Source organism: Mustela nivalis (assembly GCF_964662115.1).
Source record: "Mustela nivalis genome assembly, contig: HAP1_SCAFFOLD_165, whole genome shotgun sequence".
In the NCBI taxonomy this organism is placed as follows: domain Eukaryota; kingdom Metazoa; phylum Chordata; class Mammalia; order Carnivora; family Mustelidae; genus Mustela; species Mustela nivalis.
This window is the reverse complement of record NW_028136460.1, coordinates 901799-973887: the sequence shown is the minus strand read 5'-3', so window position 1 is coordinate 973887 and position 72089 is coordinate 901799. Positions and strand designations below refer to the sequence as shown.

The window sequence follows — 72089 nt, the reverse complement described above, 5'->3', positions numbered from 1 at the left end:
CCCGGGACCAAGTTCCCATACTCCCTCACCCGATTTCCTGCACTCACCTCCCACCTGGTGTGTTCACACCTGCAAGTGCCTTTTACCAACCCCTTTGCCAAAAGGCAGCCAGAGTGACCTTTCAAAGACCTATCAGTTCCTGGCATTTGTCTCCATAGAAATCTGCACTGATCTTCTAACAAATTCTCAGTCCTCCAAAGGCACCCATAATCCTCCCATCAGTCTATTCATACCCCTCCAACTGACTGATGCCTGTTCTGCCCCATCTCTCTGCCCTTCAACCACACTGCCTCCTTCTTCCTGTGGAGACCTCTCATGGCACCTGCCTCCAAGCACAGGTGATTCCCATTGATGGGAAGACCCTCTTCTCTCCCCCATCTCCCCACTCCAGTTACTCCCACTTATTCGTGAGCTCACAGGCCCCATGGTACACACTTTCCATGCAGCCTACTCTCTCTTTTCTAGCACTGGCCTCCGTTTCTAGCTGTGCTTGTGTCATGGATGTCCCTCCCCAGCCAGCCTCCAAGCTCTCCTTCCCTTTAGCTCCAACACCTGACACAGTGCCTGGCACGTAGTAAGCCCTGGCTAGCTTCTAAGAGCCTCACTGAGGGACTGAAAGCATTTTAAAAATGTCACCACTTGGGCTCCAAACTGTAGGCAGAAAAAGCTTTGCCTGGATTGACATTTTAGAGACGTATTCGTCAAGTTGGATGTGTTCACTGACTTTACCTTGTAAAATTAAAAAAAAAAAAAAAAGGACCTCTGTATCGCTTCGCATCTAACGAAGGCGCATGTATACTATTAGACCACGTTATGAGCCTAATGGAAGGAGACAAGATGTTTTCGCTAAGAAAATGTATAAGACTGTTGAGGTCAAGTGGGAGGAAACAGTCCGTTTGTTGGAGCATTGCTATCTTACTCTATCACAGCCACTCATAAAAATCTGACACGGGGTGAGTCAGAATTGTCTGTCGGAGATGAGTTAGATCTGGCTCATGTTCCTACAGACATGAAAGCCAGAAACGAAAAAGGAGGCTTTAAAAGCGTGGGTTGAGGAGGCCGTGTGGTTCACTGCGATGAGCTAAGTGCCCAGGGCCACCAGCAGACATGCTGGCCTGTATCCGTCCTTTGTTCTGGGGTCCCCCTTCACCATGTGGTGAGGCTGGTGGCTGGGAGCAGCTCAGGACAGGACCCGGTGGCATCTTATTTCTCCCACCCTCCTGTGGCCTCCAGTGGGCTCCAGTAGGTCCCAAGGGACAGCCTGCCTTCCTTGCAAAGCCCAGTAGCACTGGGAGCAGAAACTGGGGCCAAAGAGTGAGCACCCTGTTTGACAAGCTGGACCAGCCACCTCTTCTTCAGATGCAGGGGGAGCCCTGGCATGCTGACTCCTCCCTTCTCCCTTTCCCCTTTCCTCTTTCCTCCCTCTTTCCTTCCCCTCTCTCCTTCCCTGGTGGTGCCCTTTCCCAATGCCCACTTCATCTCTTTTCCTTCCTACATACCTGTCTTCTAGAGTTTCTTCTCTTTCCTCCCCATTACTTCCCTTCATCTGAATCTCCTCTTTGGTCCCTTTGTCCCTGCTCTCTGCTCCTCCTCCCCTTCCCTGGCCCCTGTTCAGCTCCATACTGAATGCAGGCAGAGCTGGACTAACATGCTCACTTGCTAGCTCAGCCACGCTCCAGAGAAGTCACTCTTCGGTGGCCACCTTCCTGACCCCCTGGTCGCTTCTCCACTTGTTCAGATATTGCTCTGAAGTCTGAGGAGGACAAGCGGGGCTGCCACAGAAGCAGGCCAGAGGAGAAACCAAACCATGTGTCCACACTGTCCCCCAGCACTGCTGCTCTGAGAGCTTTCGGAGTCCTCAACAGGGTTAGGATTTAGGGGCTTCTTCAGAACCGGGAGTGAAAACAACCATAGGTCAAAAGAAAAGCTACGGCTCCCACACAAAAATAATAATCACAAATGAAAACTATGTTAACTCTGAAGTCCCAAAGTCGAAGAATTGCCTTGAATCTGTCACTAGAAAGCACCCAAGGCCTCACTCTCTGGGTTCTGGGTGCCCTGGGAATGGTAGGAGGCTCTGACATGCAGGTGGGGGTGCCGAACTATGGGGGCTAGCCTGCCCGCTGGCAGGGGGGGGTACCTCCTGTGGCGCTGTCCTGGCCCGACCCCCTGCGTAGGGGGTGTGGCGCGGCGTCCTGGGTGGTCCTGGTGCCCTGGAGTTGGCGGCAGCCTGGGCACCGACCACTCCACCCCCCCCCCCCCGCTCCTGTCCTGCATTGTCTGCTTCAGGTGAGGGCGCGTCGAGGTGTCACTTTACCTGTGAGCAGAGGGTCCTCCAGAGAAGCCATGTGGCAGGGAGGGGCAGCAAGCGGCAGGAATGAGAACGGGACACCGCGGCCTCAGGGGCTAGGCTGGAGCATGGGAGTGCAGGGGCAGTGAGTATGGTGGGTCCTGCAGTCCCCAATGGGCTGCAGCACAGCACCCTGGCGCTGTGCGCCCCTCCTTCCTGCCTGGGCAATAAGCAAAGCCCCTTCTCCCAGCAGCCACCGACCCGCCCCCGCCCCCCTCCCTCCTGAGTCCTCTGAGAGCTAACTTCCAGCTTTGGAAATTAGCAAAGACCCTTCTCTGCGCTGGCCCTGCCCCCTCACTCCAGGGGCCTGAGCCCTGGCTGGGGTGCAGGGCTATGCCCTAGCATGCTGCCCCATTGCCAGCGCCTGCGCTGGGCAGACTCCTAGCCTGGCTCCCTGAGCGGTGTGTCCAGGCGCAGCCTGGCTGCGAAAAGATCATCAGTCCTAAAGGCCAGCTGCACTCTTGGATCAGTTTGCTGGCTTCCAGATTGCGCCCAAAGCCAGGAACCAGCTTCCCCAGCACAGGCCTGGGCTGAGATGCCTGCCTGGGATCTGTCTGAGCAGTCTCCTCAACTCCAGGCAGGGATGGCACTTCAACCTGGATTTTGGGTTTTTGGTTTGTTTTTTTGGTCATTGGTTATTACATGACCTCCAGGGTAGGTGCTCCGCAAAGGGAGTGAAAACAGGACGCCTGATATATATGCATATGGCCATTCTAGAAAAATAGCTTGGGGTTCTCTCGGAAACACGGCATTGGTCCTTGCACTATGGTTTAATAGAAAAGGGATTATGCACCAAGTTACTTAAATGAGCATAGGTTGAAATCGTTTACTGAGAGTAAATATTTTAAATAGTTATATTTTAACTAAATCTATCATCAATCATAAATCTATTACACGAAGGTTACAGGCAATTTAAAAGTAAGAGCACTCTCTTCAGGGTTTTAAATAATCCCTGTCTGTCTTGGCACATGAGAAGGCAAAGATAGGAAATGGTTTGTAAAAGATCATATAATAGCTTTTACTAATTCTATTTATTTGACAGACAGAGATCACAAGTAGGCAGAGAGGCAGGCAGAGAGAAAGATGGGGAAGCAGGCTCCCCGCCAAGCAGAGAGCCTGATGAAGGGCTCGATCCCAGGACCCTGAGATCATGACCTGAGCCCAAGGCAGAGGCTTAACACACGGAGCCACCCAGGCGCCCCCAGATGAAATACATTTCTGACTTAGAAACTTCAGATAGAATTTTTTTGTCCATGATGACAACTGAAGAAAATGTGTCATCCCTAAACCTAACCTTAAACCCTACCAACGCTGAAACCTAAGCTGACCTTAAAGCCCAAACTAGAACCCTGAATCCCAAACCTGGAATGGAACCCAAAGCCTGTACCTGAGCCCTGGATCCAAGCCCTGAACCACGAACACAAACCCTAAACCAGACCTCCAAGTCATGAAACCTGAACCCAAATCTCAGCATAAAGTCAAACCCCAAATTTGACCTTGAACTTTATCCCATAAGCCCTGAGTCTTAAAGCCTAAATCATAAACTTAAAGCCCTAAACTATAACTCTGTTCCCTTGTCCTTCACTCTAAATCCTCACCGTAACACTAAACCCAAAGCCTGATTACAACTCTGACTAAAACCTGAACCTGAACCCAAATTCAAACCCTTCACCACACTTTGCTTATGCACTTGCCATTGATGGATATTTGCAGTTTCTACCTCTTGATTCTTGTGAACATTGTTTGGGTTGGGGGCTAGGGTTAGGGTCTTGGATTAGGGTAGGGTCCAGGCTTGAGACCAAGTTGAGGTCAGAGTGTGGGTCTGCATCAGGGCCATGTTCAGTGACACTGTTTGGGTCAAGGACTGTTGTAATTCCACATTGTTTCCAATTCATTGTTCCTTAGCTATTTGGGGGGAAGTTGGGGGGTATTGGGCTCCATGCAGCTTGAATTTCCGGAATGAAATGGCATCAGCTGGACCCGGGGAGGGAGCTGGACCTTCCACTGCAGGGTGAGCTCCCACAGTCCTGCACTGCCTTCCACCGCCTGCAGAGGGCGCCAGACCCCAGCTCCCGCCCTGAGCCCAGGCTGCACAGCCACAGCTGGGACCTGAGCCCTGCCTTTTCAGGACCCACTGTGGAGACTTCTGGAGAATGTGGGGCGCCTCCCACCCTGACAGGACAAGCTGAGGAGGGTGTGGCTCTGCATCCACACTGACCGGACCCGTTGTGGAGGACGCGCCCACACTGGCAGCAGTCCAACCTCCTAAGGACCAGATGCTGGAGGAGCTGAGGAGAAGTCCCTTAGTGGACTGTCAAGGGGTTCGTGGTCTCAGGACCCCACAGAGAAAGGGCGCCTTGTGTAGACACTGGGGCTTCCGTCGTTTTGTGTGAGGAGACGTGGCCTCCTGCTGTGCTGTGCGCGGGGCTGTGGGGTCCCCACTTTCTGGGCTCCGGTGATCCTTGGTCCTTGTCTGTGTTTGTGTGCTCGCGGATTCGGTTCCTGGGGCTCCTCAGATGGTCTGCAGTCAGGGAGCGTCTGCCTTCTTTGGTGCTTGTGCTCTCCCCACCTCAGCCCTGCGGGGTCCTTCCCGTGTCCACACCCACTCCAGGCTTGCGCCTAGTCCGGAAATTCGGGAGCCAGAGTGAGGACTCTGTAGCCGGTTTTGGGGGAGAGTAGGTATATTCCCAGTGTGGGTTCTTCCCTGAGCACAGTGCCTCCCCATCTCCGTGTGTATCCCTCCCTGTCTGTCGTCATTGTTGCAGGGCTGTCACTTTCTTGGTTCAGGGGCCTCCTGGGTATCTTGCTATCTTGGATGCAGGTGTAAATGAGATCATTCTCAGCAGTCTCTTTCTGATGGGTCCTTCCGAGCACCTAGGAGTGCCACTAATTTGTGCATATTGATTTTGTTCCTTGCAAGTTCTTGAATTTATTAGTTCGATTGGCCTTAAACTTAATCTGCCAGTTATTTGACCAGCAGCATGGGTTTAATTGGGAAGAGCAGAGAATGGCAGTCTGGGCTGAGCAAGCTAAGGTCCCATCACAGGCAAGTGCGAGAAACAAAGGAGAGGAACATTATTTCATGGAGGAGGAAGAAGTTGGGAAGGGTGCTTGAAGGAAAGTCCCTTGGAGAAAGGCAGGGTGATGGAGAATTCTCACCAGCTGAGCTGCAAAGCTCCTACAAAAAGTCAGGAGATGAACCTCCAGCTTCCCCTGTGGGGCCTAAAATTGGTGAGTCTCTCCTGTGGGGGATTGCAATGTGGGGTCTGTAATGGGCACTGAGCAGCAGGCGCCCCCTTCCAGCCTCCCCTTCTGGCATCCCCAGTCCACTTTACTGGGGCTTCCCTTCCTGCTTTTGCACAGTTCTAACCAGCTTGTGGTGGAACGTTGTGGAAAAACTGAAATTCCAAATCCACTGCTTCTACTGCACATGAGATACAGGGGCCCATGATTTAATCCTCCCACGAGTCTCTTGCTAGCCCCACCTGTCCGTTACTCATTTTGAGAGTTGATATTACCAAAGTACTGTAATTCTAAAAATTTCTGAATTAGCTGTATTATTTCTTTTTAGGTATGAAGTTAACTTCCAATTATATGAATTTAATATTTTGGTCATTGTTTTCTAATTTTATTGCCTTATTCTTGGAAAATATAGCCTGATATTTAACTCTAGGAATTTATTGGCATAGACTTCTGGCCTAAATAATGGCCTGTTTGTGTAAATGTTCAACTTATGCTTATATACTTACTGAAGACTCTTGTTTTGGGGTCAGGATGGCTACATTTATTAATAGATCAGGACTATTAGATTCTCTAAATTTTGATGTCTCTTAATTTAATCTAATTAAATTATCAGTTAATGAAAGAAGTTAAATTTTTTATGTACTACTGCATCTAAACTTATCAAAGTCTTTTGCTATAATTAGACAAGTATGTCATCCTGTTTTTATACCAAGTCTTACATTAAAAAAATCATACTATCTGAAATATTATTTATTTTTATTATTATTTATTTTTTTTAAAAGATTGTATTTATTGGGGTACCTGAGTTAAGTGTCTACCTATAGCTCAGGTCATAATACCCGGGTCCTGGGATAGAGCCCCGCAGGGGGTTCCCTGCTCAGTGGCGTGCTTCTCCCTCTCCCTCTGTTAGTCCCTCTGCTGTGTGCATGTTTTTCTTTTCTCACTCTCTCTCAAATAAATAAGTAAAATTTAAAGATTATCTCTCTCAAATAAATAAGTCAAATTTTTTTTCTCAATGGGAGGGAGAAGCAGACTCTCCACTGAGCAGGGAGCCTGATGCAGGGCTCAATACCAGGACCCTGGGATCATCACCTGAGCTGAAGGCAGACACTTGAACCGACTAAGTCACCCAGGCACTCCAGCTGTTTATTTATTTATTTATTTTTATTATGCATATGTTTTATCTCTCTTTTCTACAAGTCTTTTTTTTGATCTTTTTACTTTTTTCATAAAACTGAATTATTTCAAGATGACTTGGTCATCCTCTTTTCCCCAACCTCAAAGATCATAGAGTATATTTTAACTGTTAAAATAATATTAGTATTTAAGTGCTGCCTACACAAATTAAGGCAAATTATCTGTGGTCTGTATTCCTGAAAATATTTTTTTTATTATGCCTTCCTATGCCAATGACATTTTATAAGGATCTAAATGTTTCCATTTGTGATTTTTTTTTCAAGATAATAAAGCTATTACTTCATTCTTTTTTATATCTGATGTTATTTAAAAAAATTCTGTCAGTCTGATTTTTGTTTCTTTATTAATGAATTATTTTTTTTCTCTCTAACACTTGTGATTTTTTTTGTGTGTCTTTGGTATGTATGCCCTAGTTTGGGATTCATAGAGTCAACTCTAGTTATGAATATTTTCTTTCTTTTCTTGTATGTAAGTTTTAATCCAGTGTCTTGACTATTTTATGCTTGAGAAATAGATGTACATTAATATTCAAATATTTCTTTCCTTTTTCTTCTTTCATTTAAAAAGTCATTTATTTTATTTTATTTAAAAATATTTATTTATTTATTTGGAGTAGAGAGAGAGGGTCATGAAGAGTGGCTGATTATATACTTTCAATTTGGGAGGAGGTTAGGGATAGCACAAGCCTCCAAGGTATTTTATAAACAAGGTTTCCAGGACCTTGAGGGGGCTAGCTATTGTTAGGGAAAGGTCATTTATTACTATTTAGTAAAAACTCAGGGAAGAGACTCTTCTGATGGTATCAGTGGGTATATGCTTGGGAGATGATTGCCAATGTATATCTTGAGGGCAGGGGTGGGGAGTAGAGATAAAGAAGTTTCCAAAGTAATTTTTACACGTGAAAGTAGATTTTCAGTATCCTCGGGGGTGGACTAAGAATGCTTTTTGCCCTGAGTGGATCTGTCCACATGGAAGCAGCTGAGTCCCCAGAGGAGCTTCAAGGACTTGTCAACAGGCTATGAGTAGTAAGGAAATCTAATTTCTTCTCTAGCTTTTGTTCCACACGTATCACCTACATCTTACACCTCTTTTATATTGATAATTTTAATGCTTTGCTGGTATCCAGATGACTATATCCTTAAGTGACTTCTTATCTCTATTGAATCCATTACGTATTCTATCCATTGTATTCTTAATTCAACTAGATTACATATATTTAATCTATTAGTACCACTAGGTTCTTATTCTTGTTTTTATTTCAAAATCTTTCCTTATTTCCTTACATTATTTATTGGGTATATTTTAAATCCCTGAAATACTCACTTATTATATATAAGCTGTCAACCGTATTCTTATTTTGAGGTAGCTATATCTTTTTGGGTTTTAGGACATCATACCAACAATGCCAAATAATTTTCAGACAACAGCAGGATCTCCAAGAATTCAACTAAATTCTGACACTATCTACCTGAACATAGTGTAAGATTTCATCAGTTAAGGGATCAGTCCTCCAAGACTATCTCCAACCCCACCTCAGATGCCAGTCTCACTGTAGGCCCCAGGTTATTACCTGTGCTTGTGACTGAGCAACTACAGGTTGGAGGTCCCAGTGGCCTACTTCTTACGTTCTTTTAATTTGCTACAGGGACTCACAAAACTCAGAAAAATACTTACTTTATGTTTGCCAGCTTATTAAAAGATATAATAGAAGATTTAAATCAATAGATAGATAAAGAAGTGCACAGGGCAAGGTATGGAGAATGGGCACAGAGCTTCTATTACCTTCTGTAAGACTGCCACTCTTCCTGCCTTTTCATACATTTAACAAACTAAAAGCTTTCTGAACCCAGTCCTTTCAGCTTTTCTGTGGAGGCTTCATGACATAGTCATGACTGACTAAATCATTGTCATTTGCTGATCTAATCTCCAGATCCTCTTCCCTCCCCAGATAATCCTGTATTGGGAGGAAGGGGAGGCAAAAAGTTGTGAAGGCTTTCACCAAGTGGTTGGTCCTTCAGGCAAACAGCCCTTGCCTTGAGTGAGGTCTGAAGGTCACTTCATTAACAGAACAAAACACACCTCTCTCACCCTTATCACAGGAAATCCCAAGAGTTTTAGGAGCTGTGAGTCAGTAGCCATGGTTGAAAACCAAATATTCAGATGACCAAAATATATTTCTTGTAAACCACTATATTACACTACATGCTTAAGTATTTAATTATGTGATCTTTTAGATTAATATTTTTCTAAGAGTATAAACTGTTCTGGCAGTAATCTGGATTGGGGAGTGATGTATTGCCAAATTTCTGTCGTTTTAGTCCAGGAAGTCAAAGAGAAAGAACAGGAGAGCGCCGTAGGGCAGGAAGTTCAAAGTAACAATGTTAACTACTACTACCTTTTCTTGATTTTTTTTTTAAACAAGCAAATCCTCTCTTCAGAGTTGCAGTTTAAAGCCAAGAACATGCAGAATTGGGAGAAAAAATAGTTAAATTTGGAGACTTGCAGAGGTAGAATCAGAGTAGTGAAAGCCATTACAGCAACTGAACTAACTGAGGACAGTCTTTGGTGAATCACAGAAACAGGTGGAGTTGTCAAACAAAGGAATCTTTGTTTACAACATACAAGGAGATCACAGGGAATAAGTTCCAAAGCCTTGACTGTTTGAACAGGAGAGAGATTTTTATTTAGTATTTAAGATGAATACTCAGAAGGGAGAGTTTTATTATTCCGTGTATGGTTGGTCATAAGGTTGTGGATGCATGCACATCCACATATGTATTTGTGCAATATGTATTGCATGTTCACCTGAATGAAGCTTGTATTCCACCGAGGGCAGAAACGTCAACGTTAGAATAAAGCAGAGGTAACTGTTGGACAAGGGAAAGGGACTCTGCAGGCTTCAAGAGCAGATAGAAACTAGATGGGGTCTTGGGCTCATTTTCTGGGACAAGGAATGCAAGGCCTTGATTGCTTTTGAAATAGCACTAGGAGTTTTACCACTGATTTATTGTCTCAATAGCTTAGGCTATTTCCTGGTCTGGTGGTGACTGTTAGTTTTCCCATTGCCTTGTTCCCTCAAAATCCTTAAGGAGTGAGGTTTATGCATTTCTTTTTAAGAACCTCCCAGGAAGTTTTGGAAGAAGTGTGCTTGGGCAAGTACACAGGTGGGGTATAGATCATTGAAAATAGCTGGGGACAAAAAATGATTTTCTTATGTCAGGAAAACTATATGTCATCTTAATTTTCTGGGAACCTCTAATTCTTTCTGCTGATGTTACCAGCAGGCTTCTGAGATATTACTGATTGTTCTCTTGAACCTAAGGAAAAGGAAATGTAGAAAGCAAAAGACAAAACTTTAAAATCTATCCTTCAACTCATCAATTCACTGCAGCCACCTCTCTGTCTTTCCCTTTCTCTTTATCTTTCTCTCTCACTTTCTCTCTCACATACGCACAACACACGCAAATCATCTTAAAACAATTTTTAATTTTCCCTATTCCATTTTAATATACTTGAGGCATGATCATTTTCTTAGTAAATACAAGAAAAAAAATCTAGGATTCCATCATTCTGTGTGATTAAAGTATTGAGGAATTTACTTCCAATAGCACTTATAAAAACATATTTTATTTATGTAATATTATATAATCAGGTGCCTGCATTTTTCTTATTCTCTAACTAGTGTTATTTGGCAATTAATATTTTGTCAATCAATATTCCCCTATATCTGAATGTGTGGGCAGTGAGAGATGAGTTAGAGGCAAGGATGGTGAACACTCCCAACAACTGCAGACTACATATATCTTAAGCCATGATTTTCTTTGCAAAGGTCAACATTGATAATGTTCTAGTCATACCTCCGTGTACCAGGAAAGAAGTAGCATATTTCGGGACGCTTGGGTGGCTCAGTTGGTTAAGCAGCTGCCTTCGGCTCGGGTCGTGATCCCAGCGTCCTGGGATCGAGTCCCACATCGGGCTCCTTGCTCTGCAGGGAGCCTGCTTCTCCCTCTGCCTCTGCCTTCCACTCTGTCTGCCTGTGCTCGCTCTTACTCGCTCACTCTCTCTCTCTGACAAATAAATAAATAAAATGTTTAAAAAAAAAAAAAAGAAGTAGCATATTTCTTGAAAGACACAGCTATCAAAGCTCCATTGAGAAACTGTAAAGATGGACAAGCGATTTCCAAATTACATATCTGATAATGGACATCTACTCTGATTATTTAAATATGAATAAAAATAAAAAACCTTACTAATAACCAAACAGAGTATCCAATTTTACATGTGAAGGAAATAATGGAAGAGACATGTCACCAAAAGTATATGGATGGCTTATAGGCACATGACAAATTTCTCAACATTTAGACATTAAAGAAATACAAATTAAAATCATAATGAGACATGCTTACATATCTATTAGAATGGCTAAAATTATAAAGGCTAATTGTACTTGGTCTGAGCTAGATTGAGAAGCAACAAAAAATCTAAACTGTTGTTGGCATATATCATGATACAACCACTTTGGAAAATAGTCTGAAAATTTTTTTAAATGCAAAATATGTTGCAGTTACAAAAATAGCCATTTTACTTCTAGGCATTTAACCAAGAGAAACAAGCCCTATGTTCATACAGGGACTTGTATATGAATTTCATAGCAGCTTTATTTTTAAGAATTGAAAACAGTGGAAATGTTCATCAATGTCCATCCATAGAGCAAAGAAAAATTATGATCTATTCATTAAAGAGATTACTATTCAACATCAAAATGAACTATTTACAATTGGAGATTCTCAAAGTAATGATGCTGATAAAAGAAAAGCCAGGCTATGAATAGTATATACAGTGTGATTCCATGACTATAAAAAATCTAGAAAATACAAATTTATATATAGTCACAGTCATCAAATATATTGGTGTGATTTTAGTGCCTTCTTCTGTGATCCTATAGCTTCCTACACTTGCATCTCTGAGCATTTGTTACACCATGTGAAAATATGAACTCTTTCTCTTCATTCTGTCTTACTAGAATAAGAGTCCTTGAAATTTTATGGACAATTGAACTCTCAGTTATTAGCAGAAATTCTATCACACAGTAATTTTCCAAATATAAAAGCCAGAGTTTTACAATGACTTCTAAGCTTTTGCATGATCTAGCCACTCATTTAACCTCTGTGACCTCTTTCCCTGCTACTCTTCAGTCACTCACAGTGGCCTCCTTGCTATTCCTCAGATATGCCAGGCATGATCCAACCTTATGGCCTTCAAGATAGCCAATTCCTTTGTCTGGAGTGACCTTATTGCTGATAGTTCTGCGCAAATTCATCACCTTTCCATACCTTTGTTCAATTGTCAGCTTCATTGTAACTACCCTGATCTTCCTATTAAAAATTTTAACTCCCCATCCCCTGCCTAGCAACCTTGATTTTTCTCACCCTGATCGAGTTTTTCTTTTTCCCCATTGTACTCATCCTTTTTGAATGCACTATGCAATTTTTATTAAGGTTTATAGCTTTGAATTGTCTCACCCATTAAAATAAAAATTCTACAAAGCCACGTATTTCATTTACCAGTGTAGTCTGAAGTAATATCTGCCATATAATACTTCAGTAGACAACTGGTAAATTTCAAAATAAATTAATGTTGAGAATATACTGAATTTCACAAGTCATTTCAATATTTATTTCCAAAAAATAAACTATGTAAAACATACCTTAAATTTACTTTCAAAATATTTTATAGCATATAATGGACAATATACATAAGCCTTAAAGAAACAATCCTATAAATAACCATTTCATACCTACTTAAAAACTACATAATACCACACTCCTAGATCCTCTCTGAACGCTCTAAAATAACCCTAAAGGAAATACATTTTTAAAAATAACATATTTTTTGTCAAATAATTTAATAAAATAAAAGTTTCATTCATCTATGTAGATCATAATAAATGTTTTTAATAAGCATGAAATTATAACTCTGAAGTGTGCTAAAATGAAACCACCTGCTAAGGGTGAGAGAATAAAAATAAACATCATGTTTCCAAATAAGAGGAATTTATTACCTTTGAATCAAAGCATGTGGATTTGTTCAAACTGGCAATAAAGGAATATGGAAACACAAACCATAGAAAGTCATATTTTAGATTTCTAAAAGACTTCGAAGTGAAAAGTATACATTCACTTCTCACTTATTGCTCCTACATATTCATGAATTTGAGAGAAAATATAGGCCCTGTGTGTCTTAGCAACTAATGGGATATTTTTTGATATTTACATGCTTACACATAGTATGTGTTATAGTCTTCTCTTTTACATGCTGTAAAAAGGTAAACCCCTTTTCTGCAGATTTCTGAAAATGTGAAACAGTGCCTGAGTAGCTGAATTCATCTAATTCAAATTTCTTGCAGGTCTAAGACCTATTGATTTTCACTTGACTGCCTCCTTTTTCATCTGTCAATTGGTTACAAATTCTGGTACTGAAGAGAATACATTGGGGCTGGTGGCTCAGTGTGTTAAAGCCTCTGCCTTCAGTTCAGGTCATGATCTCAGGATCCTGGGATCGAGCTCCACATCGGGACATAATGTAACGACAGATAGTTTATATGGGAGCCCTTTGGGTACTCTGGTGGATGAATGTTTTTAAATTAGTTTTTCATGGACATGGGGAGTTAGAGATGAGAAGGGAGGTGGGGGAAATTGGAAGGGGAGCTGAATCATGAGAGACTATGGACTCTGAAAAACAATCTGAGGGTTTTGAAGGGGCGGGGGATTTGGAGGTTGGGGTACCAGGTGTTGGGTATCATAGAGGGCACTGCTTGCATGGAGCACTGGGTGTGGTGCAAAAAGAATGAATACTGTTATGCTGAAAATAAATAAAAAATTAATTTAAAAAATATTAGTTTTTCGTAAACTACAAAAAAAAAAAAAAAGAAAAGTGCTCCCATTTATAGCGTACACTTTATGGTTCACAAAGCACGTGCCAACAATAAAAATAATAATGGGTTACCGTTAGACTTCATAGAAAAGGAGGTACAGGGAAATTGAATGAAAGGGAATAACAAAGTAGGTTCATAAGTCAATCTTCCTTGTAAAAAAATTAACCTGAAAGTGCGTTTCTGCCACCTCTCTCCTGTGTGACATTTTATCGATGGGAGATGGAAAATAAATGGTCTGGTTAACCTTTCCCTCCCCCTCAAAACCCATTATTTGAAAACACAAAAAGGGAAGTGAAGGGAGAAATCCTCCCACTCCCATCCCCACTCACCTCCATAGCCGCCTCCTCTTCCAAGAACCTAGCAGACAAGGTGCCAAGAAGTGTTAGGTACCAGCAGTGGTCTCAGATCTCATTCAAGGATCATGGTGAAAGGCATTCAAAGAGATTGTGGGGGCACAGGGATCCAATTAAGGGGGACAAGTTTAAGGTTTGCCTGGTCCCCTAAAAACTAATGGCACTAGAGAAGATGAGCTTTGGGAACTATAGCATAATGGATACAATGTGTAAAAAGCTTCAGTGAGTCATGGTGGGAAGAGGCCAAGAGGGCAGCAAACACAGTCTTAGATGATGTTATTAATAGCACTACAGGCTCTAGATTTCCTGTGGTGGTGTTCTTAGCAAGACCAGCCCGGCCAAAGTGGATACTCTCAACCTGGAACAGAGGGTCTTGGAGATGCCAGCACGTGAGGTATGATGAGAGGGTAAAATGATAGGAGGTGTCCTTTGGAAGGACTGACTCCTTGACTTTAAAAGGGAGAACCCAAATCTGTAGGTGAAATCTTTCTGGCTACAAAGAGGGCCAAGGCCTCCTAAGGTCAAGGTCTCCTCGTCACTTGCAAAGATGTCGAAGAACATATTCAGACATTTCAAAGATGTCCTCATATCATTGGTTCCCACTCTGGAATTCTATCAATAAGGTGAGAGTTCCTCTAGTTGAAAAAGAGATCTAAAAAGACTTCCCTTTCTCATGTAATTTCTGTAACCTCCAGGACACACCCACCTCCCCCTTCCAGCTCTGTAATGAAGCCACAGCTGGTGCCAATTTGTGGAACTCCTTAAAGGCTATTCTCCCTTATATACCCCGGGACCAAGTTCCCATGCTCCCTCACCCGATTTCCTGCACTCACCTCCCACCTGGTGTGTTCACACCTGCAAGTGCCTTTTACCAACCCCTTTGCCAAAAGGCAGCCAGAGTGACCTTTCAAAGACCTATCAGTTCCTGGCATTTGTCTCCATAGAAATCTGCACTGATCTTCTAACAAATTCTCAGTCCTCCAAAGGCACCCATAATCCTCCCATCAGTCTATTCATACCCCTCCAACTGACTGATGCCTGTTCTGCCCCATCTCTCTGCCCTTCAACCACACTGCCTCCTTCTTCCTGTGGAGACCTCTCATGGCACCTGCCTCCAAGCACAGGTGATTCCCATTGATGGGAAGACCCTCTTCTCTCCCCCATCTCCCCACTCCAGTTACTCCCACTTATTCGTGAGCTCACAAGCCCCATGGTACACACTCTCCATGCAGCCTGCTCTCTCTTTTCTAGCATTGGCCTCCGTTTCTAGCTGTGCTTGTGTCATGGATGTCCCTCCCCAGCCAGCCTCCAAGCTCTCCTTCCCTTTAGCTCCAACACCTGACACAGTGCCTGGCACGTAGTAAGCCCTGGCTAGCTTCTAAGAGCCTCACTGAGGGACTGAAAGCATTTTAAAAATGTCACCACTTGGGCTCCAAACTGTAGGCAGAAAAAGCTTTGCCTGGATTGACATTTTAGAGACGTATTCGTCAAGTTGGATATGTTCACTGACTTTACCTTGTAAAATAAAAAAAAAAAAGGACCTCTGTATCGCTTCACATCTACCAAAGGCGCATGTATACTCCTAGACCACGTTATGAGTTTAATGGAAGGAGAAAAGATGTTTTCGCTAAGAAAATGTATAAGACTGTTGAGGTCAAGTGGGAGGAAACAGTCCGTTTGTTGGAGCATTGCTATCTTACTCTATCACAGGCACTCTTAAAAATCTGACACGGGGTGAGTCAGAATTGTCTGTCGGAGATGAGTTAGATCTGGCTCATGTTCCTACAGACATGAAAGCCAGAAGCGAAGAAGGAGGCTTTGAAAGCGTGGGTTGAGGAGGCCGTGTGGTTCACTGCGATGAGCTAAGTGCCCAGGGCCACCAGCAGACATGCTGGCCTGTGTCCGTCCTTTGTTCTGGGGTCCCTCTTGCACCATGTGGTGAGGCTGGTGGCTGGGAGCAGCTCAGGACAGGACCTGGTGGCATCTTACCTCTCCCACCCTCCTGTGGGCTCCAGTGGGCTCCAGTAGGTCCCAAGGGACAGCCTGCCTTCCTTGCAAAGACCAGTAGCACTGGGAGCAGAAACTGGGGCCAAAGAGTGAGCACCCTGTTTGACAAGCTGGACCAGCCACCTCTTCTTCAGATGCAGGGGGAGCCCTGGCATGCTGACTCCTCCCTTCTCCCTTTCCCCTTTCCTCTTTCCTCCCTCTTTCCTTCCCCTCTCTCCTTCCCTGGTGGTGCCCTTTCCCAATGCCCACTTCATCCCTTTTCCTTTCTACATACCTGTCTTCTAGAGTTTCTTCTCTTTCCTCCCCATTACTTCCCTTCATCTGAATCTCCTCTTTGGTCCCTTTGTCCCTGCTCTCTGCTCCTCCTCCCCTTCCCTGGCCCCTGTTCAGCTCCATACTGAATGCAGGCAGAGCTAGACTAACATGCTCACTTGCTTGCTCAGCCAACCTCCAGAGAAGTCACTCTTCGGTGGCCACCTTCCTGACCCCCTGGTCGCTTCTCCACTTGTTCAGATATTGCTCTGAAGTCTGAGGAGGACAGAGCGGGGCTGCCACAGAAGCAGGCCAGAGGAGAAACCAAACCATGTGTCCACACTGTCCCCCAGCACTGCTGCTCTGAGAGCTTTCGGAGTCCTCAAAGGGTTAGGATTTAGGGGCTTCTTCAGAACCGGGAGGGAAAACAAGCATAGGTCAAAAGAAAAGCTATGGCCCCCACACAAAAATAATAATCACAAATGAAAACTATGTTAACTCTGAGTCCCAAAGTCGAAAAATTGCCTTGAATCTGTCACTAGAAAGCACCCAAGGCCTCACTCTCTGGGTTCTGGGTGCACTGGGAATGGCAGGAGGCTCTGAAAAGCGCGTGGGGGTGCAGAACTATGGGGGCTAGCCTGCCCACTGGCAGGGGGGGTACCTCCTGTGGCGCTGTCCCGGCCTGACCCCCTGCGGACAGGGTGTGGCGCAGCTTCTGGGGTGGTCCTGGTGCCCTAGGTCAGCGGGAGGCTGGGCCCTGACCATCCCACGCCCAGCTCCTGGACTGCGTTTTCTGCTTCAGGTGAGGGCCTGTCGTGGTGTCACTTTACCTGTGAGCAGAGGGTCCTCCAGAGAATCCATGGGGCGCGGAGGGGCAGCAGGCGGCTGGAATGGGAACAGGACACCATGGACTCAGGGGCTAGGCTGGAGCATGGGAGTGCAGGGGCAGCGAGTATGGTGGGTCCTGCAGTCCCGAATGGGCTGCAGCACAGCACCCTGGCGCTGCGCGCCCCTCCTTCCCGCCTGGGCAATTAGCAAAGCCCCTTCTCCCGGCCGCCCCCGACCCGCCCCCGCCACCCTCCCTCCTGAGTCCTCTGAGAGCTCACTTCCAGCTTTGGAAATTAGCAAAGACCCTTCTCTGCGCTGGCCCCGCCCCCTCACTTCTGAGGCCTGAGCCCATGCTGGGGTGCGGGGCTAAGCCCTGGCATGCTGCTGCATTGCCAGCGCCTGCCCTGGGCAGCCTCCTAGCCTGGCTCCCTGAGCGTGTGTCCACGCGCAGCCTGGCTGCGAAAAGATCATCAGTCCTAAACGCCAGCTGCACTCTTGGGTCAGTTTGCTGGCTTCCAGATTGCGCCCAAAGCCAGGAACCAGCTTCCCCAGCACAGGCCTGGGCTGAGATGCCTGCCTGGGATCTGTCTGAGCAGTCTCCTCCACTCCAGGCAGGGATGGCACTTCGACCTGGATGTTTGGGTTTCTTGTTTGTTTTTTTGGTCATTGGTTATTACATGACCTCCAGGGTAGGTGCTCCACAAAGGGAGTGAAAACAGGACTCCATATATAGCATACAGCCATTCTAGAAAAATAGCTTGGGGTTCTCTCAGAAACGCGGCATTGGTCCTTGCACTATGGTTTAATAGAAAAGGGATTATGCACCAAGTTACTTAAATGAGCATAGGTTGAAATCGTTTACTGAGAGTAAATATTTTAAATAGTTATATTTTAACTAAATCTATCATCAATCATAAATCTATTACACGAAGGTTACAGGCAATTTAAAAGCAAGAGCTTTCTCTTCAGGGTTTTAAATAACCCCTGTCTCTCTTGGCACATGAGAATGCAAAGATAGGAAATGGTTTGTAAAAGATCATATAATAGCTTTTACTAATTCTATTCATTTGACAGACAGAGATCACAAGTAGGCAGAGAGGCAGGCAGAGAGAAAGATGGGGAAGCAGGCTCCCCGTCAAGCAGAGAGCCAGATGAAGGGCTCGATCCCAGGACCCTGAGATCATGACCTGAGCCCAAGGCAGAGGCTTAACACACGGAGCCACCCAGGCGCCCCCAGATGAAATACATTTCTGACTTAGAATCTTCAGATAGAATTATTTTGTCCATGATGACAACTGAAGAAAATGTGTCATCCCTAATCCTAACCTTAAACCCTACCAACGCTGAAACCTAAGCTGACCTTAAAGCCCAAACTAGAACCCTGAATCCCAAACCTGGAATGGAACCCAAAGCCTGTACCTGAGCCCTGGATCCAAGCCTTGAACCAGGAACCCAAACCCTAAACCAGACCTACAAGTCATGAAACCTGAACCCAAATCTCAGCATGAAGTCAAACCCCAAATTTGACCTTGAAATTTATCCCATAAGCCCTGAGTCTTAAAGCCTAAATCATAAACTTAAAGCCCTAAACTATAACTCTGTTCCCTTGTCCTTCACTCTAAACCCTCACCCTAACTCTAAACCCAAAGCCTGATCTAGAACTCTGACTAAAACCTGAACCTGAACCCAAATTCAAACCCTTCACCACACTTTGCATATGCACTTGCCATTGATGGATATTTGCAGTTTCTACCTTTTGATTCTTGTGAACATTGTTTGGGTTGGGGGCTAGGGTTAGGGTCTTGGATTAGGGTAGGGTCCAGGCTTGAGACCAAGTTGAGGTCAGAGTGTGGGTCTGCATCAGGGCCATGTTCAGTGACACTGTTTGGGTCAAGGACTGTTGTAATTCCACATTGTTTCCAATTCATTGTTCCTTAGCTATTTGGGGGGAAGTTGGGGGGTATTGGGCTCCATGCAGCTTGAATTTCCGGAATGAAATGGCATCAGCTGGACCCGGGGAGGGAGCAGGACCTTCCACTGAAGGGTGAGCTCCCACAGTCCTGCACTGCCTTCCACTGCCTGCAGAGGGCGCCAGACCCCAGCTCCCGCCCTGAGCCCAGGCTGCACAGCCACAGCTGGGACCAGAGCCCCGCCTCTTCAGGACCCACTGTGGAGACTTCTGGAGAATGTGGGGCGCCTCCCACCCTGACAGGACAAGCTGAGGAGGGTGTGGCTCTGCATCCACACTGACCGGACCCGTTGTGGAGGACGCGCCCACACTGGCAGCAGTCCAACCTCCTAAGGACCAGATGCTGGAGGAGCTGAGGAGAAGCCGCCTGAGTGCACTGTCAAGGGGTTCGTGGTCTCAGGACCCCACAGAGGAAGGGCGCCCTGTGTAGACACTGGGGCTTCCGTCGTTTTGTGTGAGGAGACGAGGCCTCCTGCTGTGCTGTGCGCGGGGCTGTGGGTTCCCCCCTTTCTGGGCTCAGGTGCTCCTCGGTCCTCCTCTGTGTTTGTGTGCTCGCGGATTAGGTTCCTGGGGCTCCACAGATGGTCTGCAGTCAGGGAGCGTCTGCCTGCTTCGGTGCTTGTGCTCTCCCCACCTCAGCCCTGCGGGGTCCTTCCCGTGTCCACACCCACTCCAGGCTTGCACCGAGTCCGGAAATTCGGGAGCCAGAGTGAGGACTCTGTAGACGGTTTTGGGGAGATTAAGTATTTTCCCAGTGTGGGTTCTACCCTGAGCACACTGCCTCCCCATCTCTGTGTGTACCCCTCCCTGTCTGTCGTCATTGTTGCAGGGCTGTCAGATGACAGGTCTGTCACCTTCTTGGTTCAGGGGCCTCCCGGGTATCTTGCTGTCTTGGATGCAGTTGTAAATGAGATCGTTCTCTGCAGTCTCTTTTTGATGGTTCCTTCCGAGCACGTAGGAGTGCCACTAATTTGTGCATATTGATTTTGTTCCTTGCAAGTTCTTGTATTTATTTGTTCGATTGGCCTTAAACTCAATCTCCCAGTTATTTGACCAGCAGAATGGATTTAATTGAGAAGAGCAGAGAATGGCAGTCTGGGCTGAGCAAGCTAAGGTCCCATCACAGGCAAGTGCGAGAAACAAAGGAGATTAACATTATTTCATGGAGGAGGAAGAAGTTGGGAAGGGTGCTTGAAGGAAAGTCCCTTGGAGAAAGGCAGGGTGATGGAGAATTCTCACCAGCTGAGCTGCAAAGATCCTACAAAAAGTCAGGAGATGAACCTCCACCTTCCCGTGTGGGGCCTGGAATTGGTGAGTCTCTCCTGTGGGGGATTGCAATGTGGAGTCTGTAATGGGCACTGAGCAGCAGGCGCCCCCTTCCAGCCTCCCCTTCTGGCATCCCCAGTCCACTTTACTGGGGCTTCCCTTCCTGCTTTTGCACAGTTCTAACCAGCTTGTGGTGGAACGTTGTGGAAAAACTGAAATTCCAAATCCACTGCTTCTACTGCACCTGAGATACAGGGGCCCATGATTTAATTCTCCCAGGAGTCTCTTGCTAACATGTGTCCTCTCCATGTTGGGTGACCTGGATCTGGGAGGGCTTGGCCTCCATCCCAAAGTCTGATGTTCTCTCTGCTTCCGTGTCGTCGTGCTAACATGGATGTTTGGAAGATTCATTAACTCTGTGGTGATTTCAAAGTGCAGTCAGCTTGTTATAGCAGCACAAATACGTGCTGTCTCCACACTCAGATTCCCCAGCCGTCATTTCTTTACCACGTTTGCCCCTTCACACGGGATGCTTCAGTGTGTTTGATCCCACACCAGGACAATGTCCTGCAGAACCACCACATAACCTGAAATGAGGACATCATTACAGAACCCATCCAAGGGTTAGTGTTAGGAACCAGGGACATGGCAGGACTGAGCTGAAGACCCCATGGAGAGCTGTCTGGGTGGCTGAGTTGACAGTGGAGGTGAGGGTGAGTGTCTGGCTCTGGCTTTGTGTCCAGGAGTCAGCTCTGTGTGGGTGTGTCCTCAGCTAGGCATGCAGATTTCTGCTCCTCTGAATCCTTTCCGGAGTTCCAAATGGCACCGTTTCCTTCTGGGCAGCAGGCTGAGTCCTCTGGGATTGCCCATGTGTCCCCAAATTGTATGGCACCTACTGCAAGGCCTTTGGGGTCACAATCCTGAGAATCGAACCAAACCAAAGGTTATGGTTAGGGCCCACCACATGGCAGGCCCGATCTGCCAGCACTCTGTCCATCTTTCTGGGGGAGGAAGCAGTCGAGGGATTTGTTCAGGGTGAGTGTCAAGCTCCAGGTTTGCATCCAGTGGCCTGCTGAATATGGGGGTGTCCCAGGTAGGAATGCAGATTTCAGTTCCTCTGAATCCTTTCTGGAGTTCCAAATGGCATGGTTCCTTTCAGGGTGGCAGGGTGAGTCCTATGGTGTTCCTCACTGTCCCCAATCTCTGAGGCTTTGGAGCCAGGCCGTCGGGGACACACCTCTCAGGACAGAATCTAGGCTTAAGAGTTTGTGCCTATGGGCATGGCTGCACTGATCTGAAAGCACTGTGGCGAGGATCACAGGGGTCTGAGTTGAGAGCATGGTTCAGGATCAGTATCAAGGTCTGGGTTTGTGTCCAGTGGACCGCTGAATGTGGGGGTGGTCTCAGATGTCCAAGACGATTTCCCCTACTCTGAATCCTTTCCAGCGTTCCAAATAGCCTGGTTTCCTTCTGGGTGGCAAGCTGAAATCTCTGGGATTTCTCAGGTCTTGCCATTGCCCTTGCAAGGGCAAGATACTTTTTACAGTAAAAGAATTCACCAGATGAGCTGAACAGCAGAAAAGACACAGCTCAAGAGTTAATCAGTGAACAGGAATATCATGCCAAAAACTTCTTTGATAACACACTACAGAGCAAGGGAAGATAGGAGAGAAAGCTGAGATATAAAGGACAAACCCTCCAACTTTACAACATCATTCCCTACTTGTTTATTTCCATTGCTGTCAGCTCCTTCCCAGTCAAAAATATGTCACCTGAGCCAGCCTTTTTTCTTCCTGAGATTGGGGCACTGCAAAGCCCACCAGAGGGGCCAAGGGCACCCCTATACCTGCTGAGCTGAGCCCATTTGTACCCCAACCGTGAGGAGGTACCAGCCTGTCCCCCTGGTGCTCCATGGTCTGTGGCAGTCCTTCCTTCTGGACCCTGCTTTGCTGCTCTATTTTCGCTAACCCTGGTCTCAAACTAGGGATTGCTCCTGGAAGAGGAACTCAGGGAGATGAGGCTCAGGAGGGTCTCCCTGCCTGGAATCTTCGTGTGAGGAGTGCACAGCCAACAGATTTTGCCCAGGGACTTGCAAAATGCAGAGAGGCAGATTTCTTTTCTCTCTTTCTCTCTCTCTCTAGCCTCATACTAACCAGGAGTTCTTAGAACTTTCTTCAGTGACTTCTAGGTGTAGCTTGGCCACTTTTTCACAGAAAGGCCACTTGAGCATGATGAAACACACGTATAAGCAATTACATTAAAAAAAAAAAAACAATAAGCCAATGCACACAGACCTTTGACAGCAGCACAGGACGCTCAAGGGACCAGAGTCCCTACCTTGGGCAATAGTGGTAGAGGCCGGGTTCTGCCATGCAGGTCCCTAGACCTTTGGCAGTTTCCACGATTGCAAATCTAGACATGCAGAATCCTGAGGGACAACCTACTAACTGCAAAAGAGCAAAAATTCATCAGGATTCAGAGAGTGGAAATCCATTTGTACTGGAAAAGAAAGAAGTAGGCTTGCTGTGAATCCAGCAGGGAGGACAGGCATAGATAAAGGCTGGTGTATGGGTCACGGAAACTATTGTTTCTCAAGGGTCCTGCTGTCTCTGTAAAATGCTATGAGGACTGTCTCTTGGGGACCTCCTGCTTTCCTACCAGTGACACCCCCAGATTCTGCTTTGCTAGTCCCATGGATTCCTGGGGATACCCAGTTGATAAGCTATGCTGTCCTCATGACAACACTTGCTAATGGACTGAATGTTTGTGTCTTGTCCCAATTCAGATGTTGAAGCCCTGACCCTCAAGGAGTGCCATCAGGAGGTATGGGCTTTGAGAGGTGGTGAGGTCATGAGATTGGAACACTTGTGAATGAGATAAAAGCACTTCTGAGAAACGACCTGAGAGATTGTTCTGCCAGCTGTCATCCATGCAAGTCTACAACAGAAATATGGGCATTTGTAGATAATGAAGCAGTCTCTTGCTAGATATCAGATCTCCCAGGATCTTGCTTTTGGACTTCTCAGTCTCTAGAACTGCAAGGAATAGTACATGTTTTGCTGTTTCAGCCACCCAGTCTGTCATCATTTGTTGCAGCAACTTGAACTGAATAAAGCAGAGCCCAAGTCCTGGTTAATCCCTGCTTCTACTCATTTCCCCTCAGAAAGAGCTTCTAATCCAGAACTGACCTCTGCTTTCCATACACGTGCTTCAGACTCCTTCTGTGAGAGCCCAGACTTTGTAAAAGACTCCTCCCTCATGGCAACCAGCATTCTGTGACTCCTGAGGACTGTCCTCCCTGACTGTATTGAGTCAATCAAACTGATTTTGATTCTGGAGTCCCAGGATCAAGGACTGCATCAGGCTCCCAGCTTCATGGGGAGTCCGCTTCTCCCTCTGACCTTCTCCCCTCTCATGCTCTCTCTCTCACTCTCTCTCTCTCTCTCAAATAAATAAATAAAAATCTTTTAAAAATCTGATTTTAACAGACCATAAGCTTGTTCTTGCTGGTCTTTGGAAGATTAGGCATTAGTTCTTCGGAGAAAGTTCTGAATGGCTGCTTCATGAAGGGGTGAACTGTGTCCCCAAAGTCTCTTTTTGCTGCCTTCTAATCACAGATGCTGAGACAAATCCTCCCAGGTGCTGGTTTTTCAAAGCACTTAATGCTTTGGCTTTGAAGTTCCTCACTTGACAGTTCTGCTTTAATCAGTTTGTGACAAAACAGCCAATTGGTGGTGGATGCAAAGTGCACTGATAAAGTTAATATCAGGGAACAATTTTTTGAGTGTCATGCATGTGCACGTGTGTGCACACACATATCCATGTGCTAAGCATTATGGTAAATGTCTGACAAGAACTAAAACATCAAAAAGTCAGGATACCCCATTAGCTGATATTTTTATTATTCCTACATCCTAAACTATGAAAAACAGGGTCAGAGAATAAGAAGTGGCAAAAAGAATCAAGATTTGAGGCAGTTCGATTTCTCAGCCAGCCTTGATCAATAGGCATGTACACCTGTGTCTAGTTTCAGCTCTGTGTAACCTTGCCATAACCTTGGATAAGCCATTCATCTCTCAAGTTCAGGTTCTTGGTCCAAGGAGGGAAGGGGCACAGGTTGAGTACCTCCAGTGGGACTTCCTGGCAGGCTTGTTCATCCAAGCATTCCTGTTTCAGTTTGAGTAATTGAAGCCAGTCTTTGTTTTACCGAAGGCCAAGCTTGTCCAGTGTGTCCATGCCACCAGCCAACAGCATTTGTCCATGCCATGTAACAACTGAGCAACATTCATAGGAATGGGGGGAGGAAAAGATGTCCACAGGTGTTGACAGATGTTCTGCATGGAGGAACAGGAGCTGGGGCCATCACCTGCTGTTTCTAGTGGCCTTCTCTGTCGAGTTAAAATAAATGGCAATTATTTGCAATGACAGGGGTGAAAGTAGAGGGTATTATGCCAAGCGAAATAAGTCAGTCAGAGAAAGACAATTATCATATGATCTCACTCATATGTGGAGTTCAAGAAACAAACCAGAATCATAGGGGAGTAAAGGAAAAAAATAAAACAAGATGAAGTCAAAGAGGGAGACAAACCAGAAGAGACTTTAAAAAAAAAAGATTTTTATTTACTTATTTGACAAACAGAGATCACAAGTAGGCAGAGAGGCAGGAAGAGCGAGAGAGGAGGATGCAGACTCCCCAGGGAGCAGAGAGCCTGATGTGGGGCTCGATCCCAGGACCCTGAGATCATAACCTGAGTTGAAGGCAGAGGCTTTAACCCACTGAGCCAGCCAGGTACCCCTCAGAAGAGACTCTTAATCACAGTAAACAAACTGAGGGTTCTTGGAGGGGAGAGGGATGGGTGGATGGGGTAACTGGGTGATGGACATTAAGGAAGGCATGTGATACAGTGAGCACTGGGTGTTACAAAAGACTGATGAATCACTAACCTGTATGTCTGAAACTAGTATTATATGTTAATTAATTGTATTTAGATTAAAATTTTCTTTAAAAATAATTTTAAAATAAAATAAGTAACAATCCAATAATGATCAGAGTTATCCAGCAGGGAGTATCAGATCTAGAAGTCAGTTAAATTTAAGGGGCTTGCCGAAGTTTAGGAGAGTCACGCTAGGTCATTTTCCTGTGTGGGGAAGTCTTCAGGGGCAGTTCCAAAGACAAAGATTATTAATATTTCTCCTTCCCCCATTCCTCCTAGAGCCAAAGATGTTTCCTCCACTCACCCACTGGCCCTGTATGTAGGTGTTGCTTTCTCTCTACCAATCAAAAAATCAGTGAGTAACTATAACTTCACCTTTTCCAATATCCCCCTACCCCCGACCTTTGGTCTTTAATGGCCATGGGCAACAGGGACAAAGACATTTTTTAAAAACTTACAGAGATCTATTATGCTCTACTACCTTGGCCCGCATGGGCCACTGCAAAGGGATTCTGTGAACCGTGTACTCAGATGAATGGTCATTATCTTCAAAAAGGCAGGGGCAGTGATAGACACAGGAACCAAAAAAGCAAGAGTTAACGGACCATCAGAATAATGGAGTACCAACACTTTTATGTCCTTGGCTTGAATCCTCAAGGTCCAGTGTCTCAACAGAATTTTCATTTTGGTCTCATCTGCCTCACTTGTCCACCCCTGGGCCAGTTGGCAGTTATACTGAGAACCGGAAATTTTCCTTAGAAGAGAGAAAGAGTATTTGTCAGGTAAACCAAGGAAATGTCCATTATAGGAAGTTAGGCCTTTTGTCATGGTACTCCATTAGCACCCTCCTGACTGTTAAAGAAAAAAAAAATATTGTGACACCCATTAAAGAGAGTAAGGAAGATTTTATTCAAGGGATGCTACTATGATGAGATTTTATTGTATAGTATGGGAGAGAAATCTGGCTCAGCTCAGACAAATGGAGATTTACAGCTAAAGAGCATGGTGGGGATCACTGAATGTAAAATTAAGATGGAACATCAAGGGTAAGGATGAAGGGATTCTGGCTAAACCATCTGGACAGTAATATTGTTGAAGGAAGGCTAGGGTCATAAACTATTGAGATCAGGGGATAAGGAATTTTTTAAAAGACTTATTAATACATTTTAGAGAGAGGGAGCAGGGGTAGGGGTAGAGGGAGAGGGAAAGAGAATTTTAATCAGACTCTTCACTGAGCATAGAGCCTGAGGTGAGGCTTAATCTCAGGACCGTGAGATCATGACCAGAGTAGAAACCAAGAGTCAAACGTTCAACCAGCTGCACCAACCAGGTGCCCTGGGAATAAGGGATTGGATCAGATATTAAGGGTTATAGATACTGAAGCACCTGGGTGGCTTAGTTGGTTAAATCTCTGGCTTTGGCTTGGTCATGATCTGATCCCAGGATCAAGCATGGCATTGGGCTTGCTGCTCAGTGGGGAGTCTGGTTCTCTCTCTCCCTCTGCTATTGCCCCTGCTCAGGCTCTCTCTCTGTCAAAATAAATAAATCTTAAAAAAAAAAAGTGGTAAGATACCAGGGGTGAGAGATAAGGAATTTGATCAGATATCAAGAGTAGGATAGAAGATTGCTGAAAAATGACCAAGCAGATTTCTTGCTAAAACTGGGCTAAGTGGGCGGAGCCTAAGGTCAAGGCTAGACAGAAAGAGGACTCAGAGGAACTTGACTCGAGTCTGGTCAAGGAGAAAATCTTCATCATCCATGACCATTGTATTTTCTGCAGTCACACATTTTACTAATTCTTTTATCAGACATTCAGTGAACGAGAAACATGAACACAGCAGCAATAATATAACAAATGTAAGCGCTCTAGAAGAGACAAAGGCAGTATGGGAATCCACCTCATCAGATTTAGAATATGCATGACTCCATGACTGAATTACTACCACTGCTTGACTGTTGAGATTAAGATGTAGTACAGAGGATCAGAGGGAAGGGAGGGAAATCTGAATGGGAGTCATCAGAAAGGGAGACAAGCCATGAGGCACCTTTAACTATAGGAAACAAACTGAGAGTTGCTGGGGGGGAGGGGAGTGGGAGACATGGAGAAACTGGGTGATAGGCATTAAGGAGGACACGTGATGTGATGAGCACCAAGGGTTATCCACAACTGATGAGTTACTGAATTCTCTGAAACCAATGATGTACTATCTAATGGCTAATTGAATTTAAATATCTAAAAAAGGCACTTCAAAAAAAAAGATGTAGCATAACTCACAATATCCTTTGAGTGGAAGAATGTGCGGACTTTCCACACCTCTGCTGTCCAAGTCCCATGGCTAGTAGCCACATGTGGCTAATGACCACTCAAAAGGTGGCCAATTCAAATGGAGAAATGCTGTAAAAGCAGAATAAACACTGGCTTTCAAAGACATATTGTAACCAAAAGTCAGAGAGTATTGCCACCCTCACATCACAAACATCGCATGACTTCTACAGCTAATGAGAGTGGGACCCAAGATGAGAGAGGTCAACCTGAAAGTCCATGATGTCAGAAAGAACATGGAGAAGAAAGAGTCACAATCCTGGAGTGGATGGTCTGAAGACTGTCAGAATGCCTTTTTTTTTTTTTTTTTGGTGATTCTGTATACGGACAAGGAGAATTCATTGGAGATGACATCTGTATGCCTCACATTTTCAAGGGAAAATTATGAAAACGCATATAGACCCACAGCCATAGTTTAATTATGTTTGAAATATATTCAGAACTACTCCAGTCAGTAAATTGCATATTTTCACATTTAGCTTCTCAATTTTCTCTTCGGCACCTCCCATTCTTGAAATCCCAACACAAATCACATCTCTTGCCTAAGGACCATAAACTACCTCACTATCAAAGGCTACAGTTCATTCATTCATTTGATTCATTCAAAGCAACCTAATCTTGAGTGATGTCTTAGGCGCTCTTCTAGGGACTGGTGACACGGTGAACAAAATAGGTAAAAATCTCACTTTCATGGAGCCTCTCTGGTATTTAGGGGAAAATCTTTCCTTATCAACATGAAAATACTTTTTATGGATGTTGCTTAGAATTTCAGTTTTTTTTTTTTTTTCTTGACAGTATCTCAGGTGATCATCTTTGAGGTGGTTCTCCTGAAAATACCTTTGGGGGGTACTGACTCGACTTTCTGAGTCAGACACTTTCCTAAAGACAGGGGTCAAAGGAAAAGTGACAACTGTCACTCTTGCAGTAAGAACAGGGATCACAATGCTTGAAACAGATATGCTGCTCAGCTGTCAGAAAGTCCACAAGGCTCCAAATGTGTGTGGCCAACTAACGGAACCTGTAACTCAGAGGTTATCATCCTGAGAGCAATGGGAAATCCCTCTAGTTAAGGACTCTCCTTGACGGAAGCTTGACAATGGCCTTGATTTACTTACTATGATGTTTAGGTAATTATACACATTAAGAAAAGTGCACAAGGCACTTACATTTCCATGATACCATCAAAGATATTGTTGTTTTATTAAAATGTTACATCTAGAGTTGTAACGTATAGAGTAGTTAAGTCAATCACTATGAGGTACAGGTGAGACTATTGTAACAGCCATACTTCCATAAAAAAGAAAATTTTTTTGTGGTTTCTGATCTAGGAATCAGCCAGTGAATAATTCTATATCAGTGTCCAGTTACCGGGCTAAACATGTAATCTATTTATATTTCTGAGGGTAAGCTGAATTGTGATCACTGAGCCAGCTGTATTCTAGTAACTACTCATTTACCCAACATAACAGATATAAGAAGGTAAAAGGCTTCTAAGGAGACTGGCTACTTATATTTTGAACCACATTTTGGCAGGTATAACTTGCAACTTGTGCTTAGTGGTAAGATTTCTGATATTTACTTTCTCCTTCCTTTGGCAAGTCAAGTTAGTTAAAAAGTAATTAGAGTAGAGTCCATTGTTTTTCTTAAATGCTTACAGAGATATAGAACTCTCAAGTTTCTTTACTAGACAGGATTAGATCACATTAGTGATAAAGATCAGAATGATTTACATTGCTAAAACGAGAACTTCCTGTCAGTTTGGAGAAAGCTCATTTTTATAACCAACATATTGGCTGGGCTAGAGATTAATGAGTGCTATGGGTGGGGTGATGAATGTGATATATTCAATGACCTGTGGAATTTGTTCTGTAATTTCCCCACTCCTCTGGTCAGCAGAGCGTCTTCTTCAGTACCCAGCACTGCCCATAACTGCATTCAGAAAATCACTCTCCAAAAATGGTTATTTGTTTTGCCTTTTTTATAATTTTTTAAAACATTTGATTTATTTACATGTCAGAGAGAGGGAATGAGAGCACAAGCAGGGGGAGCAGGAGAGGGAAGGGGAGAAGCAAGCTTCCTGCTTGGTGGGATTGCACAAGGGCTGAAGAAGACAGAATGGGAAGGGGACAAGGAGAATAGTGGGTTTCAGATTCTTGGGAACAGAGCCCACATCTATTTCTATGTTTATCTCACTGCTATAAACCCAGGTCACAGCAGAGTGCCTGCAGCAGAGTCATGGAAGTGCTCCAGAACTGATAACTATTGCTATTTATACTACTAACATTCCTCCACAAAGGGCCAAGTGTCATAGCTTCTCCCAGTTCCCCACACTGAACGCAATGAAGAATCAAACTATCGGGTGAAGGATGGCGAGGGGCATTTAACAGGACCCAGATCACAGGAGCCATATTGTATTGCAGGACCAGGGGTCTTACCAGTGACTAGGTATTCACTCCTCTTGAGAGGCTAGCTCCTTGGATCTCCCTCTTCAATCCTCTGAACCCATGTCTGGCATCAGAAACAAAAGTAAACATAACGTATCGCCCTTGTTTATTTTTTACTATTATTTGTTACAGAGGAAGAGAGAGATCACAAGCAAGGGGAGCTGCAGGCAGAGCACTAGAAGGCAGGCCCCCCACTAGAGCCTGGTATGGGATCCAATCCCAGGACCCTGGGATCATGACCTGAACCAAAGGTAGATGCTTAACTGAGTAAGCTACCCAGGCGTCCCTTATTGTCCTTTAAAATTTAATGTATTCTCTCTCCCTCTCTCTTTGTCCCCACTCTGTCACTCATACTCACACAATCACAGAGTCACAGACAATAGCAAGGCATTTCCCATTCTAATTCGCTAAGGCACTATGAGCTTAAGCTCAACAGAATCACTTTGCCAGCTGCTGCTCTACCGTGCCCTGATCCCTTCTCTATCCCCAAGCTCGATCTGTAACTCAAGTGTCATGGTGGTGGCTCTTTCTGCCCTCCCTCCACAAGGCTGTCATCAGCACACTCTTCCCCGTGGCTCCACTCCCCAGCACTGGCTGCCTTTGGTCTACGGGTATGCCCTCTCCTAGAGATTTTCCACTCTCCCTGAGGGGAAGACAACCCTTACTTCTCCCCGGTGGCTGTCACGTGTCCGCTATATATTGTGACGATCAGCCCGATTAAGAGATTGGGAACTAAAAGACTGGCTTCTGCTTATGGATCAAACTAACTCTGGGGCTTGGGACACATGACAGCAGCACATGGTGGTAGAACTGAGATGGTTAGGGAGTTAATCTGCATTTTCACATCTGGTCAGCAGCAGAACAAAGAAGACACCCCAGATCTCCTATCTCCCAGAACAGTACTCTTCAAGTAACTTACAGCACCATCCTTCTCCAGCTTTGGAAGTGGCACTTTTCCAACCCCAAAGTCTTGATTCTAGGCAGCACTCCGAGAGATACTCCCTCCAGAATCACCCCTGGCTAGAAGTAGTGGTCGGCCAAGGCCTCCCAAATATCTTCCCTTCAGAGTTGCGCTTGCATCAAACTCAAAACTGTGGCACGTACGGGACTTTCCTGTCAGCCTCTAGCTCTAATGACCTATTGGACTTCAGAGGTGCTCTTTTATACCCACTTACCTTATAACATCAACGTGTGACTCCTCTAGAATTCTCTCCATGGTTTTTCTCCTGTACTAATTGTTATGGACTGAATTGTGTCCCCACAAAAGTCATATGAAGAATTCCTAATCTCCGGTGTGACTGCATCTGGAGATAGGGCCTACCTAGAAGGAGGTACTGAAGGCTTGGTGAGGTCACAGGAGTCCTAATCTGCTAGGACTGGTGTCCTCATAAGGGTGAAACACATGAAAGCACTCCCCCTACCTCCCCTCTGGGGGTCCACAGAGAAGAGGTCATCTGAGGGCACAGTTGAAAAGGTAGTGATCTATAGACCAACAAGAAAAGGCTCACTGGAGACCAACCTTGCTGGCACCTTGATCTGGAACTTCTGGCCTCCAGATCTGTGAGAAAATACATTTCTGACATTAAAGCTCTCCAGCCTGTGTTTGTCTGTCCCCGACGGCCTGGCTCCAAAGCCTCAGAGATTGGGGACAGTGAGGAACACCATAGGACTCACCCTGCCACCCTGAAAGGAACCATGCCATTTGGAACTCCAGAAAGGATTCAGAGGAACTGAAATCTGCATTCCTACCTCTGGACAGCCCCATATTCAGCAGGCCCCTGGATGCAAACCTGGAGCTTGACACTCAACCTGAACAAATCCGTCGACTGCCCCCTCCCCCAGAAAGATGGACAGAGTGCTAGCAGATCGGGCCTGCCATGTGGTGGTCCCTAACCATAACCTTTGGTTTGGTTTTCAAGATACTGACCCCAAAGGCCTTGCAGTAGGTGCCCTACAATTTGGGGACACATGGGCAATCCCAGAGGACTCAGCCTGCTGCCCAGAAGGAAACGGTGCCATTTGGAACTCCGGAAAGGATTCAGAGGAGCAGAAATCTGCATGCCTAGCTGAGGACACACCCACACAGAGCTGACTCCTGGACACAAAGCCAGAGCCAGACACTCACCCTCACCTCCACTGTCAACTCAGCCACCCAGACAGCTCTCCATGGGGTCTTCAGGTCAGTCCTGCCATGTCCCTGGTTCCTAACACTAACCCTTGGATGGGTTCTGTAATGATGTCCTCATTTCAGGTTATGTGGTGGTTCTGCAGGACATTGTCCTGGTGTGGGATCAAACACACTGAAGCATCCCGTGTGAAGTGGCAAACGTGGTAAAGAAATGACGGCTGGGGAATCTGAGTGTGGAGACAGCATGTATTTGTGCTGCTATAACAAGCTGACTGCACTTTGAAATCACCACAGAGGAAATGAATCTTCCAAACAACCATGTTAGCACGACGACACGGAAGCAGAGAGAACATCAGACTTTGGGATGGAGTCCAAGCCCTCCCAGATCCAGGTCACCCAACATGGAGAGGACACATGTTAGCAAGAGACTCGTGGGAGAATTAAATCATGGGCCCCTGTATCTCAGGTGCAGTAGAAGCAGTGGATTTGGAATTTCAGTTTTTCCACAACGTTCCACCACAAGCTGGTTAGAACTGTGCAAAAGCAGGAAGGGAAGCCCCAGTAAAGTGGACTGGGGATGCCAGAAGGGGAGGCTGGAAGGGGGCGCCTGCTGCTCAGTGCCCATTACAGACTCCACATTGCAATTCCCCACAGGAGAGACTCACCAATTCCAGGCCCCACACGGGAAGCTGGAGGTTCATCTCCTGACTTTTTGTAGGAGCTTTGCAGCTCAGCTGGTGAGAATTCTCCATCACCCTGCCTTTCTCCAAGGGACTTTCCTTCAAGCACCCTTCCCAACTTCTTCCTCCTCCATGAAATAATGTTCCTCTCCTTTGTTTCTCGCACTTGCCTGTGATGGGACCTTAGCTTGCTCAGCCCAGACTGCCATTCTCTGCTCTTCCCAATTAAATCCATGCTGCTGGTCAAATAACTGGCAGATTGAGTTTAAGGCCAATCGAACAAATAAATTCAAGATCTTGCATGGAACAAAATCAATATGCACAAATTAGTGGCACTCCTAGGTGCTCGGAAGGACCCATCAGAAAGAGACTGCTGAGAATGATCTCATTTACACCTGCATCCAAGACAGCAAGATACCCGGGAGGCCCCTGAACCAAGAAGGTGACAGACCTGTCATCTGACAGCCCTGCAACAATGACGACAGACAGGGAGGGGTACACACGGAGATGGGGAGGCACTGTGCTCAGGGTAGAACCCACACTGGGAAAATACATACTCTCCCCAAAACCGTCTACAGAGTCCTCACTCTGGCTCCCGAATTTCCGGACTCGGCGCAAGCCTGGAGTGGGTGTGGACACGGGAAGGACCCTGCAGGGCTGAGGTGGGGAGAGCACAAGCACCGAAGAAGGCAGATGCTCCCTGACTGCAGACCATCTGAGGAGCCCCAGGAACCGAATCCGCGAGCACACAAACACAGACGAGGACCTAGGAGCACCCGAGCCCAGAAAGGGGGGACCCCACAGCCCCGTGCACAGCACAGCAGGAGGCCACGTCTCCTCACACAAAACGACGGAAGCCCCAGTGTCTACACAGGGCGCCCTTCCTCTGTGGGGTCCTGAGACCACGAACCCCTTGATAGTCCACTCAGGCGGCTTCTCCTCAGCTCCTCCAGCATCTGGTCCTTAGGAGGTTGGACTGCTGCCAGTGTGGGCGCGTCCTCCACAACGGGTCCGGTCAGTGTGGATGCAGAGCCACACCCTCCTCAGCTTGTCCTGTCAGGGTGGGAGGCGCCCCACATTCTCCAGAAGTCTCCACAGTGGGTCCTGAAGAGGCGGGGCTCTGGTCCCAGCTGTGGCTGTGCAGCCTGGGCTCAGGGCGGGTGCTGGGGTCTGGCGCCCTCTGCAGGCGGTGGAAGGCAGTGCAGGACTGTGGGAGCTCACCCTGCAGTGGAAGGTCCAGCTCCCTCCCCGGGTCCAGCTGATGCCATTTCATTCCGGAAATTCAAGCTGCATGGAGCCCAATACCCCCCAACTTCCCCCCAAATAGCTAAGGAACAATGAATTGGAAACAATGTGGAATTACAACAGTCCTTGACCCAAACTGTGTCACTGAACATGGCCCTGATGCAGACCCACACTCTGACCTCAACTTGGTCTCAAGCCTGGACCCTACCCTAATCCAAGACCCTAACCCTAGCCCCCAACCCAAACAATGTTCACAAGAATCAAAAGGTAGAAACTGCAAATATCCATCAATGGCAAGTGCATATGCAAAGTGTGGTGAAGGGTTTGAATTTGGGTTCAGGTTCAGGTTTTAGTCAGAGTTCTAGATCAGGCTTTGGGTTTAGTGTTAGGGTGAGGGTTTAGAGTGAAGGACAAGCGAACAGAGTTATAGTTTAGGGCTTTAAGTTTATGATTTAGGTTTTAAGACTCAGGGCTTATGGGATAAAGTTCAAGGTCAAATTTGGGGTTTGACTTCATGCTGAGATTTGGGTTCAGGTTTCATGACTTGGAGGTCTGGTTTAGGGTTTGGGTTCATGGTTCAGGGCTTGGATCCAGGGCTCAGGTACAGGCTTTGGGTTCCATTCCAGGTTTGGGATTCAGGGTTCTAGTTTGGGCTTTAAGGTCAGCTTAGGTTTCAGTGTTGGTAGGGTTTAAGGTTAGGTTTAGGGATGACACATTTTTTTCAGTTGTCATCATGGACAAAATAATTCTATCTGAAGTTTCTAAGTCAGAAATGTATTTCATCTGGGGGCGCCTGGGTGGCTCCGTGTGTTAAGCCTCTGCCTTGGGCTCAGGTCATGATCTCAGGGTCCTGGGATCAAGCCCTTCATCAGACTCTCTGCTTGACGAGGAGCCTGCTTCCCCATCTTTCTCTCTGCCTGCCTCTCTGCCTACTTGTGATCTCTGTCTGTCAAATGAATAGAATTAGTAAAAGCTATTATATGATCTTTTACAAACCATTTCCTATCTTTGCATTCTCATGTGCCAAGAGAGACAGGGGTTATTTAAAACCCTGAAGAGAGTGCTCTTGCTTTTAAATTGCCTGTAACCTTCGTGTAATAGATTTATGATTGATGATAGATTTAGTAAAAATATAACTATTTAAAATATTTACTCTCAGTAAACGATTTCAACCTATGCTCATTTAAGTAACTTGGTGCATAATCCCTTTTCTATTAAACCATAGTGCAAGGACCAATCCAGTGTTTCCAGGAGAACCCCAAGCTATTTTTCTAGAATGGCTGTATGCTTATATATGGCGTCCTGTTTTCACTCCCTTTGTGGAGCACCTACCCTGGAGGTCATGTAATAACCAATGACCAAAAAAAACAAACAAAAACCCAAACATCCAGGTCGAAGTGCCATCCCTGCCTGGAGTCAAGGAGACTGCTCAGACAGATCCAGGGCAGGCATCTCAGCCCAGGCCTGTGCTGGGGAAGCTGGTTCCTGGCTTTGGGCGCAATCTGGAAGCCAGCAAACTGACCCAAGAGTGCAGCCGGCATTTAAGACTGATGATCTATTCGCAGCCAGGCTGCACGTGGAAACCCGCTCAGGGAGCCCGGCTAGGAGGCTGCCCAGCGCTGGCGCTGGCAATGCAGTAGCATGCCAGGGCTTAGCCCCCCACCCCAGCCATGGCTCAGGTTTCCGAAGTTAGGGGGCGGGGCCGGAGCAGAGAAGGGTCTTTGCTAATTTCCAAAGCTGGAAGTGAGCTCTCAGAGGACTCAGGAGGGAAGGGGGGGGCGGGTCAGGGGCGGCCTTGAGCAGGGGTTTTGCTAATTGCCCAGGCGGGAAGGAGGGGCGCACAGCGCCAGGGTGCTGTGCTGCAGCCCATTCGGGACTGCAGGACACACCATACTTGCTGCCCCTGTGCTCCCACGCTGCAGCCTAGCCCCTGACGCCGCGGTGTCCCATTCCCGTTCAGGCCTTCAGGCCGCCTGCTGCCCCTCCCGGCCCCATGGCTTCTCTGGAGGACCCTCTGCTCACAGGCAGGTAAAGTGACACCGCGACGCGCCCTCACCTGAAGCAGAAAACGCAGGACAGGAGCGGGGTGTGGGGTGGTCGGGGCCCAGCCTCCCGCCAACCCCAGGGCACCAGGACCACCCCGGACGCCGCGCCACACCCTGTCCGCAGGGGGTCGGGCCAGGTCGGCGCCACAGGAGGTACCCCCTCCTCCCCCCCCGCCAGCTGGCAGGCTAGCCCCATAGTTCTGCACTCCCACGCGCCTGTCAGAGCCTCCTGCCATTCCCAGGGCACCAAGAACCCAGAGAGTGAGGCCTTGGGTGCTTTCTAGTGACAGATTCAAGGCAATTTTTCGACTTTGGGACTCAGAGTTAACATAGTTTTCATTTGTGATTATTATTTTTGTGTGGGGGCCGTAGCTTTTCTTTTGACCTATGCTTGTTTTCACTCCCGGTTCTGAAGAAGCCCCTAAATCCTAACCCTGTTGAGGACTCAGAAAGCTCTCAGAGCAGCAGTGCTGGGGGACAGTGTGGACACATGGTTTGGTTTCTCCTCTGGCCTGCTTCTGTGGCAGCCCCGCTCTGTCCTCCTCAGACTTCAGAGCAATATCTGAACAAGTGGAGAAGCGACCAGAGGGTCAGGAAGGTGGCCACCGAAGAGTGACTTCTCTGGAGGGTGGCTGAGCTAGCAAGTGAGCATGTTAATCCAGCTCTGCCTGCATTAGCAATGGAGCTGAACAGGAGCCAGGGAAGGGGAGAAGGAGCAGAGAGCAGGGACAAAGGAACCAAAGAGGAGATTCAGATGAAGGGAAGTAATGGGGAGGAAAGAGAAGAAACTCTAGAAGACAGGCATGTAGAAAGGAAAAGGGATGAAGTGGGCATTGGGAAAGGGCACCACCAGGGAAGGAGAGAGGGGAAGGAAAGAGGGAGGAAGAGAGGAAAGGGGAAAGGGAGAAGGGAGGAGTCAGCATGCCAGGGCTCCCCCTGCATCTGAAGAAGAGGTGGCTGGTCCAGCTTGTCAAACAGGGTGCTCACTCTTTGGTCCCAGTTTCTGCTCCCAGTGCTACTGGGCTTTTCAAGGAAGGCAGGCTGTCCCTTGGGACCTACTGGAGCCCACAGGAGGGTGGGAGAGGTAAGATGCCACCAGGTCCTGTCCTGAGCTGCTCCCAGCCACCAGCCTCACCACATGGTGCAAGAGGGACCCCAGAACAAAGGAGGGACACAGGCCAGCATGTCTGCTGGTGGCCCTGGGCACTTAGCTCATCGCAGTGAACCACACGGCCTCCTCAACCCACGCTTTCAAAGCCTCCTTCTTCGTTTCTGGCTTTCATGTCTGTAGGAACATGAGCCAGAAATAACTCATCTCCGACAGACAATTCTGACTCACCCCGTGTCAGATTTTTAAGAGTGGCTGTGATAGAGTAAGATAGCAATGCTCCAACAAACGGACTGTTTCCTCCCACATGACCTCAACAGTCTTATACATTTTCTTAGCGAAAACATCTTGTCTCCTTCCATTAAGCTCATAACGTGGTCTAGTAGTATACATGCGCCTTCGGTAGATGCGAAGCGATACAGAGCTCCTTTTATTTTTTTTAATTTTACAAGGCAAAGTCAGTGAACACATCCAACTTGACCAATACGTCTCTAAAATGTCAATCCAGGCAAAGCTTTTTCTGCCTACAGTTTGGAGCCTACGTGGTGACATTTTTAAAATGCTTTCAGTCCCTCAGTGAGGCTCTTAGAAGCTAGCCAGGGCTTACTACGTGCCAGGCACTGTGTCAGGTGTTGGAGCTAAAGGGAAGGAGAGCTTGGAGGCTGGCTGGGGAGGGACATCCATGACACAAGCACAGCTAGAAACGGAGGCCAGTGCTAGAAAAGAGAGAGCAGGCTGCATGGAGAGTGTGTACTATGGGGCTTGTGAGCTCACGAATAAGTGGGAGTAACTGGAGTGGGGAGATAGGGGAGAGAAGAGGGTCTTCCCATCAATGGGAATCACCTGTGCTTGGAGGCAGGTGCCATGAGAGGTCTCCACAGGAAGAAGGAGGCAGTGTGGTTGAAGGGCAGAGAGATGGGGCAGAACAGGCATCAGTCAGTTGGAGGGGTATGAATAGACTGATGGGAGGATTATGGGTGCCTTTGGAGGACTGAGAATTTGTTAGAAGATCAGTGCAGATTTCTATGGAGACAAATGCCAGGAACTGATAGGTCTTTGAAAGGTCACTCTGGCTGCCTTTTGGCAAAGGGGTTGGTAAAAGGCACTTGCAGGTGTGAACACACCAGGTGGGAGGTGAGTGCAGAAAATCGGGTGAGGGAGCATGGGAACTTGGTCCCGGGGTATATAAGGGAGAATAGCCTTTAAGGAGTTCCACAAATTGGCACCAGCTGTGGCTTCATTACAGAGCTGGAAGGGGGAGGTGGGTGTGTCCTGGAGGTTACAGAAATTACATGAGAAAGGGAAGTCTTTTTAGATCTCTTTTTCAACTAGAGGAACTCTCACCTTATTGATAGAATTCCAGAGTGGGAACCAATGATATGAGGACATCTTTGAAATGTCTGAATATATTCTTCGACATCTTTGAAAGTGACGAGGAGACCTTGGCCTTAGGAGGCCTTGGCCCTCTTTGTAGCCAGAAAGATTTCACCTACAGATTTGGGTTCTCCCTTTTAAAGTCAAGGAGTCAGTCCTTCCAAAGGACACCTCCTATCATTTTACCCTCTCATCATACCTCACGTGCTGGCATCTCCAAGACCCTCTGTTCCAGGTTGAGAGTATCCACTTTGGCCACGCTGGTCTTGCCAAGAACACCACCACAGGAAATCTAGAGCCTATAGTGCTATTAATAACATCATCTAGGACTGTGTTTGCTGCCCTCATAGCCTCTTCCCACCATGACTCACTGAAGCTTTTTACACATTGTATCCATTAAGCTATAGTTCCCAAAGCTCATCTTCTCTAGTGCCATTAATTTTTAGGGGACCAGGCAAACCTTAAACTTGTTCCCCTTAATTGGATCCCTGTGCCCCCACAATCTCTTTGAATGCCTTTCACCATGATCCTTGAATGAGATCTGAGACCACTGCTGGTACCTAACACTTCTTGGCACCTTGTCTGTTAGGTTCTTGGAAGAGGAGGTGGCTATGGAGGTGAGTGGGCATGGGAGTGGGAGGATTTCTCCCTTCACTTCCCTTTTTGTGTTTTCAAATAATGGGTTTTGAGGGGGAGGTAAAGGTTAACCAGACCATTTATTTTCCATCTCCCATCGATAAAATGTTTACCACTCCCCACTGGAAGAATTTATATCTTTCCTTTGAATCTCCAGGAAAATCTCCCAAACTCAGACCACCACCATGTGGATTCAGCCATCTTCTGATTCACCTCCAAATTGTCTCCTCCTAACTGCTCAAGGCTCAGGTTAAGGTCGAAATGTTCAATGCCCAAGCAATTAAGTGGGGAACACGTTTATCTAAGCAATTGCATGCAGCTCTCTATCTGCATACAGGGGGTCTCTACCAAGCCTTTCCAACCTCAGCAAAACATGACAAAGCCCCAGCAATCTGGGGTATATATCATTCATTCATTCCTGTGTTCAACACTCATGGCGGATCCCCACCAAGACAGTGGGAGAGCAAGGACTGGAGAAATCCTGGAAGCTGAAGTCTGAGGAGGATTTCAAATTCAAGTCAGAGATGAAAGAAACATCTGGACTCGATCCTCAGGTACATGCAGTATTCTGAACTGAGGCTAGAACCAGAGACCATTCTAATGAAAGGCCTCTACAGTTGGGCTCTCACAGGTGGGCTCCAACTCAGTTTCGTGTATATTCATTCATGAAATAGCTCTTCAGGTCAACATGGAGAAGAAAACCATTTAAGAAAACTGACAATGAGGAGAGGAAAGGGAACCCAGAAGGCATGTGAATGGGGAGAGAGGAGGAGCCAGGGCAGAAAACCAAGAATCCCTCCCTGCCCTCCTTGCTGCCAGGGAGGTCTGAGGGACTAGTTTCCACCTGGGATCCCAAGTCCAGAACAAAAGCAGCGGGGCCACGGTGGGGGAGGGAAGGGGGTCCTCAGCAGGGGCGCATGGGGCTGCCAAAAGATGGCGGCTAGCGCGCCCGCTAGCGAGGGGCACCTCGCAAGGCGCTGTCCCCAGCCCGACCCCATGCGGACCTGGGTTTGGCGCAGCGTCTGGGGTGGTCCCGGTGCCCTGGGGTTCGCGGGAGGCTGGGCCTCCACAACCCCCCTCTCCGCCCCCAGGTCGGGTCCGCGCTTTCTGCTCCAGGTGAGGGCGCGGGGCGGTGTCACTTTACCTGTGTGCAGAGGGTGGTCCTGAAAAGCCTTGGGGCGGGGAGGGGCAGCAGGCAGCAGGAGCGGGACAGCGAGGCCTCACATGGGAGCGCACGGGGGGGCGAGTCCGGTGGGTCCTGCAGTCCCGAATGGGCCGCAGCACAGCACCGAGGCGCTGCCCGCCCCTCCTCCGCCAGCCCCTCCACCTCCTCCCAGACTCTCAGCCACATCCTCTGTGAGCTCACTTCCAGCTTAGGCAATTAGCAAAGCGCCTTCTCCCCGCCGCTCTCCACCGCCCCCGCCCCCCTCCCTCCTGAGTCCTCTGCAAGCTCCCTTTTCGCTTTGGCAATTAGCAAAGCCCCTTCTCCGCGCCGCCCCGCCCCCCTCCCCCCTGAGGCCCCGCCCCCCTCCCTCCTGAGGCCCCGCCCTGGCTGGGGCGCGAGGGGAAGCCCCTGGGGCTGCAAGCTTTGCCAGCGCTGGCGCTGGGCAGCCTCCTAGCCTGGCGCCTTGAGCGGGTGTCCACCCGCGGCCTGGCTGCAAAAAGATCATCAGTCCTGTTAACCCTGGCTGCACTCTCCCGTCAGTTTGCTGGCTTCCTGATTGCGCCCAAAGCCATGAACCAGCTTCCCCAGCACAGGCCTGGGCTGAGATGCCTGCCCAGGATCTGTTTGAGCAGTCTACTCATCTCCAGGCAGGGATGGCACTTCCACATGGATGTTTGGGTTTTTTTATTGTTTTTTGGTCATTGGTTATTATTACATGACCTCCAGGGTAGGTGCTCCACAAAGGGAGTGAAAACAGGATGCATGATATACCCCTCACCTCCCATGCTGTCTTTCTCTTAAATAATAAGCACTGCTGAACTATCTTAGATTCTGTACCTGCTCTCCAGCCATGAACCTATCACTGTCTTTAACTCTTGAAAACTTCATTAGACAAATTAATGTGGTGAAGGAAGCAATATGAGAAAGCCTATTAATCTGATGAGCATGGAACTGAACAAACCCTATAGATACTTTCCCTTGGATTTCTAGCCTATCAATACCTACAGTGAGTCACATACACTCAAGATTATTGTTTTTATTGTATACTTCATATATTCATTGATTTTGGACTCGTTATCATTTCGTTGAAGTGTTAAACTATGGTAATAAACAAACTTTTAATTAACTTTTCCTCCTATGATACAAATATAACTTGCACTTGAGCTTTAGCTAATTTTATGTTCTAAAATTGCCAAAACAAAATGATCAAGGTTTCTAGATTATTTACTGTCTTTTCTACTATATAATATTGTTCTATCTCTTCTGTATAAAGAAAATGAATGCTTGGGGCTCTTGGGTGGCTCAGTGCATTAAAGCCTCTGCCTTCTGCTCAGGTCATGATCCCAGAGTCCTGGGATAGAGCCCCACATCAGGCTCTCTGCTCAGCAGGTACCCTGCTCCCCTTCCTTTCTCTCTGCCTGCCTCTCTGTCTACTCGTGATCTCTGTCTGTCAAATAAATAAATAAAATCTTTAAAAAAAGAAAATGAATGCTTGATAACTAAATGAATGCTTTACTGAACAAATTAAATATGGCAATAGCATTTTATTTTATCATGCTTCACATATTAAACAATAATATTATATCACTAGTCTACAAATAATCTACTCGCATAGTCATTTGGAAGCTTTTAGCAAAAGAATTCTTCCTCCTGATTGTAGTATAAAAGCCACAGAAATATACAGAAGACTCCTAGGATAGAAAGTTAAATCCAGTTATCCGTGATGCCTTGAGGAGGACCTGACCTATGTATGTCCTGGGATGCACTAGTAACTGTTACATGTGATAGGATTATATTTAATATATACAGTTTCATTTACTTCACAAAGGACATATAAATTTGAGAATAAAATATTTGATGAATCTATAAAGTCTATATCTATTTGTAACTAATGTGGTAGAATTAAGATGTTAATTTGAAAAAAAATTCATTATACACATACACATATTCAATTGTTTTTATATATATAAACAGCATTATTTATTTATTTAAATAAATGCATTGTCAGTAAAATCCATTTACTTATCAATCATAAGGGTAATTTTAAGTACTAAGAATAAGAAATATGTGAAAAGATAAGTGTTCAAGAGTGCAGTTTGTGGTAATTAATACAATATGATAGGCTCATAAAAATGATATATTACTTGAACTTAAAAGCTTCTATAATGAAGTGATGACCACTTAAAATTTGAAATTAGTCTTGCTGCAGTTTTTTCCTTGCACTTATTGCCCTTCCCCAGAAGTTCATTAAGAATTTCTGTGAATGTCCTTATGTTTAATCTCATTCATAGATTCCACTACTGCTCACAAAACAAAGCCAAAAAGAGAGGTAACTCTATGTGGCACTCCATCCACAAGCAATACATTCATAAATAATTAAAAAGCTCTCTACTTCATTTGTTACCCATTCAGCTGATAATTTAAATGAGTAACTGAGGCCATTTTATCAGCACTTTTAATAGAATGCGACTCAGAAACTTCACAGTGTTATTTAAGAAGAAATGCTCACGTGTTAAGGTTTTTATTTTTTTAAATCAACAAAATAATTTTCAAATATTAAAAGCAAATGTCTCCTTTTCCTCCAAGTTTTCTTGCTATGTCAAAGTTACAAATAAATACATTAAAATCGTATTTTGAGTAGTAGATAAAAGCAAAAGCTTTGAAACTGTGGGTTGAGTGTCTGGGTTAACTTGTATAAATATCTGAACTCAATGTATTAAGACTTTATTAGATTTTTTTTTAGACTATTTAAAAATACATGCTGAGATAATGACAACATTATTTTATTCATTTTAATAAATAAATTATTTTATTTAATTATGTTTAGATATTTATTTATTAAATTAATGATTTAATATTTAATAATCTAAATTTGAAATATTTTAAATTCTAAAAATATTTATTTAATTAAATTGATATATTTAATATAAATATTTAATAAATTATTTAATCATTATTATAATTATGCGATACATTATGTATTGTGTAATAATTGCATTTTAATAAATAAATAAATGTATTATTTACATTATTTTATTATATTTTATTTAGTTGACAAAGAGAGGGAGAACGCAAACAAAGGGAGCTGCAGGCAGAAGGAGAGGGAGAAGTAGGCTCCCAGCTGAGCAGAAAGTTCAACCTGGGGTTTCATCCCACGACCCTGGGATCACCACCTGAATCGAAGGCAGATGCTTAAGTGACTGAGCCATCCAGATGCCCAAGGCTTTGTATTCTTCGCTTCTAAATATTGATGCTCCTTCATCTCTGGAGTTAGTAAATTGATGTTGAGAATTCATATCAAAGAATTGATAGTAGCTGTTAAACAGAAACATGTAATTTAGGGGAAAAAAAAGAACAGAAGGAAGAGAAAGGCCAAAAGTCAAAAGCACATTAATATAAAATTTAATTAGATAAATAAAGCTGATATTCCTGAAGGGGGCTAATAAAAGAGCTGCAAAGAGCTGATAGGATTAGGAAAATTGTCCACTCCTGGTCATTTCATAATTTTAAACTATTCCTTATTAATAAATATACTTAGTTCCAGAAACACAAGCACATAGGAACATTTCCACCAAGTTTCCTCTAACAGCATTTACAAATTAGACCTTCAAACAATGCAGTTCGTTACATGTTGCATCTGTATCTTAAAGTTTAAATACTTTCTGTGACACATTTTCTAACAATTAAAATTAAAATATATATATATATATATATATATATATATATATATATATATACCTTATCCCTAAATGGAAAAAAAAATATATATATATATACATAGAAACCTTATTCCTAAATGAAACCTTTCTTTGTTTATTAGCTTAAATAGGTAAATTAGCAACAACAACAACAACAAACAGCTAATATTATAGAGGTAGGAACAATTTACCTTTTCATTCATTGCTATTTTCTAAAAATTCCTATTTTATTTTTTTCTCAAGTCTGTCATAATAATTTTCTAAATCTCCTGCCTTTTTCAATTTTTTTCTTTTAGTGGAAATCTCTATTTCATATTTATTTTCTCTTCCTCCACTCTTTGCTGTAATAATTCAATGTATTATTAGATTTTCTGTTTTTCTCTTTATCCAGATATATCTTTTCTTTCTTTCTTTCTTTTTTAAATAATTTGATTTGCTGGCATTTTACATCAGTACATGCTTTCTTATGGATGTTAGAAATGTCTGTGGAACTACTAGAAGAATAAACTTTTTTACCTTTAAGAAGTTTACAGTCTAGAGTGCCTGGGTGGCTCAGTTGGTTAAGTGTCTTCCTTCAGCTTAGGTCATGATGCCAGGGTACTAGGATCCAGTCCTGCATCAGCTGCCTGCTCAGCAAGGAGTCTGGTTCTTCCTCTCCCTCTGCCCCTCCCTCTCTCTCTCTAATAAATAAATAAAATCTTTAAAAAAAGACTTACTGAAATCTGAGACTGAATTACTAAATTCAGTCTTAATAGAAGACAGCTAAACAAAGCAATGATCACAACTGGAAAATTTAGCGAGATCATGGTTTAACATTTTTGGTTGACACAGGACCTCTTTCAGTAACAACTTTCCCTAAATATCCATTTCTTTTTAAGGCAAAAAATTTTGACAAGAAATCCAGATCCTTCTGATCATTTTCATATCAATTTAAGGTGACATCCTCAGAGTATATAATCAAATATGTAATTATTCTATCTGTTGCCTTGTATATTGCCTGTATCTTTTTCAGACTCAAAGTTCCATTGAGGTAGAGTTTTTTTTTTTTTTTTAAAGCAGAGATTTTTAAAGTGTTTGATATATACAAGATGCTTAATAAGTGTTTACAAAGCCTATGTATTACAGAAGCCTTAAACAGGCTTTAAAATAATGTAGGTGATATTAGTGGTCATATCAAACAATTTTTAGGTTTCAGTCATGTAAGTATCTACATTTCTCAGAGACAGAGAAACATACAAATGGTCTGGGTCCAGTAGGATAATGCTAGCATGTGTTGTAAATTCTCTTATATGACCTTATTTTTGCAAGAATTGGTTATGTGGCAGAAAAAAAGGTATCACTATCTTATACTTTATTATTTAAAGAGATTTATGGAAGTCTTAATTTCTTACACTACCCCTTTGTTTCAGTGGACCCAATTTCCGTGGTAATGGTGAGAGGAAAGTAGGCAATTTAGGCAGCAGCAAAAATCTCCTACAAGGCACTATAAAATAAGGCTTGTTCTAGATCATGGATCTGTCCAAAGGGGAATGTTAAGGGGTAGAATGGATGATGGATGCATTGTGGACTTATAACTTTAAGATTAATACTGTTATGCCCCAATAATGGGTCTATGATTAAAGGAGCGAGACTGATGTAAAGCAAAGGTCAAGCAAAGCTTTATTTCATGCGAAGCATCAAGAATCTAACCGAACGTTTGGGGCCACACCTCTTATGAGAGAAGGCAACCCTTTGCTGTTTCACAGTCTAGCTTTTAAGGGCAAAGGCCATGCAGTCAGGCCTGGCCACGCACAGGTGACCAATGAGATTTTAACACACACAGGAAACTCCACAGTGAGGCTAGGTGACCAATTGAGGTTCAATTTACCCTAGTATAGACATTTGACCCAGCCTATTACACCTTGATTAGGATTAGTGCCAAAAAGGTTCCCAAAGAGCAGAGGAGTGGGGCATACTCATTAGTATCTAGGGAGACAATATGCAAACACCGCCCCCCCCCCTCCGCTCATTGATGTCTCCACCTGGCCTGACCCACCCTTGTATATGGGCTTTGTTACCTGGAGCTGATTTCCAGGACTTGTTTTTAAGTGAATCCCCTGGGGCAAGGGGAGCAAGGACAGTTTAAGGGTTAACCTCAAAGAAAGCCTCTTGCTAAAATATAAAAATATAAAATAGGTCCTTACATTACAACAACTCAGTAGGGAAAGTCTCAGTGTGGTGATAAAAGAAGTGAGGTAACTTGCATTACACATTTTTTTTTATATTTTATTTTATTTATTTGACCGAGAGAAATCACAAGTAGGCAGAGAGGCAGGCAGAGAGAGAGCAGGAAGCAGGCTCCCTGCTGAGCAGAGAGCCCGATGTGGGACTCGATCCCAGGACCCTGAGATCATGACCTGAGCCTAAGGCAGCGGCTTAACCACTGAGCCACCCAGGCGCCCCTGCATTACACATTTTATTTTTAAAACGTGTAAGTTGTATTTTTCCGTGCCATGACATCATCCTTTATCTTCATCTCTGTCTACTAGTTTAAAACTAGTTAAACAAATTCAACTATTTTTTAAAAAATATTTTATTTATTTATTTATTTAAGAGCAAAAGCCAGAGAGAGAGAGAGAGAGAGAGCATGAGCAATATGGGGCTCGATGCCAGGACTCTTGAGATCATGATCTGAGACAAAGGCAGACACTTAACTGACTAAGCAAATGAGACTCCCACAAACTCAACAATTTTATAAAATTTTTATTTGTTGGGGTGCCTGGCTGGAACAGTCAGTAAAATATGTAAATATTTATCTTGGGGTTGTACGTTTGAAATCCACCTTGGGTGTAGAGGTTTTATTTAAAAATAAAATCTTTAAAAATTTTTTTTTCATTTTTTTATTTAAGCCATTGTATGGCAGTGTTGATCACTATATTGTACACCTGAAACTAATATTAACCTTATTTTAACTAACTGGAATTTAAATAAAAACTTTAAAAATAAAATAAAAATAATAATCATAAAAATAAAAAAGAGGAAAAATTATTTGGCAGGCAATTTTCTTAATTGCATTATTATTTATTATTATCATAGTCTGTGTGTGTCGGTGGGGAGTGGCTGGTATTACAGTGAGTTCCATATCTGTGTTACACTGAGGTCCATGTCTGTAGTCAGTCTTTTTTTTCTTTTAGTTTATTTTCAGGGATCCAAAATTCATTGTTTATGCACCACACCCAGTGCTTCATGTAATAAATTCCCTCCTTAATACCCACCACTGGGCTCACCCAACCACCTGCCACCCTCCTCTTCAAAACCCTCAGTTTGTTTCTCAGAGTCCACAGTCTCTCATGGTTTGTCTCTCCCTCTGATTTCCTCCAGCACACTTCTCTCCATCTCCCAGTGTCCTCTACGTTATTCCTTATGTATTGATTCTTATAAGAACTTTTATTTCTTTCCCTATTCTGCTTTGCATATGCTTACCTTAGATGTTAAAATGTTATAAACCTCTCCTGCCTGGTCCATTTTCTCTCTCTTCTCTCATGATTTCTCATGCTCTCCCTGCCAACCCCACATGCCTTACAATATCTGGATATGACTAATTTCTTCCTGAGCTACTTTATTCTACTCTGCCATATGGTTGCCCTTCCCTCTTCTGTACCATAACTTCTATCCCCTGCATTTGTGCTTTAACAATACCTAATTCTTTTCACTGCATCTGTATCTTTGAGGTCAATACTCAGTAGTGCAATCGCTGGGTCATACGCTAGCTCTATTTTACTGGAAAGAAGGGCCATATGCACCCCAGTGTTCATAGCAGCAATGTCCACAATAGCCATTCTGTTGAAAGAGCCAAGATCCCCTTCAACAGACAAACGGATAAAGAAGATGTGATCTATGGATACAATGGAATATCACTCAGCCATCAGAAAGGATGAATACCGAACTTTTGCATCAACATGGATGGGACTGGAGGAGATTATGTTAAGTGAAATAAGTCAAGCAGTGAAAGTCAATCATCATATGGTTTCACTTATTTGTGGAACCTAAGGAATAGCATGGAGGACATTAGGAGAAGGAAAGGAAAAATGAAGTGGGGGGATTGGAAGGGGAAATGAAACATGAAAAACTATGGACTCCAAGAAACAAACTGAGGGTTTTAAAGATGAGAAGGATGTGGGGATGGGTGAGCCTGGTGATGGGTATTAAGAAGTGCACATATTGCATGGGGCACTGGTTGTTTTACACAAACAATGAATCATGGAACACTACGTCAAAAACTAATGATGTATTGTATGGTAACTAACATAATAGAATTAAAAAAAAAAGGAGGGGGACAATACCTAACACTCAATCTTTGCTAGTTTCTTGTTTACCTCCTTTTAAGAGTAAGCTCATTAGTGTTTTTTTTGTTTGTTTGTTTGTTTTTGTCTCAACTAAAAGAAGAAAAATAATACACATTATTTTGAAAACTTTTTGTACAGTGTACATACGTTAGTCAAGTCCACAATGTCTCATCTCTTCTTCCTCCTAACATGGCTAAGTTGAAAAACCCTTTATCTGGGAAAAGATCATTCTCCTGCCACCTTGTGTAAGATTTTGGCTTTAGCTTAGATTATCCTTTCTTTCCTTTTCTGAAAATAAGTTGAAAATATTAATAGCCTCAGTTTCTTCTTCCAAAATATGACTGCTTCTTTACCAAGTGCAAAAGCAACCCATTTGACCATAGTAAACAGCTTGGACCTACTTTTTTTGGCTCACTGTTTTAGTGAGACAAGTGGAGTGAAGATGACACACCATTTCCAAATGTATTAATAATTGGTAGACCATACTTCTAAATTGAAGATTTGTTGCCATTAAACTACGACCAGACTCGCTATAATTACAGAGGTAAATTCTTTATATTTACTATATTTGAAATTACCATATAATACCAAAATAAAATTATGATTATGTGAAGAGTCTGTAATATTAAGAAGATGACTTTGAAATGATTGCTTATCTAAATGAAATTTCCCATTTTATAATCTTGTATAAGCTTCCGTTTTCATTTCCTATTTAAAATCTATTAGAAGGCACTCTTATTTTCCCTTAAGTGGGAAGTCAAATGTGGAACAAATTCATCCCAAAGGAACTGATTCTATATTCCACTGAAGACCAGGTGGCTTCCATGTGGCATTTTGCCTCTTGCATATTGTTCATCTCCTACAACAAATGGGGGTATGCTCTTTAGTAAACTAATTCAACTCAATTGGAGACATTGTCTTCAAGGGATAACATCATAGAGACTAGAATCAGAATCATACTTTTGGGAAAATTGGGCCCAGGATTTTTGTTTTGTTTTGTTTTGTTTTAAGATTTTATTTATTTATTTGACAGACAGAGACCACAAGTAGGCAAAGAGGCAGAGGGAAGGGGGAAGCAGGCTCCCTGCTGAACAGAGAGCCTGATGCAGAGCTCGATCCCAGGACCCTGAGATCATGGCCTGACCCGAAAGCAGAGGCTTAACCCACTGAGCTACCCAGGTGCCCCTGGGCCCAGGTTTTGATGGCTTCTTTCCTCAATCTTATAAAACCTATTTCAACTCTACTGGATGCCAGAACTGCTTAAAAATATTTGGTCCCTTGTAATTTTAACCTTCCAGTATTCAATGCACCTGATCCATGTAATATCCTATAGTATTTTTGTCAAAGGAAGACTCTCAAAGTGTGTTTCTTGGGAGACACTTTTCAATTGGTTGCTTACATTTCTGCATTTATTATTTGTTCTAGGCCATCCTTTGAAGATGGTTGTATTGAATAGACTTGGAAGACAGAAATAGTATCTTTTTTTTTTAACTTAACCTGTTGTGTTTGCAAATATTATCTGCCTCTGTTTTGATTCTTCTTGTGGGAACTGAGGCTCAGAACTGATATATAACTCCCACCCCTACACACACACACACACACACACAAACACAAACACACACACACACACACACAAATACTGTTAATATTCTGGCTACCTCTATTGCTGTGAATAATAAACTATATTATTTCTGAACCATGAGTCTGCGTCTTCTATCAACACCCAAGAAACTACGGCAGACTCATACACCAGCTTTCAAATAAGGGAAAATAATCTCAGATGCTTTATATTTTTTGATAGTGTTACCACTTCTGAACATATGACTGAACTCATATAAAGCTGGAGCCCTGACCATTTAGAGCTTCTTCTGTGGAAGAACTATGCATTCACTAGTAAACAAAAGTAGATTCATCTTTTTTTTTTTTTTTCCTCCTGGACACCATTTCCGCTCTCACACTGTTGCTCAAATTGGATGGAGTCTAAGGTCCTTTGAGGAAATTTTTGTTTAATGACTCAAAATAAAATAGGAAGAGTCTAAAGTGCTAAAAATACTTCTAGATAAAAGGTATAAGATAATACCAGAAAGGATAGTAATTTTATCTAACAACTGCCTGTTCACCCCTTATTTGTTCATTAACTAATCTCCAAATTCCCGACTAAATCCCTTTTGTAAGCCAGAATGTGAGCTAAAAACTGGGATTTTAAAAAGTTTTCATTTGAAATCCAGTTAGTTAACATATATGGTTGTATTAGTTTCATGTGTACAATATAACATATAGCACTCAGTGCTCATCATGACAAGTGCTCTAATTAACACCCATCACTTATTTAATCCATCACTCCTTTCAGATCCTGTCAAGTAACCATCAGTTTGTTCTCTGTAATGAAATGTGTGTTTCTTGCTTTGTTTCTCTTTCTATGTCTTATTATTTCCCCTTTGCTTGTTTGTTTTGTTTCTTTTATTCCATATATGAGTAAAGGTATTTGTCTTTCTCTGACTGACTTATTTCACTTTTAGCATTATACTGTCTAGTTCCAACCATGTTATTGCAAATGGCAAGATTTCAGTCTTTTTTATGGCAGAATAATATTCCATTGTATATACATACCACTTATTCTTTATTTATTCATCAATTGATGGATACTTGGGTGCTTTCCATATCTTAGCTTTATAAATAATGCTGCTATAAACATAGGGGTGCTAGCATCCCTTTGAATAAGTTTTCTTATATTCATTGGGTAAATACACACCAACAGGATTGTTGGATCACAAAGGACTTCTATTTTTGAATTTTATGGAAATTCCATACTGTTTTCAAATATGGCTGTATCAGTTTGAATCACCACCAACAGTTCACAATTGTTACTTTTTCTTTTTTTTTTAAGATTTTATTCATTTGACAGAGAGAGATCACAAGTAGAGAGAGAGAGAGGAGGGAGCAGGCTCCATGCCTGGCAGAGAGCCTGATGTGGGACTTGATCCCGGGACCCTGAGATCATGACCTGAGCTGAAGGCAGAGGCTTAACCCACTGAGCCACCCAGGCAGCCCCCACAAGTGTTACTTTGTCACATCTTCTCCAACACCTTTTGTTTCTTGTAGTGTTGATTTTAGCCATTCTGACAGGTGTGAGGTGGTATCTCTTTCTAGTTTTGCTTTGCAATTTCCTGATGATACATGATGATGGACATCTTTTCATGTATCTACTGAACATTTGAATGTGTTCTTTGGGGAAACACTTGTTCATGTCTTCTATCCATGTTTTTATTGGATTATTTGTTTTTGGATGTTGACTAAAAACTGGATATTAAGTAACACACAAGACAGTTTTCCTTGAGCTTAAATTTTATTTGCATGAGTATCATTAACAGGAAAAAATATGCATATGTGTAGGTACAAATGTGTTTATGTATACATCTATCTATCTATCCCCTATCCCATGTCTTCTAATTGTGGTAAATCCTGTAAGGTGGGGAATGGGATAGTCTGAAGAAATATGCTGCTGGATATGCTGGGTAAGCAAATTTAATTGCACTCAGATGCATTGGATATAAGTGAATCACTCAAATGAGTTATTTAATATTATATAGAAACAAATGAAAAGTTTATGTAGTTTAAAATAATAGGTAGTTAAAATAATTTTTTTGTTTGTTGTTTTTGTGTCTTTTTTTGTTTATATATACTATGGTGTGAATGTTTATGTCTCCCAAAATCATATTATGGAATCTAACTCTGGAAGTGATAGTATTAAAACTTAGGGGCCTTTGGGAGGTGATTAGGTCATAAGTGGGATTACAGTCCTTTTAAAGGAGACCCCAGAGAGTTCTCTTGATTCATTCATCATGTACGTTTACAGTGAGAAGATAGCCATCTATGAGGAAGTGGGCTCTCCCTGGATCTGCCCATTCCTTAATCTTGAACTTCTCCGTTCTAGAACTGTGAGAAATAAATTCCTGTTCTTTATAAGCTATTAAGTCTATATCATGTCCGTTATAGCAGCCTGCATGCAGAAGGACACTATGACCTAAAATGAGAGCAATAAATATAAAGTTTCAGTAAAGTCAGTTGGTACAATGTTTTTTTTTTTTTTTTTACTTAGAGAAGACATGCTGCTTCATGTTAAACCTTGATATTGTATATGTTTCTTGAAGGGCCACTTCTTACTCCTTTGTGTGTTTTCCACAAAGTCCAGGATGATGCCTTACATAAAGGTAATATTTTATAAATACTGTTGGAAATATATACTTCTCTAAAATCTTATTTTGCCTACAGATTACTTGGATCCACTTTGCCTTGTGTAGAATATTTGAAATATATTAAGAACAGAATGTCTCTCTAAATAACATTTAGAATCATCATTAGTTTATGACTCCTGACTCATTTGTTTATGCAGTGATACTTACTTCAAGAACACTGAAGTTTGTAATATATTTTGAATTAATCACCAAGCTAGTTTATTTTAACTTATGAAAAAATAATTTCTCATGTTGGTTTAATTCTGCTCTTATGTTATGGTCATGACATTTTCATTAAAATAAAGTAGAAAATAGAAGTAAATAATAAATGAAAAATAAAAAATAATAAATAAAAAATAAAAGTAAAACTCTTGTGAAATGTTAAACTTTTCTTACTTATTTTGTTTTGCTTTTCCTCTACCATGCTGGCAAAGCTGTATGTTGCAGATAAGTATAATTTTCTAGGTGGTAGGTTTGTTACTTTTACTAAAATTTTCAAAATATAAGGAGTTGAATAGTAATGGATTGTTTATTAAACTCCTTATCTACACATATAAAAATAAAACAATGATGGTGACCTGGGTATTTCTAAAATTATATTCTGTTTTTCCATATTATGTTTTACAATGTAATTAATAAAGATTCTGCATATATTAACATCCATCCCCTTCTATCTCATCTGTATGTCCATACAGAGCATGTATGATTTCTATTCATTTCTATGTTGTGGTGAAGAGATTGTCTGAAGTAGCCTATATTTATGCAGGTAGATCTTAAGCTACGGTGCTCTTGTTTATTTGCTTGTTCGTGATCAGTATGTCTGAAAGATGATAACTATTGCATCAGGTGTGACGATTAAAAAATATTATTGGTGCCTGATACACTGTGATGAAATAGGTAAGTCGATTCATAATTTGTTAATTAAATTAGAAAAGAAATTCCTTTGGATTTGTTCTTTATTAAAGTTTTTTTTTAACGAATTCCTTGGGATGTTTTTTGTGTAATATATATCACATGCCTCAACCTTTAAATTTGAATGTAGAAAGAGTTACAGAATGAGCCTAGAAAATATTGTTATGGGGGCGCCTGGGTTGCTCAGTGGGTTAAGCCGCTGCCTTCGGCTCAGGTCATAATCTCAGAGACCTGGGATTGAGTCCCACATTGGGCTCTCTGCTCAGCAGGGTGCCTGCTTCCTCCTCTCTTTCTGCCTGCCTCTCTGCCTACTTGTGATCTCTCTCTGTCAAATAAATAAATAAAATCTTAAAAAAAAAAAGAAAACATTGTTTTGAAATATTTTTGTTCTGTTATATTATGTTAACTTAGGAAATAATGGTAGTTATTTTTATTAGCATTTCCTACTTTCCACATGCCCTTACAGATGAGATATCATGTTTTTCCTACTCTTTTTATCGTGGTTGTTATATTCTTCATGATCAATAACAATCAATAAAAATTCATAACATTAATTTTCTTTGGGAAAGTGATATTTTAGCAAGAATCCATGACCAAAAATTTTAGCTGTTGTTCTTCGAGGAGATGAGACTATCAATGTTCCCGAAATTTCAAGAAATAGAACTTATTAATGGTGTTGGTTGATGTTTATTGTCTCTGAACTTAGAGGTGCATAATTCAATTTAAAATTTATTTTGGGGGCGCCTGGGTGGCTCAGTGGGTTAAAGCCTCTGCCTTTGTTTCACGTCATGATCACAGGGTCCTGGGATCGAGCCCCGCATTGGGCTCTCTGCCCAGCAGGGAGCCTGCTTCCTCTTCCCTCTCTCTCTGCCTGCCTCTCTGCCTACTTGTGATCTCTATCTGTCAAATAAAATAAATAAATTCTTATAAAAAACAGAGTGGACCTTATGGGAGTGCTTATCTGAAATTGAGGGACATTATAAAAAAATAAAAAATAAAATTTATTTTGAATTGAAAACAAGATTTTACTGAAGTTTAGGCATCCCACTTTATATCAGGCCTCCAGTACATTCTAATTTATTTATAGAAAATATCATAAACATGAATGACACTTTTCCTATTGCATTTATATGAAACTGCAATGACTCAAAGATGTCAGATTTGAAAAGCACTACCTTTCTATAATTTCTGTTTCCTAGGAGGAATGGATATACCATTTTAGCACAATTATCCAACAGTATTCAAAACCACCATGAATTTTAAAACATAGTTATTACATCCTAAAAATCAAGTATGAAAATGTATAAACAACCAAATCTCTATCTGTAAATGAAATACTCCCACACAGACGGGTTTTAAAACTTTCTAACTTAAGGAATTTGATAGCACAGACTCAGGGTAGTAGTTTCAGTGCCTACAGTATACTTTCAGGGAGAGAGTAATGTAAGCTCTGAGTCACTTTCTGCCTAGAGATGACCTAATAGTGGTTCTGGCATTGTTTGTTTGTTTTTGAAAATATGTTCCTGGGCGTCATTCAGAAAATGCAGAGTTTGGCATCTATATAAATTAAGGATAATCTTTTTGAACTTTTGTCTTTCATTACATCAAATTACCATAATTGGACAGAAATTCCACTAAATTAAGCATTGTTAGGAAATGTGTAAATTGGAGCTACTCAAATTAGTTGCTCTTTGAACTATGTGCTGTTGGTTCAGGATTAGATAAGGAGTTTGAAGGCAAACCTAAATCATTGCTTCCTTTTTTGAGAGATTCTCAGCACATTTTCTTAAAATTAGCTGAAATAAACAATGTGTTTAGTCGCAAAGTGATTTGCATTTTTGCACAAACTCCCTATCTCCTTGAGAATTATAACAAATATTTCATGAAACATCATTGATCTTTACTTTGTTACACTGCTGTAAAGTACATTTAGAGTTGCCAGTTAAAGGTGTTTGTGTTGAGATGAAATGTCATGCATTTTTCTTCACTTCCATGCAAATGAACAAAGTAATTTATTAAGACACAATGAAGAAAAAAATTGACAATGAGTCCAGATTTTAAAAATCACTTGCCATTCAATCCAAATTGTGAGTTTGATCGGTTACCGAACACTTTATAATGCACCCCCGGTAATTTTACAGAGATTACTTTTTTCTTACCAATTCTTGATTATTCTGTCTTGCAATGCAGAGAAAGCTAACTAATTTAAAATAAACTTCCGTTAATTTTGATTGTTATAAACTTAAAATTGACTAATTTCCATATACAGAGTTTAAAATGTTCACAATTTACATTAAATATATATTCTGTGTATACCTTGGAAAAATTATACTGAAAATTGAAATTAAAATGATGTTGTATATAGCTGCAAGAAGCCGCCTGTCCCATTTCATCTTACTATATAAGTTGTGTCAGGTAATTTATAAAATCCCTGCTGCATAACAAATCTATTTTCTGTTGGAATGGGTAGTAATGTTTCTTCTTATTTCGAAATAAGAGTTGGTCTATGAGTGCCTCTGCAACTGTATTTTTCCTAAGTGGCTTCATGGTCTTGAACTGAGAAAGCTCAGAGCATTAAACATCAAAGTAATATATTTTGACATAATTAGACATCAAGGAAATGCAATTAAAATGACACTGAGATATCACTACACACTTACCAGAATGGCTAAAATAAAATATAATGACAAGCCCAAAAGAAAAAAATATACCATTTGATGATACACAATGGCAAGTTGTACCATAACTTAACCATCTCAGACTAGTGTAGTGTTAAATTTGTTTTTCTAAGCCATGTTATGGGTCACTTACCACTTTTCAAGGATATAAAGTGCTATCATTTTACTTAAAACTGTGATATTTGGTCAGATTTAAATTTCAATTTATGTTAAAACATTCTGTAAACTGTGTTAGACTTTGACATTTGTTCCCTCAGTTCAGTGAATAACACTATATCATATTCTGAAAAATACGCCAATTTTTATTTTGAAAAATATCCCTTTTTCCTCTTATGGTAATTATGAATATGAATTAATAGTAGAATTTGATATGGTCCAATATGACCATAAATACTTTATAGTATATTATCAAATTTAATAATGAATATAATGTACTTCTTTGGACAATTTTTAAAGACCAGTCTACTCTTAAAACAAAAAAAATGGAGATGCACTTCTTTAGTTCACACAAATTTCATTTTATTATATATAACCTCAGATAAATTTCAACAAATCATAATTTATTAAAATCATGTCTACTTAAAAATCTCATAGAAGAGTTAAACCATCAAAAATAAAAATAAACACACACAACACACACACATCACCCATGTATTGGCAAATCACAATTGCTGTAACAATACATTAGGCATTCCACAGTTAAGGGCTATCAAAATTTCCATCAGTGACAAAAAGATTTGTATCCAAATGGACTGATTTGCCAGAATCCAAGAAAAAGTCTCCTAGGGTTTATTTAAAGATAAATATTTGAACAAATACTTCTTAAATTTAGGAAATTCAGAACATACGATTAAAGAATATTTGCAGTGCAGACTATATTCAATCCTCCCTTCAAAATGTGCCTTTGAGTACATAATTCTGTTTTCTCGATCTAAATTGAGCTGTCTTCCAAGGAAGTTTTCCAAAATGTGTGTCTCTGTGTGATAAATGTTCTAAGACCTAACATGCTTCATTGTATTTTTACTGTGCTCTCAAATTTAATCAATAATTTGGATTGATGTATAATACCTAGTTTCAAATATCTTTTCCATCTATACAAACACCCAGCTGTCTCTTTATATGCTATTACTATTGAGAATTGTGCTGTCGGTATAATTCTTGTATATTTTAGGTGATCTGTTCTTCTCTTGGGCATCATTTATGCTCTTCTCTGTTTTTGATATTCTTAAAACTCACCATAATGTATATGAGGGTTTTTTTGTGTGTGTAGTTTTTGTTTTGTTTTGTTTCTGATATCTCATGTTTGGCATCATTTTAAGTCTGGTATCTTTTATCTTTCTTTAATTCTCCAAAATTTATCTCAGTACTTATTTAAATATTTCCTTTATTTTTTTTTCTCTTCTGCTGTATTTGGGCAGAAGGCATTAATTTGTTTGTTTGTTTTTCCCAACTCATTTATTCATTTTACAGCTATATTCATCTTAGTCTCCATTTATTGTATTCTTTATTTCAACAATTTTCATTTAATTTATATTCACAGTACAGTATCTTTCTTTTCCTTGTATATGTATATCATTATTTTATCATATACTTTTAAGCTATTTTTAAAAATATTTTATTTATTTATTTGACAGTGAGAGATCACAAGTAGGCAGAGAGGCGGGCAGAGAGAGAGGAAGGGAAGCAGGCTACCTGCTGAGCAGAAAGCCTGATGTGGGGCTTGATCCCAGGACCCTGAGATCATGACCTGAACGGAAGGCAGCGGCTTAACCCACTGAGCCACCCAGGCACCCCTTTTAAGCTATTTTTTAAAAGTACAGTCATTCTTTTTTTTTTTTAAGTTTATCTTTATTTATTTATTTGACAGAGAGAGATCACAAGTAGACGGAGGGCAGGCAGAGAGAGAGAGAGAGAGAGAGGGAAGCAGACAGACTCCCTGCTGAGCAGAGAGCCTGATGCAGGACTTGATCCCAGGACCCTGAGATCATGACTGAGCTGAAGGCAGTGGCTTAATCCACTGTGCCACCTAGGCGCACCTAAGCTATTTTTTAAATTCCTGTTCCAATAACACTTGGATTGGCATATAAAGTTAACCACATCATATTTTTTAGGTAAGTAATTGTACTTTTTATGTGCATAGTTATTTTGGTCCATAAGTTCAGCTCTTCTTAGGATCATCAAATCTCTGTCAAGTCTGGGTATGCTAGGATTTCCTAAGCAACAATAAAATACATTGAAACCTGGTAGCTTAATTATAATAATGTTTTCTTTCTCAATCATTCACAATAGTATTCCATTCTGAGTAGCTTCCTTCTATTTTGCAGCTATAGTGTTTGGAAAAACTTGAAATGTGATATCACTGTGATAATGTGAATTGGTCAGGGTTTTTCAGAGAATCGGGAAGAGAAAAAAAGGAAGATATTCTCCAGGGCCAACTCTAGAAGTGACTATTAAAACATCTGTCCAAATTCAATTGAACAAAACTCAGAAATGCCATCTCCAGTGAAATACAAAAAAGATTATATATAGTTCTGGGCACACACATCTCATTTGACCCAATGATGTATATCAATGAAAGACTGAAGGCCAATCACCACTCCATGGGAGAATTTAAAAATAAATTTACTAATGAGGCCAAGAATTCAGAATCACAAATACTTCAGAACTAATAATAACTGCCTTCACTTGATGTTATTCTATAAGATAAATCCTACGGTCAAGTTTCAATTTTAAATTCTTAAATCCTTATGAAGAAGCATCATTTGGAGAGAGCAGTTTTCATAATTTATCATCCATCAGCCTTTTTTAAAAGATTTTATTTATTTATTGGACACAGAGAGAGAGAAAGAGAGCGAGAGAGAGAGATCACAAGTAAGCAGAGAGGCAGGCAAGCAGGGAGGGAAGCAGGCTTCCTTTTGAGCAGTGCCCGATGTGGGGCTGGATCCCAGGACCCAGAGACCATGACTTGAGATGAAGGCAGAGGCTTAACCCACCACCCACGTGATGAGAGAGCCACTCAGGTGCCCCTCATCCATCAGTCTTAATTGATTGGAGGAAAATGTGTGGAGGAATAATGCCTTAGGGAGCTAATCTCTCTAAAGAATTTTCAAGTCTTTACCCCTTCAAGGTTTTGTACAGTTCTGATAGCCTCTAAACATCCAGCAGATTTCTACAGTGACAGGCCTGTTAAAACCTGTCTTCAAACCAGGAATAGAGCTTGAAACATACCAGTCAAGGGCAACTTTGAGTGTTTTAAGGAGTTTATCATCATTTCTTTGTTTTTGGTTAATATCTGAAATAGTTCCATATTACACTGGCATAATTTCTCCAGAGCTGACTTTGAAGGAGGCACTCAGTTCCAGCTAGTTCCATATTTTGGCAAGAACTATACTTCTATATTTAAAAAAAAAAAACATATTTTAGGGCGCCTGGGTGGCTCAGTGGGTTAAAATCTATGCCTTCGGCTCAGGTCATGATTCCAGGTTCCTGGGATTGAGTCCCACAGTGGGCTCTCTTCTCAGCAGGGAGCATGCTTCCAATCCTCTCTCTCTGGCTGCCACTCTGCCTTCCTATGATCTCTGTCAAGTAAATAAATAAAATTTTTAAAAAAACATATTTTATACCAGTTATTCATGTTTATTAACTAAGATATCACAATACAAATAATACAAACAGTTGCTCTTTATTAATACCTTCAACCAAGATCAAAAAATATGTCATATTTTCTCCAAAAATTTTATATCATCTGATAGGTCAGATATATATATAAAATTACATTTAAAGTTTTAAAAATATCAGCAAATATTTTCATTCAAATGCCAATTTGAAAAGAAATCTACTTTTCCAAACCCGACTTTTTATCCTATTTATTTTGAATTTTGTCAACAACTGATAAAATGTTTAGCGAGACTATAAATGTTAGATCGAAAAAAATGATTAATAGATGTAGGTTCAAATTATTATGTTCCATTAAAAATGATTTAGTCTTTGATGAACATCTGTTTGGTAATATGTTGTATCCAGATATAGTAAATTAAAGACATATATAAAATTATAGGGAAATGACACCTTCCGTTCCATTATGAGTAGAGCTTTTAAAATGCTATTTGTCACAACCTGTCATCTTGTCATTATGTAGCATTATGTAGCAATTAAAAAATGTATACTCTTCACTTAGAAGTCTTTTGGAAATCTAAAATATGACTTTCTATGGTTTGTGTCTCCATATTGCTTTATTGCCAGTTACAACAAATCCACATGCTTTGATTCAAAGGTAATAAATTCCTCTTATTTGGAAAAAGGATGTTTATTTTTGTTCTCTCACCCTTAGCAAGTGGTTTCATTTTAGCACACTTCAGAGTTATAATTTCATGCTTATTAAAAACATTTATTTTGATCTACATAGATGAATGAAACTTTTATTTTATTAAATTATTTGCCAAAAAATCTGTGATTTTTAAAAATGTATTTCCTTTGAAGGGTTATTTTAGAGCATTCAAAGAGGATCTAAGAGTGTGGTATTATGCAGTTTTTAAGTAGGTATGAAATGGTTAATTATAGGATTGTTTCTTTAAGGCTTATGTATATTGTCCATTATATGCTATAAAATATTTTGAAAGTAAATTTAAGGTATGTTTTACATAGTTTATTTTTTGGAAAAAAGTATTGAAATGACTTATGAAATTCAGTATACTCTCAACATTAATTTATTTTGAAATTTACCAGTTGTCTACTGAACTATTATATGGCAGATATTACTTCAGACTACACTGGTAAATGATATACTTGGCTTTGTAGAACTTTTATTTTAATGGGTGAGGCAATTAAAAGCTATAAACCTTAATAAAAATGGCATAGTGCATTCAAAAATGGCATAGTGCATTTCCCCATTGTACTCAAAAAGGATGAGTACAATGGGGAAAAAGAAAAATTCGATAAGGGTGAGAAAAATCAAGGTTGCTAGGCAGGGGATGGGGAGTTAAAATTTTAAATAGGAAGATCAGGGTAGTTACAATGAAGCTGACAATTGAACAAAGGTATGGAAAGGTGATGAATTTGCCCAGAACTATCAGCAATAAGGTCACTCCAGACAAAGGAATTGGCTATCTTGAAGGCCATAAGGTTGGATCATGCCTGGCATATCTGAGGAATAGCAAGGAGGCCACTGTGAGTGACTGAAGAGTAGCAGGGAAAGAGGTCACAGAGGTTAAATGAGTGGCTAGATCATGTAAAAGCTTAGAAGTCATTGTAAAACTCTGGCTTTTATATTTGGAAAATTACTGTGTGATAGAATTTCTGCTAATAACTGAGAGTTCAAATGTCCATAAAATTTCAAGGATTCTTATTCTAGTAAGACAGAATAAAGAGAAAGAGTTCATATTTTCACGTGGTGTAACAAATGCTCGGAGATACAAGTGTAGGAAGCTATGGGAGCACAGAAGAAGGCACTAAAATCACACCATATATTTGATGACTGTGACTATATATAAATTTGTATTTTCTAGATTTTTTGTAGTCATGGAATCACACAGTATATACTATTCATTGCCTGGATTTTCTTTTCTCAGCATCATTACTTTGAGAATCTCCAATTGTCTTTGCTCTATTGATGGACATTGATGAACATTTCCACTGTTTTCAATTCTTAAAAATAAAGCTGATATGAAATTCACATACAAGTCCTTGTATGAACATAGGGTTTGTTTCTCTTGGTGAAATGCCTAGAATAAAATGGCTATTTGTGTAACTGCAACATATTTTTCATTTAAAAAAATTTTGAAACTATTTTACAAAGTGGTTGTATCATGATATATGCCAACAACAGTTTAGATTTTTTGTTGCTTCTCAATCTAGCTCAGACCAAGTACAATTAGCCTTTATAATTTTAGCCATTCTAATAGATATGTAAACATGTCTCATTATGATTTTAATTTTTATTTCTTTAATGTTTAAATGTTGAGAAATTTGTCATGTGCTTAAAAGCCATCCATATACTTTTGGTGACATGTCTCTTCCATTATTTCCTTCACATGTAAAATTGGATACTCTGTTTGGTTATTAGGAAGGTTTTTTATTTTTATTCATTTTTAAATAATCAGAGTAGATGTCCATTATCAGATATTTAATTTGCAAATCCCTTCTCCATCTTTATGGTTTCTGAATGGAGCTTTGATAGCTGTGTCTTTCAAGAAATATGCTACTTCTTTCCTGGTACACGGAGGTATGACTACAACATTATCAATGTTAACCTTTGCAAAGAAAATCATGGCTTAAGATATATGTAGTCTGCAGTTGTTGGGAGTGTTCACCATCCTTGCCTCTAACTCATCTCTCACTGCCCACACATTCAGGTATAGGGGAATATTGATTGACAAAATATTAATTGCCAAATAACACTAGTTGGAGAATAAGAAAAATGCAGGCACCTGATTATATAATATTCCTTAAATAAAATGTGTTTTTATAAGTGCTATTGGAAGTAAATTCCTCAATACTTTAATCACACAGAATGATGGAATCCTAGATTTTTTTCCTTGTATTTACTAAGAAAATGATCGTGCCTCAAGTATATTAAAATGGAATAGGGAAAATTAAAAATTGTTTTAAGTTGATTTGCGTGTGTTGTGCGTATGTGAAAGAGAAAGTGAGAGAGAAAGAGAAAGAGAGAAAAAGAGAAAGGGAAAGACAGAGAGGTGGCTGCAGTGAATTGATGAGTTGGAGGATAGATTTTAAAGTTTTGTCTTTTGCTTTCTACATTTCCTTTTCCTTAGGTTCAATTGAACAATCAGTAATATCTCAGATGCCTGCTGGTAACATCAGCAGAAAGAGTTAGAGGTTCCCAGAAAATTTAAGATGACATATAGTTTTCCTGACATAAGAAAAGTCATTTTTTGTCCCCAGCTATTTTCAATGATCTATACCCCACCTGTGTACTTGCCCAAGCACACTTCTTCCAAAACTTCCTGGGAGGTTCTTAAAAAGAAATGCAAAAACCTCACTCGTTAAGAATTTTGAGGGAACAAGGCAATGGGAAAACTAACAGTCACCACCAGACCAGGAAATAGCCTAAGCTATTGAGACAATAAATCAGTGGTAAAACTCCTAGTGCTATTTCAAAAGCAATCAAGGCCTTGCATTCCTTGTCCCAGAAAATGAGCCCAAGATTCCATCTAGTTTCTATCTGCTCTTGAAGCCTGCAGAGTCCCTTTCCCTTGTCCAACAGTTACCTCTGCTTTATTCTAACGTTGACGTTTCTGCCCTCGGTGGAATTCAAGCTTCATTCAGGTGAACATGCAATACATATTGCACAAATACATATGTGGATGTGCATGCATCCACAACCTTATGACCAACCATACACGGGATAATAAAACTCTCCCTTCTGAGTATTCATCTTAAATACTAAATAAAAATCTCTCTCCTGTTCAAATAGTCAAGGCTTTGGAACTTATTCCCTGTGATCTCCTTGTATGTTGTAAACAAAGATTCCTTTGTTTGACAACTCCACCTGTTTCTGTGATTCACCAAAGACTGACCTCAGTTAGTTCAGTTACTGTAATGTAATATCAAGCATATCTAGTTAGTTGATCATTTTGTTCAAGTCTTACATATCTTACCAATGTGATGACCATTTGTCTATGTAATCTTAAAATAAGTGTGTTGAAATTATTTTCCATTTGTTGTCCAAGGTAGAAGTTATGATTTTTGTTCTTCGTTTTTCCCTATATATCCATAAATCTGTTGTTACGTATTAAAAGTCAAGAATTATTATACTCCCTGATGAATTCATCCTTTTACTCTTCTGTAATTTTGACTTGATCTTTATGTCTGATAATGAAATTTGCTTTAAAATCACTTTTCATTATCTTGATATAACCACCAAAGTTATAATGTGATTAGAGTTAATATAGCATATTTTTTCTTTTACTTTTTAAAGCACTTCTATATTGAATCCTGACAAAGAAACAAAACAGCTTTTTAACTCTGGAAGCATCTTTCTAAATTATCTTTTTTTTTTAAATGAAGCAGTAGCAATTTTTGTTAAGGGACCTAAACTGAAAGTAGGTTTAGAAATTTATTTATTTATTTATTTATTTAGTAAAATATTTTATTTTATTTATTGACAGCAAGAGAGAGAGAGAGAGAGAAGAAGAAGCACACAAACAGGGGGAATCATGTGCAAAGGGAGAGGAAGAAGCAAGCTCCTTGGGGTGCAAGTAGTCCCATGCAGGGCTGGATCCCTGTACACTGGAATCATGACCTCAGCCAAAGGCAAACATCTGCTTAAACAACTAAGTCATCCAGGCACCCCTAGAAAATTAAAAAAAAAAAAGGCCTTTTAAAAACATTTTGTTTCTTTCTTGTTTTTTTTTAAATATTTTATTTATTTGACAGACAGAGAGACAGGAAGAGGAACTATAAGCAGGGCAGAGGGAAAAGGAGAAGCAGGTTTCCCACTGTGCAGAGAGCCTGATGTGGGGCTCCATCCCAGGACCCTGGGATCATGACCTGAAAAGAGGGGACACTTCTTGGAGGAAGCCACCCAGACACCTCTTTTCTTTGTTTTTAATATATGGCAACTGATGCTTCCCAGCCACGAGGAGCATATTACCCATTGATTAAATCTTTGATAACAACCTATTTAAAAAGGTGTGTAAATATATACTTACTCAGATTTATACACTTTGTGTTTTCTTCATAGTTTGGGGCTGGACCCCATGGTCACAACACTGCTTCCAGTCTTTGCCTTCCCATCTTTTGATACCAGGTATTTGGTCAGCAAAGCAAATTAGTATCAAAATTAATAAGCCCTTGGCACCATATCTCTGGAGCAGGGCTTGCTCTTAGCCAAGGCCCAGAGCAGTTGACCTCCCCTCGCTAGTGCTATAGCCCCAAGGACTAGGTCCCTGCCACCAGAACTCAGTCTTACATGTTATGCTAAGCAGACAAAACCAAAACAGGAAAGCTCCGACAGCTTTCACTGGCATGCTTCATCTCCAACTCCCTCGAAGTCCAGGCAGTACCAGATGACAGGGAGGGGTCTTGGTCCAACATATGGGAGGGAAGGAAGTAGCCACGAGCAAGTACCTGCCTCTCTGTTCCTTTCTTTCATGAGCAGGTTGTAAGGAGGAGGAAGAGGAAGGGGAAGAGAGGTGAACTTCAAGGGGTGAAGGCCTCAGGTAGGCAGCTGGCTCCTGCCAGTAGGAAAGGGACAAAGGAGAAGGCAGTGAGTCTTGCAGGGAGGGTGGGGGGTAAGGGTTACAGCTTATGACGGAATCTGGACAGGAGTAATAGGGATACTAGTCATTTGAGTCCACCATTGGCAAGCTGGGCTGGGTGTCAGGGCAGATAGTCCTCCCTGGGCAACGGCACATGAGAGAAGGTGGAATTCTTCTCTGAGGAGCAGGTGGAGCTTTGGGTGTTGGGAAAGCATAGACAGTATTGTTCCAGGGCCAAGGACAGGTCCGGGTACTCCTGGTTGGAGGTCAAGGCCACAGTATGATCCAGGTCTTCTACCAGCAGCTTGAAGGTACCTCATGCCAGCCACCCCTCATTATTGTGTCTAACTCTCTGGTGCACTTATTGGCTTATCCATCAAATGACTCCTTCAGCAGCTTGAAAAACACCTCCACAAGCACTCCAGGATATGGGAGGCTTCCAGAGTGAAAATTTTGCACAGGATCACCCCCAAAAGACCAGAAGTCACTCTGGTGGATGTAGATCTGGTCAAACATGGCCTTAGGGACCATCCACTTCACAGGCAGTCCACTGTTGGTTCTCATTTTATAGTAACTGATGTGGTGATATCTCTGGCAAGGCTGAAGTCTGAGATCTTCATCATGTTGTCCTTTTTCACCAGCACTTCCCTGGTGGCCAGGTCTTAGTGTATGCACTTCTTGGAGGCAAGGTACTCCATGCCTCAGGCTACCTGGTAGGCAAAAAATACCGGGTGCTTGGAGGAGAGTTGCTCTGCTGCATTGTGGCTGATATTGTAACAGTACTCCAGGTCAGGAGGCCTCTGGGCCTGCAGGTACTCCTGTATGTTGTCTTTGGAGGCATATTCCATGATAGTGTACGAAGGACCATCCTGTGTGCAGGACCCAGCAGGTTGATGGTGTCCTTGTGCTGTCCAATCATCTTCATCATCTCCATTTCTGAGATTAGGTTTGACAGGTCTTTCTCTGCTGCATCTGACTTCAACATCTTCACAGACACTTTAGTCAAATGGTTGGATTTGTCTTTGTCCAGCCCAATGGCCTCCTCCAACACCACTTGCCCAAAGTAGGCCTCTCTTAGGGGTCTGCCTAAACTGCCTACAACCAGCCTGCCTCAAGGCAGTTATGAACTCTAGATTATCCTCAAAAACATTAAACCACAAGCTAAAAATTCTCTTCACTAGGTCTCTGTCGCAGGTCTAATTTTCTTATCTTTCATCATTTATCTTTTTCCTAATTCTTATTTTCAGTATAGTTTATTTGGCTTCCAGGTGTTTCCCCGGGTTTCTGTATGCTGTTTCATAGGGAAGAATTATCCTGTCATAAAATTATTTCTTGAGCATTCATTACATCTCTCAGTTAAAATGGGTTCTTTTATGGTATTGATTCATTTGAGTTTTCTCAAAATGGGAAGAATTTTCAAAATGGTGTTTTCCTCAAGGTTCAGAGTATGTCTTAGCCTCATCTTTACTCTTTTTGAAATTCACTTTTCAAATTCTTGTCCCTCTTTTTATCTTTTTAAATTAAAATGTTTTATTTTTACTATTTTTTTATTTGAGTGTAGTTGATAGTCAGTGTTACATTGGTTTCAAATTTCAATATCTCCATACATTATTCTATGATCACTACAAATATAGCCGCCATCTGTCACCATATAACACTATTATAATATCATTGACTATATTCTCTACACTGTCCCATATCTCTTTTTAAAATCTCTGATTTTTATGTTTTCTGTTATTCCAATTTTCGACCATCATTTTACTTGGTTACTTTAATAAAATATGCCTGATTACGCACTCTATGCTGAAAACCATAGCATTTGATTTATAGTAGTCTTCTTCTTCTTCTTCTTCTTCTTCTTCTTCTTCTTAATTAACATATAATGTATTATTAGCCCCAGGGGTACAGGTCTGTGAATCACCAGGTTTACACACTTCACAGCACTCACCACAGCACATACCTTCCCCAATGTTCATAATCCCACCACCCTCTCCCGCTCCCAACGCAAATGGCAAGATTTCATTTCTTTTGATGGCTGAGTAGTATTCCATTGTATATATATATATATATATATATATATATATATACGTTCATGAATGATATATATATCATTCATTTGTTGATGGACATCTATGTTCTTTCCATAGTTTGGCTATTGTGGATATTACTGCTATAAACATTTGGTACACGTGCCCCTTTGGATCATATAGCAGTCTTCTTTACCTCTATCAGAACCCCAGGAAGCTTTATTTATTTATTTACTCACATAAACAGATGATCCAACACAACGTTTTTTGATGTTCAAATGTATTATAATGTCTTACCGCTTAACACTATGCTTACTGCTCTCTTTCACTGTCTGACTAAATCCTCATCATCACTATGCCATTTAATGAGAAAGAACATTTGAACACAGAGTTCTCTCCATATCAGGGAATGAAGACTCCACCCTTCTGTTTGTGCAGGTAAAATAAATGTTGATGTCTGTCCTGCACATAAACCCTTCCTGTTCACCAGAATATTCACCATCAAAATATATACACAATGAAAACCATACCTCACCACTTCTATTACCACCCAGCATGCTAAAAACACCATCATATGTTCCTGAATTATTGACTTGATTGATAACCCCACTTCCACACATACTGCACTCCTTCCTCCCTGCAAATTTATTTTGGTACAGCAATTTAACCTAAAAATCAAGTCATATGATTTTATTCTGCTGTTAAGGGTCTTTTGGTATCTTCCCCTTTCATATTAAATAAAAACTGAAGGCGTTTCAATGTACTAGAAGGTCATACATCAATACGTTCTTCCTCTCTCCACCACTATGAACTCCTCATTGGCCTCCTTGCTTTTCCTCAAAAGTAACAGACAAGCTGTTCACACAAAGTCTATATACTTACTTGCTCTGCCTAGAGCAATCTTTTCCTTTAATATTTGTATAACACTCTCCTTCACTTCCTGCGTCTTTGTGCAAATAACATCTCATAAATGAGATATAACCACCCAACACAAAATAAAATTAACTTTCATCCCAGCATTCTCCAATGGCTTTTACCTTTCTTGTATTTCTTTGTATCACTTATCACCATCAACCATCAATCATTATTCTTTTACTGGTTTATTTTCTTATTTGAGACAGAGAGAGAGAGAATTGGGAGGGTGCGCAGAGGAAGAAGAAAACACCCCACTGCCTAGAAAGCCTGCTGGGGAGTTACATCCCAGGACCCTGAGATCATGACCCAAGCCAAAGGCAGTCACTCAATGGACTGAGCCACCCAGGTGCCCCTCTATTATTGGTTTATTTCACTATTATATTTCAAAAGAATGTGAGCTCTTTGTGGTCAGGTATTTTATATGTTTTATTAATTGAAGTATTCTCAGAAAGGTAGCTGGCAGATTGTAAGGGCTCACTAAACTGTATTTTGTTGTTATTATTGGGCTCCTTTATGGGCTTTACCTCTTACGCTAGAAGTCTATCCTTCAGATGTAAGCGATAAGAATAGAGCCCTGCTGCCTGTTCAAATGTGTAAAAAGCCTGTATTAAGTGGATATTTTAAAAGCTAAATGAATGGCTTAATAGTTGTATATAGGGGGAAAGGGAACATATTTTCCACAGTTTAGAAGTGGAGTTCTTTTATAGAGTTCTTGTACAAGCCTACACTATGGAACGATAATGGGCAGTTGTACATTACAATTATACAAACACTTTGGTAATTTATATCCTTTTTTTGTAATTCTTGACTGGATCATTTAATGCCTTAGGAGCATTATAGCATTTCAACTTTTCATGTTCAATAAACTTATTGGGGTTGCTACCTTTTTATTCAAATGGAGAAATAGTCATGATTTAATCTAAATAAAGTGTTATTGATTGTGTTGTTTTCTAGGAATGAGTCGCACATGCTAGTTTAAAAGTTTTGTTAAATTCCCAAGTCTGTCACTGATCAAAGCCTTTTGTAGATTAGTAACTTGATCAAAACGGAAAAGTTATGTAACACCAATAGTTATACTATCTTTGTTTCCATCTTGCATTGTAATAACACCCATCTTAACTCTATTTAAGACAAATCATTGCCAGATGGATTTCTGGCATTGATTGCAGGATATGAAATCTAGTATAACTAAAAGTTTTTGGTTTTAGTAGCATATAAATCAATTTAGAAAAATATATGTATTTGAATATAAGATAAAGTTTTAAATTATTTGGCAATAGTAAACTAAACTTTCTTTTGTAAATTTTTATTTTCTAAAATTTCATTGAGCTCTTTTGCAATAAGAAACAAGTTACAAAAAATTAAGGTTTATTTACCCCAATTCAAAATTATTAGGAATATAATCATAGAGGTTGAAGTATTTAAAATATTGAACCCAAAATGTTTTATTAGGTAAATTCATGAATGCTGAGCATTCACTGTTAAAATATACTAATACCATTGATAGACTGGTAGAAGCCTAAAATCAAATATTTATTAAATATTTCTATCCATATCTTTTCATAGCTTGGTAATTCATTTCTCTAGCATTAAATAATATTCCATTGTTTGCATGTACTACACTTTCTTTGACCTTTCACTTATGGAAGGATATCTTGGTTGCTTCCAAGCTTTTGTCAGTTATGAATAAAACTACTATAGACATCTTTGTGGGTATAGATTTCATCTTCTTTGGATAAATACCAAGAGCTGCTACTGCTGAATCATCTGGCAAGAATATGTTTAGTTTTGTAAGAAACTGCCAAGTTGTTTTCCATTCTTTATTCTCAATACACATGGAAGAACATTCCTGTTGCTCCACATCCTCACCAACATTTCGTGTTCTGTTGTCAGTGCTCTGGATTCTGGGTATGTACTGGTGTCTCTTTTTTGTTTTAATTTGCATTTTCCTGATGACATATGATGTGAAGCATCTTTTTATATGCTTATTTGCCATCTGTAATATTTTCTTTGGTGAGGTATCTGCTAAGGTCTTTGGCTCATTTTTAATCAGGTTTTTCCCCCATTGTTGAGTTTTAAGGGGTCTTTGTGTATTTTTGATTAACAGTCCTTTGCCAAATGTGTATTTTGCAAATTTTTTCTCATAGTCTGTGCTTTGCCTTTTCATTCTCTTGGCATTGTGTTTCACAGAGTAGACATTTTTAAATTCAGTGCTTGTGCTTTTGTAGCTAAAGTTATTGCGAAAAACAAGGTCATTTAAATTTTCTTCTATATTACCTTCTACATGTTTCATGTTTAGGTTTATAATCCAATCTGAGTTAATTTTTGTGAAGAGTGTATGATATCTGCCTGGATTTATTTTATTTTATTATTTTATTTTATTTTATATTTTTACATTTAGCTTCACCATTACTCCAGAACCATTTGTTTAAAAGATTGTATTTTGCTCTCTTGTATTGCTTTTGCTTTTCTATTAAATATAAAATATAATTGATAATATATATTCTGTTGCTTTAATCTAGTCTTTCTGTGGTATTACAATATCTTGCTTACAATTATCGTTATGGTAAACTTTTTTTTAAGATTTTGTTTATTTATTTGACAGAGAGAGAGATCACAAATGGGCAGAGAGACAGACAGAGAGAGAGAGATGAGGAGAAGCAGGCTCCCTGCTGAGCAGAGAACCCAATGCGGGACTCGATCCCAGGCCCCTGGGATCATGACCTGAGCCGAAGGCAGAGGCTTAACCCACTGAGCCACCCAGGCGCCCCATCGTTATGGTAAACTTTAAAGTCAGTCCTCAGTCTTTCTTCTCGTTCAACACTATGTTGACTATTGTGAGTCTTTGCCTCTCCATATAAACTTTAAAATAAGTTTGTTAATATTAAAAAAAAAGAACTTGCTGGTATGCATTAATTGTATAGATAAACTTGGAAACCAGTGACCTCTTGAGCTTAGCAGGAGATAGACCATGGACATCAGTTGTCACAGTGGTGCCTCTAGCAGAACCTATTGCAAATCCCTAGGCAAAATGAGACCTCAAGGATCTGAGAGAACGTCTAAGAAGTACTTGATACATCCCTTGGGTATGGTTTATTGAAGTGTCCACCTGTCTGAAAGCTGGGGAATCTAGATAAGGGAGGGAAAATTAGTTATGATAAAACATATCAACAAACATCAATAAATTTTGTAAAACTAATTGTCATGGCTCATATACAATATGACCAACAGAGGGACCATCAGAAGGAAAGCATCAGTTATGTTTATTGTGAAATTTTTTATTCAAAATAAAGCAATGTGAGGGGAAGACACAATGAGAAAATTACCATTTTTTAAATGGTAAACTTCTTACAAAATGGAATAGGTTTTCTATTCTAAGTAGTATATTGAAAAGTAAAGCATCGGGGCGCCTGGGTGGCTCAGTGTGTTGGGCTGCTGCCTTTGGCTCGGGTCATGATCTCAGGGTCCTGGGATTGAGCCACGCATCTGGCTCTCTGCTCTGCAGGGAGCCTGCTTCCATCTCTCTCTCTCTCTCTCTTTGCCTGCCTCTCTGCCTACTTGTGATTTCTGTCTTTCAAATAATTAAATAAAATCTTTAAA

General features: G+C 41.7%; 1 long non-coding RNA gene across 2 annotated transcripts; it reads left to right on the top strand.

Moving 5' to 3' along the window:
• Positions 1–37201: 37201 nt before the first annotated feature.
• Positions 37202–64484, top strand: LOC309857011. Of its 2 annotated transcripts, none has more exons than XR_014307439.1 (3): positions 37202–37282; positions 52656–52715; positions 64456–64484. It is a non-coding gene; the product is annotated as an uncharacterized lncRNA (long non-coding RNA). The 2 variants fall into 2 exon arrangements; XR_014307440.1 differs by lacking the exon at positions 37202–37282 and adding an exon at positions 39268–39297.
• Positions 64485–72089: the final 7605 nt, after the last annotated feature.